At 45.9% G+C, this 71,159-nt stretch overlaps 2 protein-coding genes and 1 non-coding gene across 3 annotated transcripts; 1 reads left to right on the forward strand and 2 right to left on the reverse strand.

The window, feature by feature from the left end:
* Positions 1–10,024: 10,024 nt before the first annotated feature.
* Positions 10,025–38,655, reverse strand: TGM5 (transglutaminase 5). Its single transcript, XM_036299127.1, has 13 exons — positions 38,499–38,655; positions 33,971–34,150; positions 33,628–33,873; positions 31,721–31,839; positions 29,229–29,357; positions 28,460–28,637; positions 19,225–19,357; positions 18,429–18,532; positions 18,086–18,325; positions 15,021–15,368; positions 14,395–14,555; positions 11,066–11,199; positions 10,025–10,870 (listed from the first exon to the last, which is right to left on the reverse strand). The coding sequence occupies exons 1-13, from the start codon at positions 38,506–38,508 to the stop codon at positions 10,717–10,719; spliced, it is 2,136 nt and encodes a 711-aa protein (XP_036155020.1). The 5' UTR covers positions 38,509–38,655; the 3' UTR covers positions 10,025–10,716.
* A 9,895-nt stretch (positions 38,656–48,550) lies between these two features.
* Positions 48,551–66,287, reverse strand: TGM7 (transglutaminase 7). Its single transcript, XM_036348301.1, has 14 exons — positions 66,183–66,287; positions 63,801–64,002; positions 63,531–63,713; positions 61,156–61,401; positions 60,308–60,426; positions 58,383–58,511; positions 58,119–58,296; positions 55,764–55,902; positions 54,087–54,190; positions 53,413–53,655; positions 51,816–52,142; positions 50,935–51,095; positions 49,258–49,391; positions 48,551–49,026 (listed from the first exon to the last, which is right to left on the reverse strand). Exons 1-14 carry the CDS (start codon positions 66,285–66,287, stop codon positions 48,867–48,869), a joined length of 2,430 nt encoding a protein of 809 aa, XP_036204194.1. The 3' UTR covers positions 48,551–48,866.
* On the forward strand, positions 60,849–60,972 carry LOC118661872. The gene has a single exon (XR_004969510.1). It is a non-coding gene; the product is annotated as a small nucleolar RNA SNORA25 (small nucleolar RNA).
* Positions 66,288–71,159: the final 4,872 nt, after the last annotated feature.

Genomic DNA, 71,159 nt, shown 5'->3' on the forward strand with positions numbered 1-71,159 from the left:
GTTTGGGTTGCTTCTGCCTCATGGCTATTGTGAACAGTGCAATGAACATGGGTATGCAAATATATCTTCAAGACCCTGCTTTCAATCCTTTTGGATATATACCCAGAAGCAGGGTTGGTGGATAATATGGAAGATCTATTTTAAATTATTAGAGGAACTGACATGCTGTTCTTTAAAGTGATTGCACTACTTTACAATCTACCAACAAGGCACAAAAGTTCCAACTTCTCCGCATCACTACCAATACTTGTTATTTTCTGTGTGTGTGTTTTTTAAAATTTTATATTGTCCATCTTGGTGGGAGGTAATATCTGAATGCAGTATTGACTTGCCTTTCTCTTATGATCAGTGATATTAAGAATTTTTTTTCATATGCTTGTTGACCATTTGTATATCATCTTTGGAGAAATGTTTATTCAACTGCTTTGCTTATTTTTTTTAAAATCCTCACCTGAGGCTATTTTTTTCCATTGAGTTCTAGAAGAAGAGAGTGGAAGAGAGGGAGCAGGGAAAGAGAGAGAAAAATATCGACACATCGATTAGTTGCCTCCCGCATGCGCCCCTACCTGGCCTAGGAAAATTGCAACTGAGGTATGTGCCCTTGACTGGGAATCAAACCCAAGACCCTTTGGTTCAAGGGCTGACACTCTAACCACTGAGCCAGACTGACCAGGGCACTCTGCCTATTTTTAAATTGGGTTATTTGATATTTTTGTTGTTGAGTTATAGGAGTCCTTTATATATTCTGGATATTAACCTCTTATCAGATTTATGTTTGTAAATATTTTCTCCCATTCCATAGGTTGCTTTTCAACCTTTGATGAACAAGAGCTTTAGAGTTTGGTGTAGTCCTATTTGTCTATTTTTACTTTTTTTTTTAAATTAAATCTTTATTGTTCAGATTATTACATTGGTTACTCTTTTTTCCCACCATAACTCCCCTCCACCCAGTTCCCACGCCACCCTCCGCCCTCACTCCCCACCCACTGTCCTCATCCATAGGTGCATGATTATTGTCCAATCTCTTCCCTCACCCCACACCCCTTCCCCCCCCCGCCCAAGAATAGTCCATTCCCTTTCTATGTCCCTGATTCTATTACAATCGCCAGTTCATGCTGTTCATCAGATTATTTATTCCCTTGATTTTTAGATTCACTTGTTAATAGATGTGTATTTGTTGTTCATAATTTGTATCTTTACCTGTTTCTTCTTCTTCCTCTTCTTAAAGAATACCTTTCAGCATTTCATATAATACTGGTTTGGTGGTGATGAACTCCTTTAGCTTTTTCTTATCTGTGAAGCTCTTTATCTGGCCTTCACTTCTGAATGATAGTTTTGCTGGATAAAGTAGTCTTGGTTGTAGGTTCTTGGTATTCATCACTTTGAATATTTCTTGCCACTCCCTCCTGGCCTGCAAAGTTTCTGTTGAGAAATCAGCTGACAGTCGTATGGGTACTCCCTTGTAGGTAACTGAGTTTCTTTCTCTTGCTGCTTTTAGGATTTTCTCTTTGTCTTTTGCTCTTGGCATTTTAATTATGATGTGTCTTGGTGTGGTCCTCTTTGGATTCCTTTTGTTTGGGGTTCTCTGCGCTTCCTGGACTTGTAAGTCTATTTCTTTCACCAGGTAGGGGAAGTTTTCTGTCATTATTTCTTCAAATAGGTTTTCAATATCTTGCTCTCTCTCTTCTGGCACCCCTATAATTCGGATGTTGGTACGCTTGAAGCTGTCCCAGAGGCTCCTTACACTATCTTCGTATTTTCGGATTCTTTTTTCATTTTGCTTTTCTGGTTGGGTGTTTTTTGTTTCTTCGTATTTCAAATCTTTGACTTGATTCTTGCAATCCTCTGGTCTGTTGTTGGGAGTCTGTATAATGTTCTTTATTTCAGTCAGTGTATGCTTAATTTCTAGTTGGTCCTTTATCACAACATCGAGGGTCTCATTAGATTTCTTGAGGATCTCACTACATTTATCGGCAGTCTCACCAGTCTTCTTGAAGATCTCACTACATTTATCGGCGGTCTCACCAGTCTTTTCGAGGGCCTTATTAAGTTTATCGGCGGCTTCTAGACAGTTCTTTAAAGACCTTAAAAGTGTGGTTTTGAACTCTATATCCAGCAGTTTGCTTTCCTCCGATTCTGTCGTTTGTGTCCTGTTTCTTTGTCTCGGCATTTTTTATGCTTCGCTGTGTCAATAGAGTTCCTTTCTGTGCTAAGTGTCCCAATTACCTGAGGTAGACACTCTTGGTGCGCCCCCTTGTGGGCTTTGTGCACAGTCTTGTTGTAATTAAGCCTTGATTGTTGTAGTTATCACTGTGAGGAATTGACCTCCAGGCTGTGAGAATCAGCTGTGTCTGCAGTGGGAGAACTTGTGTGCTGGAGACACCCCGCTGGGGCTAGACTTGCTTCAATGGGGCTTTGGTGCTCACTGAGTCTTCCCCCTGAGTGTTATTTTTACTTTTTTAAAAAATATATTTTTATTGATTTCAGAGGAAAGGAGAGGGAAAGAGAGATAGAAACATCAATGATGAGAGAGAATCATTGATTGGCTGCCTCCTGTACACCTCCAACTGGGGATTGAGCCTAGAACCCAGGCATGTGCCCTGACTAGGAATTGAACCATTACCTCCTGGTTCATAGGTCGATGCTCAACCACTGATCCATGCCAGCCAGGCTGTCTATTTTTACTTTTGTTGCATGTGCTGAAACCCCACTTAAATCAGCCTGGATTATGATGCTGTGCTCTATCCTAACTGCCTGCCAGAAGGAAAATTCTCTAGAATATTAGGATTATCCAGAGCCTGACCTATTCTCTGTGATTTTTACACACAGTATCTAACATTCAACCAAAAATTACTAGGCATAGCAGGTAACAAGACTAAATGACTGGGAAACAAGAGAAGAAAAAAAGGCAATAGAACTAGGTCCATAGAAAATTTAGATATTGGAGGTATTTATCACAGACTTTTTAAAATGTGATTATTATATTTAAGAAAATAGGTGACAACTTGTATAATTTCAGCAGATGATTGAAATGTGTAGAAAATAACCAAATGTAGATTGTAGTATCCTATATAATAAAAGCCTAATATGCTAAGTGTCCAGTCGATCAGTCATTTGTTCAACCAATCAAAGCGTAATATGCTAATGATATGGTAAGGCTGCTCAACTGCTTGCTATGATGTGTACTGACCATCAGGGGGCAGATGCTCCAACCGGTAGGTTAGCTTGCTGCTGGGGTCTGGCCTATCGGGACTGAGCTAGACAGGCCAGACACGCCCTGGAGCCCTCCCGCAGTCCCTCCCGCAGTCCCTCCCCAGCTGGCCAATCTCCCACGTCCCTCTCTGGCCCCGATAGTGCACTGGTGGGGTCCCTCAGCCTGGTCTGCACCCTCTTGCAATCCGGGACCCTTTGGGGGATGTTGGAGAGTCAGTTTTGGCCCGATCCCACAGGCCAGACCAAGGGACCTCACTGATGCACAAATTCATGCACTGGGCCTCTAGTTTAAAAATAGAGTAATTAAAATTACAAACACTATAGGTAAGCTAATAACAGATTTAGCACAGCAGAAGAGAGGATTAGTGAACTAGAAAACAGATCAGTAGACGAGATCAAATTAAGCATGGAGAGAAAAAATAATGGAAAAGATAGATCAAAGCAAAAAAGACTTTTAGGAAAAAACTCTCGGTGAAATTGTAGTCCCAGAAAGAGATGAGAGAGAGAGAGAGAGAGAGAGAGAGAGAGAGAGAGAGAGAGAGAGAGAGAGAACAGAAATGTTTGGAGAAATAATGCCAAGAATTTTTTAAAACTAAAGCCATAATTTCAAGAAATGCTGAGAACTCTAAGCAGGACTTTTAAAATTTTTAAAGTAGCCAGAGAAAAATACATATTACTTTCTTTTTTAAATAATTTTTTATTTTCAATTATAGTTGATATAAATTATTATATTCATTTCAGGTGTATACCCCAGTAATAAGAAGCTACATAACTTACTAAGTGATCATCCCAATAAATCTCCAAACCATTTGACACCATATATAGTTATTAGAATATTATTGACTATATTCCCTATGTTGTACTTTACATTCCCATGACTATTCTATAACAACCAATTTGTACTTCTTAATCTCTTCACCTTTTTTGCCCATATCCTTAACCCACCTCCCATCTGGCAACCATCAAAATGTTCTCTATTTATGAGTCTGTTTCTGTTCTGTTTATTTGTTTATTTTGTTTTTAGGTTCAATTGTTAATAGATATGTATTTATTGCCATTTTATTGTTCATATTTTTTATCTTCTTAAAAAAGACTCTTTAACATCATATAGTACTAGTTTGGTAATGATGAACTCCTTTAGCTCTGAAAAGCTCTTTTATCTGCCCTTTAATTCTAAATGATAGCTTTGTTGGGTAGAGTAATCTTGGTTGTAGGTGCTTGCTTTTCATGACTTTGAATATTTCTTGCCAATCCCTTCTGGCCTTTCTTTTGATAAATCAGCTGACAGTCTTATAGGTGCTCCCTTGTAGGTAACTAACTGCTTTTCTCTTGTTTTTAAGATTCTTGCTTTGACTTTAACATTTTGCATTTTAATTATGATGTTTCTTGGTGTGTGCCTCTTTGGGTTCATCTTGTTTGGGACTCTGTGCTTTCTGGACTTGTATTTCTATATCCTTCACCTAGTTAAGGAAGTTTTCTGTCATTATTTTTTCAAATAGGTTTTCAATTTCTCACTCTCTCTCTTTTCCTTACAGTACCGTCAGTGATGCAAATGTTGGTGTGCTCAAAGTTGTCCCAGAGGCTCCTTACACTGCTTTCATTTTTTAAAAATTCTTTTTTTCTTTTTGCTGTTTGAATGGGTGTTTTTTGCTTCCTTATATTATAAACCGTTGACTTGATTCTCAGTTTCATCTACTCTACTGTTGATTCCCTGTAAGTTATTCTTTATTTTGGTTAGTGTATTCTTCATTTCTGACTGGTTCTTTTTTATGCTGCTGAGGTTTTCACTAAATTCATTGAGCAATATTATAACCAGGGTTTTAAACTCTGCATCTAGTAGATTGCTTGTCTTCATTCTGTTTGGTTCTTTTTCTGGAGTTTTGTTCTGTTCTTTCACATGCGCCATGTTCTTTTGTCTCCTCATTTTGGCAACCACCCTGTGTTTGTTTCTATGTATTAGGTAGAATTGCTATGTCTTTCTGGCTTGGTAGTGTGGCCTAATGTAATAGGTGTCCTGTAGGGTCCAGTGATACAGCCTCCCCAGTCACTCAAGCTGGGCGTCTCTCCATTCCCCCATGTGGGCTGTACGCTCTTCTGTTGAGGTTGAGCTGTGATTGCCATTGGCACGACAATGTGAGGGATTTATCCAGGCCCATCATCTTCAAGGACTGTCTGTGACCACTGACCACTGACCTCCAACCACTGTGGAGGGTCAGCTATACAGGGCCCACCACACAAAGCAAGACTTACTTCAACAGGGCTCTGGTGTCTGCTGAGTCTGCCCCTTGAGTGTCTCGCTTGTAGAGGTGATTGAGTTGTGCTTTGATGTGTTTTGAAGCTGTCCACTGGGTGTGGTGGTTCTGAGACCTCCGGATAGGTGCATGCCAAGGCCAGCCACCACCTGTGCTTTGTCTAGGACCACCCTCCATAAGCTACAAAGAGCTCTGCAGATGGTTGCTTTGTGTGCTGGGCTGGGAGGTACATAGGCAAGGTCAGGCTGTGAATAAAGGCTGGTTGCTGCTTGTGTCAGGCCTGGGGCCACTTAGCAAGAGGTATGGGATTTGCTGAGGCCAAGATGCTGCTTTGTGAGAGATTTTAGGAAAATCTGAAGCATGCGTCAAGACAAGCCATTCATATGGAAAAACCACTGGAAACAGTTTGGGTGGGCTTGAAAGTTGGGTGAGGCAGGGCCTCCGGGAATCACCAGGGTGGGGCAAACAGTGTGAGTCAGGTTGATGGAGACTCAGATATGGCACCTGTCTGCTGGCTTTGTGAGGGAAGGGCTCATCAATGTAACAATTGATTCTGCCAGCACTTCTGTCTGGGAGAAAGCTCTCACCCTGATGAGAATTCAGTCCCTCCCTATGTCTCTGGTGCCTTTCAAGCTGCTGACCCCACACTGGAGCTCAGAGGGAGTGAGTCCCAGTAAGTACGTGTGTGGGCCCTTTAAGAGGAACTGCCTGGGACTCCAGCAGCCTCAGTCTTCCTCAGCCTGAATCCTGCTGGTTTTTACAACCAGAAGTTATGGGGACTTCTCTTCCTGGCATTGGAACACTAGATAGGGGGGCCTGGTGGGCTGGGACCCCTTGCTTTTCAGGGGGACTTCCACAGCTGAGATATCCTTCCCAATTTTTATCCATCACATGTGGGTGTGGGACCAGCCCACTCTGCATCTCTGCCTCTCTTACCAGTCTTGATGTGGCCTCTTTAATTCCCTAGTTGTAGGACTTTGATTCAGCTCAATTTCAGGTGGTTCTGAATGATGGTTATTCTGTAGTTTAGTTGTAATTTTTTGTTTGTTTGCTTTTTGTTAATTCTCACCTGAGGATATATTTTTCCATTAATTTTTAGAGAGAGTGGAAGGGAGGGAGGCAGGGAGAGAGAGAGAAAAAACAACAACACATGGATGTGAGAGAGACACGTCAATTGGTTGCCTCCTGCACATGGCCTGATTGGGGTCAGAGATTGAACCTGGAACCCAGGTACATGCCCTTGACTGGGAATTGAACCCAAGACATTTTGGTGTGAGGGACAATGCTCTAACTACTGATAACACTGGCCAGAGCTAGTTGTAATTTTGATGTGGTTATGGAAGGATGCAAGTACCACGTTTACCTATGCTTCCAACTTGGGCAGAAGTCAAAACACATATTACTTTCAAAGGAGCAAAATAAGATTAATAGATGACATCTCAATGAACTCAATGGAAGCTAAAAGACAAGTGAGATGATATCTTGAAAAATTCTGGAGGAAGAAACAGCTAATCTAGAATTATATATATGAGAAAATATCTTTCAACAAATGAAGGCTTATATTTCCAGACAAACAAACACGCCTTGTTTTCCATTGTTCTGCCCAAAGCAGCAAACATGGGGGCTCAGGGCACATTTTATCAACTAATTGACTAAATGAGTGAATTAAAAGTTAGGAATCTGAACAAGGATTCCCTAGAGTTTTTAGTTTTAAATCATAGTGATAATGCTAATATCTGCACAAGAGTAATCATTGATAACCTTTAATGTTTCTCTTGATGGAAGCCTATTATCGAAAGAATTGGATGGCTCTGTTTATTACATAAAGGGACAAAGTTTAAAGTTATATGAGGAAACTGAGAGTCACTTAACATACTAGTAATCCATGATCTTTGATTTTGAGACCCTACGAAAAGGGTCTCAATGAGCCACTCTTTTCTTAGCCAGCCAGTTCTGTAGTCCAGTTTAAAAGGTCTTGAAAGACGATGTGACTTTTAAACTTTCCTGGAGGATTTTTCCAACCTGAGCCATTGGTGGGTCAGTGCTCAGCTATTTCTGCATTAAGTACGGTGCGGGTGCGATCAGTCAGCTCACTCAACACAAGGGCTGAGCTGAAGTTCTGGATGGAGGTGCTTCCTTTTTCCTTATTGTGCCACCGCTGGACACCTACCAGAGAAACTCTGTGAGCAGCTGGGCTTCCCTGCAGACTGGCAGACATACTCTGCAGTTTACTGATGTTTGCATACCTACACTTGTTGCAAGGTTTTTATTTGAGCTATAGCCTCTTTAAATTGTGAGGACTGACTTCCTTGCCAAGGAGTAGCGGACACAGTAGCAGGCAACGAAGGCATTTACAAGGCAGTTCCTGGGTGTGATGATTGTACAGTGGAGCAGTAGTTGTAGAATCTGCCATCTGTAAATGAGAAGTAGGCGGAAAGGGAAAGGGAGAGAGAGAAACATTGGTTCGTTGTCCCCACCCTTCCTGGGGGGATTGAACCTGCAACCTGAGTATGTACCCCGACTAGGACTAGAACCGGTGACCTTTCAGTCCACAGGACGATGCTCCAACCAACTGAGCCACACCAGCTAAGGCCCATGTTGTGTTCTTTGCTTCATGAAGGCACCAATAGAAAAGTAGAGGGCTGAAGAAGGGTAGGGTTAAAGTATTGATTTTTCGGATTCCATCCCTATATCATCACTGAAGGCCAGTTCTTGGCAGGCAGCCCTCTTCACATAAATCTTTCTCTTACATATGTGGAATGTAAGCAATGCGTTTCCCATAATCTCTCCCTCCCTGCATGTCTTCAGGTTTAGGGATCTGAGTGTCCCACAGTTACTGTGGTTCCCTACCCCCTGGCCACTCCCGAGTAGATAGCCCCTCTCCTCAAAATACCCCCCAACAGACAGAATTAAAAAGAGAAATAGATAAAACCACAATCATAATGGGGAATTTTAACATACTCACTTGGTAGTTCATAGAACAAACAGAGAAATTACTGAGGATACAGATTTGAGCAACTGATTAACAAACTTGACCTAATGGACATATATAAAACAATGTGCCACAAAACTGCAGAATACATACTCAAAAGCACATGAAACATCTATCATTGGGCTATATGCTGGCCCACAGCACAGGTCTCAACAAATTGAAAAGGAGGAAAATCAGACAGAGTAAGGTCTCTTGAAGCATCCATCTTATATATAAAAACTGCTGTTTGAAAATTTAACCCTGCTATTTTGACTTCTGTAAATGCTTGCTTGCTTAAATAATAAGGAAATAAGACTACTCCCTGTTCCAGAGAGGGCATAAACCTTCCCCGGATGAAGGTATCAGTGCTGGCACCAGGTCAAGCCTTTGGTTGAGGTCTCAAAGCCCCAGCACATAGGGGTTCTTTAAGAACTTGCAAAGGGGACCAGAAAAGCCCATATTTGGGAGACAAAGAGGGTAAAAAGGTATAAATACAGGAAACTTCCTGTGTGACTTCGCCCAGAATTCTAGAGACATTTTTCTCTGGGTCCATGTGTAATAATAATAATAATAAATGTCTTGGAATGTATCCCCCATGGATAAGGAGAAACCACTGTATAGGTTATTTTCAGCTCCCTGCTACCAGGGTTTTCCTAGTTCTCAGCCCATTCTTTTTTTTTAAAATATATTTTTATTGACTTCAGAGAGGAAGGGAGAGGGAGAGAGAGACAGAAACATCAATGATGAGACAGAATCATTGGCCGGCTGCCTCCTGCAAACCCCAAGTGGGGATCCAGCCTGCAACCAAGGCATGTGCCCTTGACCAGAATCGAATCTGGGACCCTTCAGTCCACAGTCTGACGCTCCATCCACTGAGCCAAACCAGCTATGGCTCAGCCTACTCTTTAATAGGGCTATCAACCTACTATAGAATTCCCACCACACCCTCTACTCTCCCTCTGATTAACTACTCTTACCATTTAGTTTATATATAATAGAATTATTTAATTTTTTAAAATTTAATGTATATGCATTTAATATATGTCCTAAACAGTTCTCTCAGTCATAGCTAGTGCCTGAAGGGCAGGTGCATCATGCCTTTCTCTAAGCAGAACTCTGCACAGTACCCTGCGTCTAAGAGGAGATAACAATTGGAATTCTTTTGTGTTCAGTGGGACCATTCAACACAAGAAAGGCCTGAGAGTATTTCATTTCTTATGAAAAATCTGCCTTCCTTCATTATTCAGCTGGCTTTATCCCCTGCACCCGGCCATCCCAGATCCACCCAGGACCACAATGCACTGGTAGACTACGAGCCAAGAGGCTGGAACTGCTAGGACTCAGGAACTTCTTGGATGCACCATAGGAAGGGATTCAAAGGAAGTTCAACTGAGAGACCTCCCAGATTTTTTTCCAAGACACAAAGATGATAGGTAGTATGTAGAAACACCTACAGAGGTTTTTGTTTCCCTAACTGGATCGTGACTGATACACCATATGTAAGTACCTTACTTATTTGTTGACATGTTTATTGCCTGTGCTCCTCCCTGCCCCCACCATGTAAGCTCCATGGGGGCAAGGACTTTGCTTTTTTTTTTTTTTTTTTTTTTTTTACTGCCTTATCCCCTATACTATAATAATGGGTGGGGTCCAAGGCAAGCTAGGAGTGCTCTGCAGTCAAATTCTTTTTGTCTCTACTCCTGAAAAAGTGGCAGGCCCAAAGGTGACCTTCAGGATTGAGACTATTGTCTCAAAAATCAAAGATCAGGGATTACTAGTATGTTAACTGACTCTCAGTTTCTGAATGAATGGACTCATTGAAACAATGGGACACTCCAGCATCCAGGGAATAGGCGGGAGCTACTGTAGGGAAAGTGGTGATTACATGGGTACAAAGTAGATGAGAATAAGGACTGAAGTTTATTGGTACCAGGAAATTAGCCATCGCAATGTCAAGATGACAGTGAGCCTCACAGCCAGTCTTCTTCTTTTCTTGACATCTGAGCAGTTAATCATGGTCAAATGACCTGCCAGGTCATTGAACCTCTGTGCCATCTCACACTTCTGGGTGGGACACCATGGGATCCCTGGGCCCTGAACAGAATCTTGGGGAACTGTGCAAATGGCCCAGGAGACTATCCGTCACTAGCATGGCCTCTGCTGCTCATGTCAGAGCCCTACAAAGCCTCTGTTGTGGTGGGGGAATGACGCAGCTTGTATTTGATCTTGATTATTTTCTTCAAGCTTAAAATCTATGCATTGATCTCCTTGTCCTAGAATTTATAATGACACGTCAACATTGATGTCCTTGTAACCCTTGATGTCCTTAAATTTGTTGCTCCTCAGATTAGCTTGGATCTGCCTTTGGCCACTCTTGAAGGGGACAGTCTTTAGAGTGATGCTGGCCCTGTGTTGGGGTTTCAGGACTCCAATGCTGCCACAGAGAAAGGAAAATGTCAGAAAGACTTAAAGGAAAATGTCAGAAAAACAAAGCCCCCTTTCACTCAGTAAGCTGGTCTCTCCTTTCCCAGTTTTCTCAGAGCCTGGCCTAAGAAAGCCCATGTCCAGAAACAATAGCGCTGACCTCAGGATAAGACAGGAGAGAAGGCTTAGCACCCCTCACACTTACAAGACTCTCTGCTGTTTCCTGAAGAGACCACTTCCTTCCACAGTCAGCACACAGTCTTCAACCTGCTCCGAGAGAGGGTTTGAAAATATCACCTGTATGGAGAGTGGCTGGTTCACAATGGCTGCTCCTAGGACCTAAACAGAGAAATCGGAAGAAAGGAAGAAGCAGAGAATTAATCTCATTCTCCAGTTCACCACACTTGTGGAGGACACTGTTCCCTAGGTCTGTTTTCTGAAGAGCTGGGCTTCCATGGCCGTGTTTTTCCAACCGTGGTTTGAAAAACTCATCAAAAAACTACTAGACTTAATAAATGAATTTGGCAATGTAGCAGGATACAAAATTAACACCCAGAAATCCATGGCTTTTTATACACCAATAATGAACTCTCAGAAAGAGAAACTTAAAAAAAATCCCATTTACCATTGCACCAAAAAATTAAGATAGCTAGGAATAAACTTAACTAAGGAGGTAAAAGACCTGTACTCGGAAAACTACAGGACACTGAAAAAAAAGAGATAGAGGAAGACATAAACAAATGGAAGATTATACCGTGTTCATGGATTGGTAGAATCAACATCATTAAAATGTCTATACTACCCAAAACGATCTATAGATTTAATGCAATTCCCATTAAAATACCAACGGCATATTTCACAGACCTAGAATAAATTCTCCAAAAATTCATATGGAACAAAAAAAGACCCTAAATAGCAGCAGCAATCTTGAGAAAGAAGAACAAAGTTGGAGGGATAACAATACCAGATATCAAGCTATATTACAAAGCCACTGTTCTCAAAACCTCCTGGCATTGGCACAAGGACAGACATATAGACCAATGGAAATGAACAGAGAACCCAGAAATCAACCCAAACCACTATTCTCAATTAATATTTGACAAAGGAGGCAAGAGCATACAATGAAGTCAAGACAGTCTCTTTAATAAATGGTGTTGGGAAAATTGGACAGATACATGCAACAAAATAAAACTAGACCACCAACTTACACCATACACAAAAATAACTTCAAAATGGATAAAGGACTTAAACGTAAGATGGGAAACCATAAAAATCTTAGAAGAATCAATAGGCAGCAAAATATCAGACATATGTCATAGCAATATTTTCACCGATACAGCTCCTAGGGCAGTGAAAACTAAGAAAATAAATCAAAATAAAAAGCTTCTGTACAGCAAAAGAAACCATCAGCAAAACTATAAGAAAGATCACTGCATGGGAGAACATGTTTGCCAATATTATATCCGATAAGGGCCTAATCTCCAAAATTTATAGGGAACTCATACATTTTAACAAAAGGAAGATAAACAATCCAATCAAAAAATGGGCAAAGGACCTAAATAGACACTTTTCAAAAGTGGACATACAGAAGGCCAAGAAACATATGAAAACATGCTCAAAGTCACTAATCATCTGAGAGATGCAAATCAAAAGGACAATGAGGTACCATCTCACCCCTGTCAGAATGGCTATCATCAACAAGTGACAAGTGCTGGAGAGGATGTAGAGAAAAAGGAACTCATGTGCACTGCTGGTGGGAATGCAGACTGGTGCAGCCACTATGGAAAACAGTATGGAGTTTCCTCAAAAAAAAAAAAAAAATTAAAAATGGAACTCCCATTTGACCCAGTAATCACACTTCTAGGGCTATATCCCAAGAAATCAGAAACACCAATCAGAAAGGACATATGCACCCCTATGTTCATAGGAGCACAATTTACAATAGCTAAGATCTGGAAACTGCCTAAGTGCCCATCAGCAGATGAGTGGATTAAAAATCAGTGGTACATCTATACAGTGGAATACTATGCTGCTATAAAAAGAAAGCACTCTTACCATCCACAACAGTATGGATGGACCTGGAGAGCATTATGCTAAGCAAAATAAGCCAGTTGGAGAAAGATAAATACATGATCTCCCTCATTTGTGGAATATAATAAACAACATAAACTGATGAACAAAAATAGATTCAGAGACAGAGAAACATCAAACAGACTGTCAAACTTCAGAGGGAAGGCAGAGGAGGGTGAGGGGTGGAGTGGGGTAAGAGATCAACCAAAGGACGTGTATGAAGCATATAAGCATATAAGCATATAAGCATATAAGCATATAAGGACGTGCATATAAGCATAACCAATGGATACAGACACTAAGCGGGTTAGGGCATGTGCTGGGGGTTAGGGGGTGGCTGGGGAGAAGTCAATGGGGGAAAAGGGAGACATATATAATACTATATGTAATATTTTTAAAAAATATATTTCATTGATTTTTTAAAATATATTTTATTGATTTTTTACAGAGAGGAAGGGAGAGGGATAGAGAGTTAGAAACATCGACGAGAGAGAGAGAGAGAGAGAGAGAGAGAGAGAGAGACATCGATCAGCTGCCTCCTGCACACTCCCTACTGGAGATGTGCCCGCAACCAAGGTACATGCCGGAATCGAACCTGGGACCCTTGAGTCCGCAGGCTGATGCTCTATCCACTGAGCCAAACCGGTTAGGGCCTATATGTAATATTTTAAACAATAAAGAATTTTTTAAAAAAGAGAACATTCTTTGGCAGTTTTTGTTTGTTTCCTCTGATTGCAATTCTACCCCATCCCTTCCTTCCCTTTTATCATAACTGGCTCATTCTTTTCACATGAAGAGCTCATTCAGGGCTGTAGAGATAAGGAAGTGGCTTCAAGAAACCTAGAAGCACCTTTGGAACTTCCCCCCCCCCCCCCCCGCCCCCAGATGCATGCTGCGGAGGGCACCAGAGGCTCGTGTGGCAGGGTCCAGGAAGCTGCTTGGCTTTGCTGAGGCAGCAATGGAAGGAAGGGACCCCTGACATCTTCCCACTCAGAGGATCACAGGACGTCAGAACAGGATGTGTCCTCAGAGTCTATCTTGTCTAATCCTCTCAATTGACAGTTCAGAAGCAGAGGCCCAGGGGTTTGCCCAAGGATGCACAGTCAGGAAATGGCAAATTAAACCTAAGCTGACCTTCAGGCAGTGCTCTCCCCCTTCTCAGGTCCCTCCCAATTGAGCTCACGTTGACCTTGGGGAAGGCCAAGAGTGGGAGGTGGCACAAGAGAGGGACCTCTCCATGGCAGCTGCTTAAGGTCCAACCACAAGGCATCTAACGGTGCAAGAGGATGGAAACATCACCCAGTGTTTTCAGATAAACCTCCCAATCCAGGTGGGAAGTACCTGGAAGCACCAGAAGAGGCAGAGGAAAGGAGGGGCTGCTTTTCTGACCAGGCTCTCGAGGGCTCCTCCTGCTCCCAGCTAGTCCCAAGGAACCCCCAGGCCACTTCCAGGGCTCTTGCTTACATTAATTATGATGGTAGGATACACTAAGGTGATGATCTTGTTCACCAGGATCTTCTCGGGACTGCTCTTCTCTTCCACCAGGGCACTGATGCGAATCAGCTTGTCTGTGGACAGGTGCTGGCTGTACTGGGAGTAGGAGATTTGACAGGGATGTGTCTTTGCTAGGGAGAGAACACAAGGATGAGGTGAGACTGCTGGGGAAATCAGCTGGGCCTGGTGGATATGGGGACATTTTTATAGAAAGGAGGAAGCCAACATGTACTGAGCCCCAGTGAAGCGGGTACCAGGTTTTCAGATGGAGAGACTGGGAAGTGAAATGGCTTGCCCAAGGTTATTCTGCTGGTAAATGGGGGAGCTGAGGCTCTAAAGTTTGGATGACTCGAAAGCTCAGGTTTTCCCCACTAAGCCAGGCTACTGTCCTTGAAGGAAGGGTAGAAGGAAGAAGAGGAGACAGGAGGCAGAGGGAAGGAGACAAGGGAAGAAGAAGAGAAATCTGTGCTGAGGAGACACCAGGAAGATGGTGTCACAGGGGAGCTCCAGAACCCTTGTTGGCTGGCTTGACCCCAGTGGTATTTCCATAACCCATCTGTGTACAGAGTCCCCAGTCCCATACCCAGAGCCCATACCTTCTTCAGGTAAGAGGCTGATGAAGGCTGTGTCCTGCCAGAACGGGGGCAGGGGACTGCCATTATGCAGCAGAGACTGAGCACTCAGGTTCACTCTGAGGTCCTTGGACTGGAGCGACATGTTGAGGGCCAGCAGGACAAACCTTATGTCCTGGCCCATGTTGGGAGGGTTGAGCAGCTGGAATTTCAGGGAGACCTGGATAACATCACTGGGCCGAAGGGAAGGTGAATCCAGCCTCCGAGGCAAGGGCTTGGAAGATCGTGAGTCTGCTTGGTAGTGGCCCCGGGACTTTCCAGTCTTCAGCTTCTGAAGAGCCTTCAGAAACACCTGTCTCTCCTGGGGAGAACCTGGGAGGGCAGAGATAGCACCATCGATGGGCCAGCGGTTAGGCCGTGGCTGAACATCCTTCCCAACAGCCATACCAACACTGCAAGGTTGTTCAAACCTTCATTTCCAACAACAAATACTCCCTATAATTTATCAGGTGCTTTCTAAGTGCCAGGCTCTGCTGAGCACCTCACTCCTTTCACACCTCACATCACCCATGAGAGAGAGATATTATTATTATTCCATATACAGATGTGGAAAATGGGGCTTTGAGAGGGCATGTCAGTTGCCCAAGTCTCACAACTTGCTGGGGGCAGAGTCCAGGTAGAAGCCAAATCCACATGAATAAAGTCATCTGTGCTCATGACAAATAGACTATAGTATTGTCACTATTCCATGGGGAAGACAAAGGCCCACAAATGCCCTTCAAGACAGCAGGGCATGATTTGATTTCGGTTCCAGCACTACATTATTAGTCAGGTGTAGACTACCTGAATATTGAGAGATGAAAAACCACAGTGAAAAAAAATAAGAGGAACTCAGTCAAGCTGAGTTCCCAGAGCACCCAGATCTCAGTCCTAGGGGGGCGCGGTGGCCGGGAAGTGCAGGGGTACTCACCGTGCTTCCCTAATAATCCCAGCAGCTGCCTTCACTGGACACTTACTGTCGCCAGGGCCCCGCTTTACCCCCTTAGTGCATCCCCACCACCTCCCAGGCAGAGGTCACTGTGTCCCCTTCCTCTGGAGGTTGTTCTGAGCCTTGTTTCATGCAGAAGAGAATCTTGAGACACTGGCTTCAGTAAGAGTGGACCCAGAGAGATGTGGATCAGGTTTAACTCATCTGTGGTTTGCTCTACCTTCAGATCTTGTCAGGCTGGGTGGGAGGAGACAGAATACTGCCTGGCTGAGCAGCACACTCAGGCCCACTGGAATATAGCTCCAGATCCCCCAAGTTCACAGGGAACCCTGTGGACCTTGTAGCAAATGCTGCCCATGCCCCACCCATATTGCCTTGGCATTTGCCATTTCAATGCCCATGTGCCCTAATTTCAAATTCTAGCATCTGCTACTACTCTTTGCCTGAGGCTTTCTCTGCTCTTGCATGGGGCAGACCAAAAGTGCTAGAGAATTTACACCCCCAACCCATGACCAACAGGATTTGGTGGATAAATAATAGCCCCTTGCCTCTTGGGTGGGATAAATCTAGGCCAGCGATTTTCAACCTGTGTGCCCCAAGAATTTTTAAAACATGCAAGATGTGACTATTTAGTCAGGGCACTAACCGCTTTTCCCTTAGATTGTCAAATAAAAAATGACAACAGCCAGCACAACAATAGGCACCTGTTGTGAATGACTCAAAAATTATACATATTTTTGTCAGATCAGCAAAAAATATCTTTTTGGTGTACTGCAGAATTTTAGTAATTAGTGTATGTGTGCCATGAGATGAACAAGATTGACAATCGCTGGCCCTGGATGTTGTTCTACACTTTACACTGAATCCCTGATAGGGTGGTCAGATTTAGCAAATAAAACTACAGGGCCATTTAATTTGAATTTCAGATTAACAACCAATAATTGGAGACATGGTTAGACTAAAGCATTATTCATCCTGTATTTTCTCTGGCAACCTCACTGTCAGAGCTCCCCAGCCGGCCTGAGCTCCTGCCGCCCACCTTCAAACAGGCTTGATGGGGCCCCTGCACTGGCTCCCTCCCCTTCCCTGTCTCCCTTGCTCACTTTCCTTCCTTCCAGTAGTTCCTGGATTGCCTCACAGATAAACCACTTGTACTTGGATCCTTGCCTCACAGATCTGTTTCTGGGCACCCCAACCAAGATAACCCAGAGTCGATGGGGGTGGGGAGGGGAAGGACGGTTTTGCTGTGTAGCGCCTTCCTAGGCTTGGATTTTGGAGCTTCTCTATGGTGGCCCCAAAGGCCCACATAGACATACCACAGACACCCACTTGCCAACATTCCCAGCAACTGCTTCCCCTCCCCCACCCTCCACACATTCCTGATCCGTCCTCCTCAGATCCTGCCCCTCACCCTGCTTTTGGCCCTCATGGGTTGGATGTTTTTGCTTGGCTCCCTAGTGATTGAACCTGGTGACTGGTCTTCCTCAATTTCCAGGAATTAATCCACAGCTGACTAATTTAGCTGCCCCTTTGCCCCTGCTGGCTTGGATAAGAAGCCCCTGCCAGGTCTCCTACATCTCCAAATCATCTCCTGCAGGGGGCGGGCACAAGAGTGAGCATATGGCCTTATAGCAGCCTGGGTGCTGACTGGTGATCTAGTTTGTCCTCCAAACACCCAATAAAACACAGTAAATTAAACAATACATTAAAGGAAATTAATTTAATTAATTAATAAGCGTTTGTTTTTTTTTACTAAACGCCCCCATCTTCAGTGGGAGGCTGATTTGCAGGTAAGGCGGGGCTGAGGAATTCATATACTGTTGATAAGATGCCTGTCAATGGCCCTATAGTCAATGTGAATGTCTGTGGGAAAGTGCTCACTGGCCTGTGGGGTGGGGGTGGGGTGGGGGGCATGAGGCAGTGAGGCAGTGGGGATGCCTGAATTGGGAACTCAAAACTGAAGGGCTGAGATGGACCTGGGTCCTGCCCCACAGACACCCTCTGTTCCCCAGAGGCCTGTTCCAGCTAGCTGAGGGGTTCCCTGGGGTAGGGGGAAGGTGCCCACAGGACCTGGACTCTGAGGGGGCTGGTATAGTCATACCTTCTTCATACTTGTAGTTCTCCGTGATGTCATCCCGCTCATCACTCCGGATGCTCTTGGTGCTGATAAAATTGCCCACAGAATGCGTGTCCCAGTGAAGCCTCTGCTCCTTTCCTCCGTGGACGAGCCAGCACACACAGTCGGCATTCACCATGGAAAAGACAAAGGCCGCGTCGTAGTTCAGATCCACCTCTCCCTCTTTGATGGCTCTGACGGAGGCAGGGCCACAGCAGAACATGCCTGGGGGAGAACGGAAGAGCCATGAGGGGCCGTTGCAGGGACAGGCGGGGCCGAGGGCGGTTTCCGGGGGAGTGGGTTCTGCCTTTCCCATGGAGAGCCTCACCATTGCTCCTCTCCTGAGGCGTGGAGTCCAGCACCTGCCAGCCTCCGTATCCGGGAGGGAGGTCCTTTCGGGCCATCCAGCACTCATTCCAGACATGGAAGTTCCTGAGGGAGAAGCCACAGGAGCCAGTGTCAGATAAGCTAAGGGCAAGTTTGTAGTGCTTGTGTGCCTTCTGGAGGAAGGCAGGGGACGATGAGCAGGTGCACTGACCAGTAGAAAGACAGACGTAGCACCCCCAGGCCTTCAAACCTCTGTGGGTGAGAAGTGATGGCTCTTCCTCCTGTGAGCCCAACCTGCCCTGAAAGGAGCTTTCCTCTGTTGGTGACTAGAGAATGAAGGCTTCCAGCGCCGACTGAAGTTAAAAACTCTCTCTCCTCTCTCTCTCTCTCTCTCTCTCTCTCTCTCTCTCTCTCTCTCTCTCTCTCTCTCTCTCTCTCCCTCTCTCTCCCAGAAAGTCCTTGTGCCATTTCCTGGGGGTGCTGCTGACTCAGAGGCAGTCACGGTCTTTGTGTCTGGAGGTGAGACTTCCGGTCCTCCTGCAGCCACAGGCTGAGTATTGAATGAAGGAGGCGGCAGAGGAAAACCTCAGCCAGGACAGGGAGCTCTTGTGATGTTTAGATTCTAAACTCAAAACCATTGTTTTTGTGTCGAGCTGTGTCCCAGCCTTTGGGTTGGGGATACTGAGCCGCAGGGCTGGGGAAAGTGGGGGTGGGGGGCATGAGAGGGCATCAGGCTCATGGACTCATTTTTTCTGGTGGGGTTCGCCCTATGAAGAGAACGAGAAGTTGTCTCTCACCAGACAGTGTCCTTATTCTCCAAAATCCTGCCCGTGTTGTCATAGTACTCATCTATGATCAGGTTCCCGTCCGTGTCGTGGCCAGAGTCAAAGTTGGTGATCACGCGGGTGGGGATCCCCAGGCACCTCATCACTGCAAAAGGGCAGAAAATCTTCTGGGGTTGTGAATTCAGGAGCTCTGTGGCTTCCTGGAGTTAGGGCCTGGGCTCAGGGAAATCATTCATTTAGCGCCTTCAGGACCAAGCAGGAGCTGTCTGGGGCACTGGGTTGGTGATGCTGCCAACTTCCTCCCCATCCTCCTGAGCTCCTCTCCCTAGTGCTCACAGAAGCCACTGTGTGCAAAGGTGCAGGTTGCTTCAACAAGCACTGTCAGGGCCAACAGAAAGTCTAGGGAGGCTGGGGTTCCCCTGCCTGGGCCAGCAGGGCGGGGCAGGCACACCCCTTTAGCAAGACTCGGTAGCCTGACTCAGTCGAATTTCTCTCCTAGCCATAAATTTCCACCTCCAAACCAAATACCTGGAAAGTTTTCCTTTCTATGATAGACATTGTTGGCTGAGGACATCAGATTCTTAGGCAAAGAGTCCTGTGGTTTGGACTCCCCCCTTTTCTATGGGTGGATTGTCTTGGCAGCTTCTCAAAGAAAGTATCACAGATCCAGCCAGAGGGAAGGAAACTGTGGAACAGAAGCCTGGAAAAGGGAGGCTGTACCAGGTGGAGCAATTCTGGGAAAGCGGTAGGGTGTTATCTTTATTCCTGAGGGCGCATCTCTTCCCTTTGCCAACCAACTTCTTTCCTTGTCCTCTGCTCTGTTTCTCCCACTCTGCATTCTTTTAAGAACAGCAATATCTCCCAGCCCATCCTACCACCAATGCCCTGGGGATCCCTGTCCCCTAAAGTCCAACTGTGAAGCAATAATAATAATATCTACCAGCAGGCATGGTGCTGTTTTGCATACATTATGCCCAGGACAACTCTACGTGGAAGCTGATGTTATTATCCCCATTTTGCAGATGAGGAATCAGAGGCCAAGAAAAGCTTGCTCACCTGGACCAGAGTCACACAGCTAAGAAGTGGCAGAGCTATCCCTCAAATCCTGGTCTCACTGCTCAGCTTGTACTCAATTCTGAGTTCACCTCCCAGTATTATGCAAACAGTTCAGCATTCTAGTATTTTCACCTTATCCCACATCCCAAGCACTTTCCTAAGTTATCAAATATTTGGCAAAAACAAGATTTCTAGGGGTGGTTATTTTTAGATATGTGGTTGGTTTCCATTTTTTCCCCTGTTGTAAATAATGCTGTGATGAACATCTTTATAGATCAGTCTTTTTTCCTCCCTGGGGACAGATTCCAGGAGATAACATGAGAGTCAACAAATGTAGTGGCCAGCAGTGACCGCAGGTCTCTCCTTGCAGCCGCGGTGCGACAGCGGAGCACAGGCAGCGGTGGTCAGAGTCATGGCAGGACAGGCCTTAGGAAGTTCCTTCCCCACTTTGACCAAGTATTAACTGAAAGCAGTGCTGCAGAAACTGTAACCAAAGGAGGCATGATGCTTCCAGAAAAACCTCAAGGAAAAGTATTGCAAGCCATAGTAGTCCCTATTGGATCAGGCTCCAAAGGAAAGGGTAGAGAGATTCAACCTGTTAGCCTGACAGTTGGAGATAAAGATCTCCTTCCAGAATATGGAGGCACTGAAATAGTTCTGGACGACAAGGATTATTTCTTATTTAGAGATGGTGACATTCCTGGAAAGTATGTACCAGTAGACTGAAATAAATCACTATTGAAATGACATCATGCGAAGCTGCCCATTCCATTGAAGTTCTGAAATCTTTCGTCATGTAAATAATTTCCATGTTTCTTTTATAATAAACTAATGAAAAAAATATATAGATACTTCTCAGCATTGTTCACATACTACTGTAATTTTTAAAATGTTCGTAATTTTTGCCCTAACCAGTTTGGCTCAGTGGATAGAGCATCGGCCTGTGGACTCAAGGGTCCCAGGTTCGATTCCGGTCAAGGGCATGTACCTTGGTTGTGGGCACATCCCCAGTAGGGAGTGTGTAAGAGGCAGCTGATCGGTGTTTCTCTCTCATCGATGTTTCTGACTCTCTGTCCCTCTCCCTTCCTCTCTGTGAAAAATCAATAAAATATGTTTTTTTAAAAATGTTCATAATTTTTAGTTCAAATACTTATTTATATTAAACATTTAATTGCTTATAGATTTTAGTTTAGGCTCCTTCTCATACATTGGCACAAAGCCTCTCCAAGCTAGGGCATGGACACACCCCTGGATATGGCCCAAGACAGGGAGGAGAGAAGCCCAAAGGGGAACCTGGAGTTCTCCTTGGAGTGGCACGTCTGCATGTCTGCACAGGGCCAAGGAACAAGGGCAAGGGAGTGAGCAGAACCGACAAGCGAGTTGTAGGTGGAGGTAACACAGGACAGCCTCAGAGGGGAGGGTGAAGGTTCGAAGAGCTGTCACTGAAGGAACCTGAGACAGGAGTGATGCAAGAGCATTCAAGTGACTCAGGAGCATGGCGTGGGCCAGGATTTATGCTAAGACGACAGTCAGACGGGTGGGTAACACTTATGGTAGTAAGAGAATGTGCCAAGGAGAACTGAGCAGGGAGAGCAGTGAACAAGCCTCTGTTCTTCACCCCGACTGCATTCATGAACAGCCACTTGAAGTGTCAGTGGTGGTGCCCACTCCTGCCCCCCATGTCTGGATGGGCACAGAGTAGACGCGCATTAAAGTGTGTTGGAAGCAGGTTGTCTTTAACCTGTGCACAAGGTTTCTGCAGAGTATCACTCCCAATGATTCACAGTTTGACATGAGACTCAGGTGACTCATTGATAATGTTGTGGGAGCTGAGTCCCTCATAAAAAAGAAACCCATATTGTGTGTGTGCATCTACAGGCTTGCACGCTCACATGGTGATATTTGGAAAAGGTGGAGAAGATCTCAGAGCTGGGAAAGAATTGGAGTTCCCAAGGCATACTACACAACACCCAGCATGAATTACTACCTCTCTTTACTTGGCCATTTTAGCACTTATTCGGTGACAAGTGTCAAGCCTTTGCCATGAACCAGGCAGTGAGTTAGATGCAAAGTGCTCAGAAGCTAAAGACATTCCTGCCCTCCAGGAGTGCAGCTTCACTCCTGACTAGTGGTAGACACTGTGCTGATGGTGCATTAAAACACGCAGTCTGTTTCAGGCTGGACATGAAGGCTTCTCACCAGTTCTCCCTCCACCGCCAGCCCTGCCTCCGCATAAAGAAATGTAGCTCCAATTTTATACGAGAAATTAATGGAAAGTTAGAGTTCAATTTATTGAAATTCATTTCGTCAGCTTTGCTATCACACTTCCATGGCTTATACTGAAGAATAGAGTCAAAGCTCCAGCTAATATAAAATCAAAGTAATTGCATTTAAATTTGATGATTTTTTAGCATCGTTTAACTTCTCCTGGGTTGTAGTAAGCTTCCAAATGGTAGATGTAACCACTTCCTGCTCCACCTACCACGCCTTTAATTGTTTCCACAACAAGATGGTTATCTTGCCTTAGTTTTTCAGATATGTTAGCACGAGGTCATATTCTCACTTGTCTGTAGTGACAATAAAACCTAAAACTGCTCTAAAAAATAAAGTCTACTTAAAAAAAATGTAGCCTTAGGTGTTTTGGTTCAGTGGTTAAAGCATTGGCCTGCGGGCTGAAGGGCCCCAGGTTCGGTTCCGGTCAAGGGCAATGCCTGGGTTGTGGGCTCAATCCCCACAGGATTGAGCAGCCAATCAATGATTCTCTCTCATCATTGCTGTTTCTATCTCTCTCTTTCCCTTCCTCTCTGAAATCAAGAATAAAAAAATATATATAGGGATGTAAAGAAACAGGAAAATTGTCAGTCAATAGAACTAGATCCAGAAATGACAGGGATCATGGAACTAACTGACAAGGACATTAAAACAGGTATTTTAAATACTATAAATATGCTCAAGAGAAAGTAAAGGAAAACATAAATAAAATAAGAAAAATTGAAGATAAAGAAAAGACTCAATGAAATTTTTAAAAATCCTCACCCAAGGATAATTTTTCATTGATTTTTAAAGAGAGTGGAAGGGAGGGGGAGAGACAGAGAGAGAGAGAGAAACACCGATGTGAGAGAGACACATTGATTGGTTGCCTCCTGCACACACCCAACCTGAGGCAGGGGATCGAGCCTGCAACTGAGTTACATGCCCTTGACAGGAATCAAACCTGGGACCCTTCAGTCCGTAGGCTGATGCTCTATCCACTGAGCCAAACCAGCTAGGGCCCAATGGAACTTTTAAAGGTGAAAAATACAATCTATAAAACAAAAATACATACTGGACAAAATATTATACAAATATAACAATATACTTCCCTGGCTAGTGTGCTCGGTGGTTAGAATGTTGACCCACACACTAAAGGGTTACGGGTTCAATTCCTGGTCAAGGGTATGTACCTGGGTTGGAAGGCAACCAATTTATTTCTCTCTCACACACTGATGTCTCTCTCTCTCTCCCCTCTTTTCCTCCCTTCAACTTTCTCTAAAAATCAATGGAAAACATATCCTTGGGTGATGATTAAAACAACAACAACAACAAAAGATAATATACTTTTTTATAAGAACACCTTTAAATACAATGCTATATATTAAATACATCAAAATGTTTCCCTATCTTGGGGGGAAGTGAATGGAAATGGCTTATGAGATAAGTGGGGGAAATCAATTAATTAGTTACATTTTTTTTAAATGAGGGGCCTGAAGAAGACCTATTACGATAAATGCCATGACACGAGGAATATGATTAATTTAATCCCAAACACTCCAAGGAACAAAGCAAGGAAATAAACCCCAAAAGTGCTAGAGCCCAGCTACTGTGTGTCAGTGGTTGAGTGTCAACCTATAAGCCAGGAGATCTCAGTTCAATTCCTGGTCAGGGTACATGCCCAGGTTGTGGGCTCAAGCCCCAGGGGGAGGCGTGGAGGAGGCAGCTGATCAATGATTCTCTCTCATCATTGGTGTTTCTGTCTTTCTTTCCCTCTCCCTTCCTCTCTGAAATTAATAATTTTTTTTAAAAGACTAATCAAGTTTTGACCTGATTAGGTCAAACCCACTGAAGATAATTTCCCTTCTTAGAATCAACTGATTTGGGACCTTAATTACATCTGCAAAATTCTTAAAAAAAAAAAAAAAAAGTGGTAGAGAAAATAGAAAGATGAAGTTTGGTAGATGGCTAGAAAAACCTTTTAGCCCAGCTGATGTTGCTCAGTGGTTGAGCAACGACCCATGAACCAGGAGGTCACAGTTTGATTCCTGGTCAGGGCATATGCCCAGGTTTCCGGCTCAATCCCCAGTAGGGGGCATGCAGGAGGCAACCAATCAATGATTCTCATCATTGATGTTTGTCTCTCTCCCTCTCCCTTCTTCTCTCTGAAATCAATAAAAATATATATTTTTTAAAAAATAATAAAAACCTTTTAACCAAGAGCCAGTCAGACCTTTGGAGCCTAAGAGGCAGAGATTAAAACACCAGGAGACTAATTATCATAGCTAACACTTATGTAAAACTAACCATGTGCCAGGCATATTTCTAAGTGCTTGCCACATATTAATTAACAACTTGGTGAGGGAATATTTCATACAATCTTTGATGCCTCATAAATCCATGGAGAATAATAGTAGATTTGTGTTTAAGCCAAAGGTTGAAGCTAAATAGCACACGGGGGGCCTTGGCTGAGGTTCCTTTTTTCAGAGTGAATGACTCAGTAAAAACAACAAGGACAAGAGTTATAGTATTGAAATAACTCTATACAAACAAGTGAGGAGAAATCTTAGCTCCATGAAGAGAGGAGGTGCCCAGCCCCAAGCTCTCAGCCTCCTCACCTTCCCACCATTTACCACCATGGCTCAGGGCCCAGGGCCCTACTTTACAGCAGAGGAGATGATACCCCATGGACCTGCTCACAGTCACATGTTCAAGTCTTCCAACCCTCAGTCCCTCACTTCTGCCCCCACTGCTCCCCCATGCAGTTGTGGGTAGGAGCCTACCAGGACCAGGCATATTCCTAGGATGCCTGGCTTAAAAAAATACACTTTATTGAGATAATTCGCATACCATAAAATTCACCCTTTTAGAGTCACCACTTCAGTGGTTGGTAGTATAGTCACAGGTTGTGCAACAATCCCCACTAATAATCCCAGAACATTTCACCTTAAAAAAAAACACACCTCTATGTCTACTAGCAGTCACTTTCCATTCCCCCCAGCCCCAGGCAACCACTAAGCCACTTTCCTGTCTCTATGAATTGGCCTATTCTGGGCATTGCACATATATGGAATCATACAATAAGTGGCTTTTGGACACCTGGCTTTGGGGAGAATTTTCAGACAACAGATCATCACTGTCCCCTCTGTTCCTGGTTACAGTGCAAGGCTTCCTGGATACTTTACAGACTTCAGCCAAGGGCTGAGGGGCCGACCTTGTCACAAGGAGTGGGTGGCCAGAACAGGATGACTGAGAGTCGCGGGGCAGCTGGGCCTGAGCATCGAAGGGTAGGCCAGGGATTTCTCTGAATTTCTCCGAGTAATAGACAACTAAACGGTTGTCAAGGAAACAGCCGGTCCAAAAATTATAGCACTATCTTTGATGCATCCAAAGTTTCATTTCTATGATTTTTCTTTAGGAACTCAATGTTAATCTGTTCACATTTAAAAAAAGGCAATACTGGGAAGTAGAGCTGCTGGGGGGAGGATGTACTTCTGGGTCACACAAGAGTCACTTGGTCACTTTTGAGCTTCAGTTTTTTCACCTGTAAAGTGATGGTCGGTAATGATAATCTACTTTGCATGTGGTTGTGACGATTAGAAAGAGTGAAAGTGCTCACTGTGTGCCCGAAGCACAGGGAATGCTGGACGCATGGTGGCTGCTCGTCATGTCTGTGCAGTATATGGCCTCGTGGTGAGAGCGTGCCAGACCTGGATGTGAGCCTCGCTCCACCACTCAATCTCTTCATCTGCAAAATTGAGGTGATGGTAGGACCTAATTCACAAGGTCATTTGGAGGATCAAACAGAACTATCCTAGCTAATACTGAACACTCACTGTAGCCAGGCTCTATTCTAAGAATTCTCCATGTGTGAGCTTAATCCTCTGAGGAAACTGAGGCACATGTTAAGTGACCTGTCCGAGGTTATCCAGCCAACTAATGGCCTTGCTGGTTTTTGAAGCCAAGCAGTCTACCCCTGGAGCCCACATGCCTCACCATTACTCTAAGCTGTCAAAGTTTTAGCGCAGTTCCTGGCACAAAGGAAGTCTTCCATAACCATCAGCTCTTGTGATGGTGAATAATAGTAATACTTTGGCAGGTGAATCGGGTTAAGGAGCTTGATAGATCTCTAACTTTTAGTGGAGGATACAGACTGGGTCTTACCCATTTTTATATCCAAAAGTATTTGAAGCATAGTGCCTAGCATAGAATAAGGACTCAATAAATAAGTGTTATCGGAATGAGTTTTAAAAACTGATATACTTATTAATATACAATGTGGTAGACCTTTCCGGGAAGGCTGGTGCTAACTGAGCTTCAGTTGCACCCACTGTAGCCCACATTTGACCCACTTTGCCCAACCCTTTGCTTCCCAGATCACTCTAGAGCCATTATTCTCATAAACATTTTAATTGGTCTGCTCTCTTGCATAATCTCCATTCACTGGCTCCACCTCTGTCATCAACCAGTTCCAGATAATCACACCCCAAACCCTGGCCCTTTCTTTTACACACATACACCTGGCCCATTAGACTTAAGGCTTTCCATGCACAGGAAGATTTCCTCTCTATCCTGCACAAACAAGATTGATCTGTCCTCTGCCTCTCACTCTTGTGCCTCCTCCCTCAATGACTCAGACATCCTAGTTTACCCAAATGCCTATAACCCTTATCTGTCACACAATCAAAGCTGTCAGATTCCTGGTTTCTTATTAAAACAAAACACCAACCAAGGAATCTTTGACTAATCAAAGCATTAACTCAAGCCGGGGCTGTGCAGCTGCAGGGGAGGAGTAGTTCCACGGAAACTCCTCCTCACCAACCTGTGTGAAGTCACCCTCTGTAGGTGTTGACAGAGACCTCCTTGTACCCTTGGACAGAGGCCTGGCCTTTGCTCGCAGCCCAGGGCTCTCTGGGCTTCCTCCAGAAGACTGGAGCTGGACTCAGCACACATGCATACAGAGTGCACCAGGCCTTGTCCTCTAGGGAATTTCTACACGAAAGGCCTCACTTCTTGATAAAACCAAGTTGTGGGCAGATCTGGCCTCCCTGGATTGCACTAGAGAGTGCTGTGAACAAAAGCCCCGCTTGGCATCTTTCTCCAGGTAACATTAATAACTTCCTGATTGTGACCCAAGTCAGGTTTAGGGATATGCATGCCAACAGGCTGAGAGCTGGCCTAGGCTGGGGGGCAGGGTGAGGGTGAGGGCCAGGAGCAAGAGTCCCTGGGTGAGGCAGAAGACCTCCTCCTGCTACCTCCAGTGTGCAACTCATTTCTAGGTATCAGTTTCCTCAACATTTACCTCCCACTTCCTTCTACTTGCTCCTCTTGCCACATGCGAACCAACTTCCACCTGTCATCTTTCCCACGTGCCTATTCTTTTTAGCTTTCCTTCCCCTAATGTTGCATCTACTCCCTATCTGAAAAGTTGAGCTACCATTTCCCCTCACCCTTTAGTTCCCTGGCCTGAGCCAGGCCTCCAGACCTCCAAACTTGTGAAACTCCCAATTCAAGGTCATTGCACTTTGGCTGTCACCTTGCTCATGGCCCATACCACTGCTCAGATGCACATTTCCCTCTCATATGAACATCTTCATTAAGACCATTCTCTGTGCTAATCAGTTTGCAAGTTTTCCTAATTACTTGGCCTCTCATCTCCTTCCTAGCTTGCACCAGACACTTTCCAGCCAGGTTCAGTTAGAAGAGAGGGAAGGGGGCCAGGTTCCCGGAAGTGTGTGATTTCTACCTCAAAACCATCCTCTGAAATAAGCCCAGATATGTGAAGCCTGGGGTTAGTGGAGAGACATTTTTGCTGGAAAGGGCTTCCTTCCAAATGTTCCTTGGTGGTAACTGTGTGAGATGAAGACAAGAATTATTGGGAGGGCTAATATGTGAGTCATTGCATTTTTGGTCATTTCATGGGGAACTTTCTACGCCGTACCTGTGCACATGATGGCTGCAAAGACCCAGCACTGCCCGTAGTGCACTGGCTGGCAACCTGTGGCGTGCCACTGTTTCAGGATGGCCACGCTGCCAGTCCACTCTGCAGGGTTGGTGCCGTCTGAGAAATTCTCACTCCACTTTCCATTGAGCACCCCATTGTCATCATTGCTGTTGATCTGAAGAGAAGCCATACGTAAAAGAATTAGAAGCATCCTTTTCATCAACAGGATGTGATGTGTGAGCTGCCTTGCAAGGCCTGAGACACAGAGGAGGCTTTGATCTCATTTTACCTGGGAACTTCCGGACCTGCCGGGGAAGGGGTCGGGATGTGAAGCTGGCCACTCTGACTTGTGTTCCACTGTGAATTAGTTTACTATTCTATTTCTACACACTCCCTTACCACTCACCTCCCCATCCCCTGCAAAGCTTGGCTTTGGTAGCTTTTAAAAATACTCAGAGCAAAGGAAATTTAGAAACAATAAGACCATTTCACAAACTATGGCTACGCTCAGCCTTTCCCAAAACGTGCAATTTGGGATTAATAGACATGATGGCCCACGCCCAGCTATTTCAGAGCTCAGTTGAGAAAAACCTGTTAGCTATAACTTTCATCAGTCTTAGCCAAAATGGCTTTGCAAGAGAGCCCATGCCTCTCAACTCTTCATTCTCCCATCACAGGGGCAACTGTGAGTGGGCAGGGCTCCCCTGGCACGGCTTCCTCCCTCTCTGGACATGCCCTGCGTGGGCAAATCCACACCCAGCCTCACCATGGCGCACACCACCCTGCTGATGTAGACAGGGCTCCCTCGAAGAGCACAGTCTTTGGCTGGGTCATTCTTGAAGTGCAGGCTCTTGTCTAGCAACTCCAGGCAGATGTCTATGATATTCTCTTCAAACTGCAAGGAGAGATGCCGAGAGGCAAGGTACCCACGCTTGGCACATGCAGATATGGAGCCACCCCACTCAGCTCTCCAATGGAGTGTGTTTGAAATACAAACCCACTTGGAAGGTAACTGTGTCTAGTAGCACAGCCATGAACTCGGGCAGGTACAGGGTCTCAAAGCTCTAGGATCACAACACCCCCACTTGGTATGTCCTGCAAGTCAAATCATTGGAGTTTTTTCTGATGTGTCTGACTGGCTGAAAAATCGCCTCTCTCTCTTCTCTCTTCAATCTCCACACTCTTGGACCTCATGAACTGTTCTTGCTAAAACCACATTGCCTCATCTTCCACCCTCACCGGCTGATCCGGCTCATCATTGGTAGTTAAGGCTAAGGTGATGGCTCCAACTTGCCATGGTGCCAGCCATTCAGTAGGGCTGTGGGCTGACTAATAGCATGTGAGTTATGGAAACTTCCCACCCAAGGCAGGCGAGGTGAGAATGCCACTTGTCCTGAGGCCTTTCGCTGAGCCCAAGCCTGGTTTAGCATCATAGCACTGGCTACATCTCTGCTCATCAGGCTCAGGTATAATGATGTAGCCAAGGTCTGTCTTCCCTGCCTAAGTGTATGCTCTGCCCCTCTCGAACGTTCCTTGGAACTTCACACCCCAGATCTGGCACAGTGCTCAGCACAGAGTAAGGGCTCTGAGCATCTTTGTTGAATGAGAGTAAGTGAATTAATTGATTTCCATGTAACACTGGGCAATAAACAGGATCTGGAGGCTCTCCGATCCACTTTCCCCAAGGGATGGTTTGATCAGTTCACTTTTCTGCTTTAAAATGTTCAAAGATCCCTGTGACCTTTGATCAGAATCAAAGCTCTAACCTCCTCTACAAGACACATAAGACCCTCCCTGATCTGGCCTTCTTCTTCTCCTCAATACCCTCGCCTCACCAGTTTTGTTCCAGCAACACCCAGATTCCTTGTAACCCCTGCAGCAGGTCAAATGGATCCTCACCTTTGTGTCTTTGCTCATCCTTCTTTTTGCCTGTGATGTTTCCCCCCACCTTCCTTCTCTTGGTTAACTCAGTTCAAGTATTTCCTCTTCCAGGAAGCTTTCCAGACAGCCCCATGCCCAACCAAGTGCTCTTCCTCCAGGCTCTCAGAGGCCCCTGTGCCTGTCTGGCAATGGTTACATGTCACGCTGCATAAGTGACCTGCTTATATGACTGAGTCCCCACTTCACTGTGGGCTTGGGGACAGTGTTTTATTCATCTTTATATCTCTAGCACCTAGAACCCTGCCTGGCACTCAGCAGGCATTCAGTATATGTTCACTGAATAAGAGATATGGGAGGACCCAGGGCTCAGAGACCAGCAGCTCTGCTCTTCTGCTTCTCACAGGTGGCAGCAACCTCCTGTCCAGGGACTCACTAAGATCCCTATCTGCCCATGCTGAGTGTGGGGGTGGGGATGTCAGCTGGTGCAAGTTTAGGCTGCTATGTCTCATCTTGACTATATCCACCTGGGGGGCCTAGGCTGGGCCTGAGGCCACAGTGTTGGACAAGTCCAGGAGAGGAAGCCATAGCAAACTGAAACAAGGCTCTACACCAGTGGTTCTCAACCTTGGCTGCACATTAGAATCACCTGGGAATCTTGTTAAAATCCTGGTTTCTGGGCTTCATCATTAGTAACAAAGAAACAGAATTTCCGGAGGATGAGGCCCAGAAATCAGGATTTTAACAAGATTCCCAGGTGATTCTAATGTGCAGCCAAGGTTGAGAACCACTGCTCTACATGCTCCCCTGGGATTTCCCATTTGACACCCCTCTGGGTGGCAGGGCTGGTCCTCTCTCCCTGCCAGTGCCCCAGTGCCAGGGCGAGCCTCAAGAACCCTCCTCCCTGGCCTGGTTCTGGACTTCCTGGAGCATCTGCTGAAGGCTGGGCTGTTGTAGAGCATTGTGATTAATATGATGCTATTTTTACAAATAAAGTCACATGTTTTAGAATATGTATGGAAAACAAAACCTAGAGCAACCTACACCACACTAGAAACAGTTAACAAACAAAAAAATGAGGCACCACCATGGCCGTTGTCGCGGTTGTGCCTTCATCCTCACTCACATACTCAGTGGAGTACCTGGGTGGGTACCTTCAGCTGCCCTTCTCTCTCTAATCCTGACACAGTAAGCGAAGAACACCTTCCAACTTTTTATGGCTGCTCCTCTAGCTCCCCGGAGTCACATCTCACATCTTCCCAGTACCATTTAGTTCCCATTAGTCAGTAGTTCTAGATAAACCTTGCCTGAGGGGCATCCTCCCATCCCCCTCCTGCTTCCCTCTCCCTTAGATGGTCCATGAGCTGGGCCGAGACTCACCTGCCCATAGTTCCAGGGACAAGGGCGGATCCAGTTCTTGTTTCCTTGGTAGATGAAGCCGTAATCATTCATGACATACTCCTGCCTCTGGGGCTCACTGTCCAAGAAGACAGCGTCCCCTAGGAATCAACGTGGGAGGACACAAAGCAGAAAAGTCATCTTGCCCTTCCTTCCCATCCCCATCCACAGAAGGCATGGAAACAACGCTGAGGACTGCACAGGGTGACACCAAGAGGGGAAGCAAGACCTGCTCTCCACCATCCCTCAACAGCGGCAACAGGCTCAACGTGAAAATGAGGTGGGACAGTAAAAATTTATCTTTGGTGGAATTTATTGGTTTGCAAAGCACATTTACATCCCAGCCCCATTTTAAGGTTGGGGAAACAGGCTCACAGTGATAAATAGCTTGCCCACATCACATAGTACAGGGTGAAATGTGAACACAGCCCATGTGACTCCATGCTCTGTGCTCTGCCATACTTAATTAATCCTGGTTGGAAAAGAGCAAGCCAGAATTTAGGGGTTGGCTTTGACCTCATCATTTCTTTTGTAGGACTCGAGCTTTAAAAGAGAAGACCCTACAGATACCATTTTCTTCCCCACAGCTCCAGGGGGCACTCAGGACAAGTCTGAAACACACAGTTTTGGAGGCCAGGTAGGTGTGTGTGTGTGTGTGTGTGTGTGTGTGTGTGTGTGTGTGTGAGAGAGAGAGAGAGAGAGAGAGAGAGAGAACGAACAGACATCCATCCTCCTTGATCCAGTGGCAGGGCCTCTTCATCTGGCTAATGGGTAAGAGTTCTGAGCCACTCAGTGACAGAGCAGTGGGAGGTGGTTAGAGATATTAGAACCCAGCCAGGGCTCTGGGTTTTGGCACAACGCAGCAGGCCCCCTTGGCATAAGGTTGGTGGAAAAAGTAGAATGAGAGGGAGTAAGAGAAGGGAGACATCCTCTCATTCAGAAGTGAGAATTTGTTGAATTTGACCTCTGCCCCAAATCCCTTATTCTCAACTCTTTCTGCCCTCTTCCTACTCTGTCCTCCTAGCTTGTCCTTCATTCTGTTCACATCCGTGCCAGCCGTCTGTGGAACTACTCCTGCTCCCAGGTAGATGTAGAGGACAGGGATTGTGGGCCAGGTAGTTCTGGGGTATTTCCTATAGCTATGTTTGCCTATGACAAAAACTTTCCAGTCCAAATAAATAGGGAACCAGTTAAAAATTTGGTGCATCCAAATGGTGAAGTAATTGTAGCTGTTAAAAGGAATGTACTGACAGGAAAATATGTCCAACATTGAATTTTTAAATGAAAAAAAAAAACGCAAATTAGAGCAAACTATGTGTTAAATAATCCCATGTGTGGTATGTATTATATAATTACACACATAGACATATATGCAATAAATACACATTTGATTACGCGTAGAACATTTTTTGTAAGGCTACACAAGAAAACACTAACAGGACTTCCTCTGGAGAATGGAACTTGGAGACTGGGATAAGGTTTGACTTTTCACCCTTTCTTTTTCCTTCCTCTTTCTTTCTTTTGCCTTTTTTTTTTTTGTCCTTTACTTCATTCCACAATTCACTTATTATTCTTACAATGAAAAAAACTCAAGTTAAGTTAAAAATGTATGATAAAGGTAAATGTTAACAGTGGTCAAACTTAATTGTAATATTTTCCTTTTAAGTAAAGATGACTTGGCTTATAATTTTTAAATTCTAGATGAGTAAATAAATAGCAATTTATCCCTCCCTGCTTTTTGGTGGTTGGGAGTGAATGCCTAGTACATGGGATTGGGGAGGTTTGTGGGTTCCCAGGGAGGAGGGGTCTAGAAATCCTTGATCCTGGCTCTCTGTGGCATTGACAAAGGGGCGGAGACAAGGGACCCCCACACAGGCACCCCGCCTTACCTGAGCACCAGGGATTGAAGAGCAGAATGAATTTCCCAAGCTGGTAGGCCGTGACAGACCCCTGGAAGGAGTCAATGTGAACCTTCAAGAGGTACTGACCCACAGGCGCCATGGGAGGGGCACACAGGCTCACCTCCAGGGAGTTGGCCTTGTTGGTCTCCAGTGAGGCCATCCAGGGACTGGGGCTATGACGACCTGCCAGGCTGAACACAGCCCGAGTCCCCTTGGCCAGGTCGGGCATCGGTCCTGGGAGGGAAGCAGGGTTGAGGCCCTCTGAGGAAACCCCCCAGCTCCTGAGACTCTGCCCCCACACCTGCCCCTGTGTGCCAGCAGGGGTCCTCACCAGTCTCAGCTACGAAGATGATGTTGTCCAGGCCTGGCTCGAAGCCCCGGTTCCTGAAGTACAGAGTGATGTTGAAAGCCTGGCCCCGGCGAACGATGAGGTGGTCAAAGGTGATCTCCTCCGTGTGGTGCCGCATGTTGTTCCGGGAGCTTTGGAAGTCTGTGACGGACAACTCCAGCCCTGCAATGGGGCAGCCGGGGCAGACGAAAGAGCAGGGTTAGGGAGCATGGTCCAGCCTTGTCCACCACTTACTGGTTGTGCAAACTTGAGAAAGAAGTTTAGCCTTTCTGAGCCTCAGTTCCCAAGTCGGTAAAATAGAATCCACAATACCAGCCTTACACGGTGGTATAAGGATTAAACGAGGCTCCGTACATGTACGTGCCTCCTTTTTACTTCTTGCCTCCCTTCCTTCCCTGCTTCTCTGACCCTCTAATCCAGTGGTTCTCAACCTTCCTAATGCCGCGCCCCTTTAATACAGTTCCTCATGTTGTGGTGACCCCCAACCATAACATTATTTTTGTTGCTACTTCATAGCTGTAATTTTGCTACTGTTATGAGTCGTCATGTAAATATCTGATATGCAGGATGTATTTTCATTGTTCATGACCCACAGCCTTCCTCCCTTACTCTCCTGGAGAAACATGGTTTTCTCTCTTGGTCCAACTCCTGTAGGACTGGCCAAGTATGCCTGTGCCCTTTAGCCTAGCATGTCCTCAGATTTACACCAGCATCCACTTTCTTGAACAAAAGTTGAGTTTCACTTTCCCCTGTACCAGCATCCAAATCTGGGAGAAAGTCCCTGTGTGAGCTGCTGTGCTTTCAGCAATTCGCTGGCCTTCTGACTGTATAACGCATGTGCCCAATGCCTGGGGAGGTGTGATGCTGAGGTCAGCAAGGAAAGGCCCACTCCCAGCCTCCCAGAGTTTCTGCTCAGACGCAGACTGACCTCAGTGTCCTCCAAGTGTACCTCTGCAGAAGGGACGCATTTCTAACTTCACCTTTGAACATGGTCAGCGCATGGTTCCCACACGTTAAATCACAGTTGGCTCATCCATCTCCTTCTCAGTCTGTATCCATTTATCTGTCATAGGTCCCTTCACTCTTTCCTTGAAAATGTCTGTGGTGTCCATCTGTCCCTTTCACATTAACATAATTGCAACCGCCTCACCTCACTCCTAGTGACACGAACAGTCTCCATCAGGTCTTCTGCTTTCTGTCTCTCCACATCACCCACCCCTTAACACATCACCAGAATACCTCTCCTCCAGACAACTTGATCTTTCCATTCTTTTGCTTTAAAAGCTCTGAAATACCCAACAGCCCACCGTACAAAATGCACACTCCTTAACCTGACACTACCGATCCTCCATACCTGGTCTTCACTTACACTTGCATTCTTACTTCTCACTACTCTCACCATGGGTCTTCCTCTCCATCTGATCTGTCTTCAAGCAAATGGTAGCCTCCCTGTCCATGTATTTTGCTGCTGCTGTAGCCCCAACTCAGAATGCCCCTTCACTATCTAACCAAAGTCCACTTTTCCTCCAGCGCTGTTCAAGACCCACCTTCTTCACAGAGCTTGTCTCCTTTGGCCTACCCTTCTTCCCATCTTCACTTGATCTACAGCATGTAACTGTATCACTCACAGGGAACCTTAACTGCTTAATGGACAAGTTAATATGCTCATTTGTTCATTCATATCAACAAACTTTTACTGAGAGTCTATTAGATTTAGGCTCATTATGAGATGTTCAGATATTTTTGCAGTTACTTTTTTGTCTGTTTTCCACCACTAGATGTAAATCAATGGGGATAGAGACCTAGCTGTGTTGTCTCATCTGTATTTAGATTTTAAGAAATATGAACCAAAACATTTGACAAAATCCAACATTCTTTCATAATGAAAATACTCAACAAATTAAGACTAGAAGAAACTTCCTCAACCTGATAAAGGTAATCTATGAAAAATCCACAGCTAACATTATACTTAATAGTGGAAGATTAGCTGCTTTCCCCCTAAGATAAGGAACAAGACAAGAATGTCCACTTTCACCCCATCTATTCACCTGGATGGTTATAACAAGAAAGAGAGAAAGCAACAAGTGTTGGTGAGGATGTAGAGAAATTGGAACCCTCATATATTGCTGGTGAGATTGTAAAATGATGTGGCCATTTTGGAAGCAGTCCAGCAGTTCCTCAAAATGTTAAACATTGTTACCATATGACCCAGCAGTTCCACTCCTAGAGATTCCACTCCTATACCCAAGAGATTGAAAACATATGTTCACAGAAATTTGTACATTAATGTTGATAGCAGCATTATTTATAACAGCCAGAAAATAAACAACCTGAATGTTCATCACCTGATTAATTAATGAAAGTGGTATATCCATACACTGGAATATTATTCAGCCATAAAAAGAAATGCTGAATATATTATAACATGGATGAAAGTTGAAAACATTATGCAGAATGAAAGAAGCCAAACACAAAGGCCACATATTATATGATTCCATTAATATAAAATATGAAGACTAGGCAACTCATAAAGGCAGAAAGCAGAACAGAGTTTAGCAGGGGCTGGGATGAAGAGGATATGGGGCATGACTGCTAATGAGCATGAGTTTCTTATAAAAGAAATATAAGCACAATTTTCAGCACATTGTAGGTATTAAAAAATGTTTACCATGCTGAATAAAGTTCTCTGCCTTTTGTATAATCACCCTGTACTTATTTCAAATTTCAGATTCAATGAACATGTTATTGAGGGCCTGATTACTGTGATAGGCACCGTCCTAGGTACCTCAAGACAGTTTTCTCATTATATCCTCCCCACAACAGTAGAGGCATGATGTCGTGTCATCCATACTTGGCATAGAGAAAACCAAGGTTTAGGCAAATTAAATGTCTTGCCCAAAGTTAAACTTAAGGTTACTGGCTCAAGTCCTGTGCTATTTCCATTACCCAATAGCTACCGCCCATTTCCAGCCTTTACTCATGTTCAGAAAGGACACCCAACCCACTGCCAGTTGGGAAAGCACTTGGCTTTTCCCTAGTGGTGGGATTAGAAGCTCATTCTTTTTGGAGACCAGTTGACTAGACAGAGCTTGCTAACCGGTCCTGATTCAACTTGGGCACATGACCCAGACTACTCAATAGGAGTGGTAGCATCTGCCTGACAGTGAGCAGTGGGGACAAAGCTCATCCTCTGGATGCATTCTGAGTCCAGTTAACATCTACCTGTAACATAGGGATTGTTCTTCAGCCCAGACACTAGATATTCAAGCAGGAGGTACATTTAACATTGGACATATTTGTTCTTTTTATGCAAGAAGGATGTGGTGAGATGATCAATAAAGTAGAAATAAAATGATAGGAAGAACTTTTAAAGTAATTGGTCTCAGTGTCTAGCTAAAGACATACTCCCACACAAGCACAAAGAGACATAGATAAGAACTTGCATTGCATCATTGCTTATATAACTAAAAATAGGGAAGCAACCTGAATGCCCACAATAGAGACTGGATAAATAAATTACTTACACCCATAATATGAAATACTATGCATTGTAGAAAATAGTGAAAATCTGTAGGTACTGAGTGGCATGGACAGAGCCCGAAGGCATACTGTTGAGCAAAAAAAAAAAAAAAAAAAGTCAAGCTGTAGAAAAATATGTACAATATGATTAGACCAAAGATATATAAAAAAAGAAGCCACACATACTAATATTACATTGAGCATATATATATGAATATAAATGTATAGACAAAAGACTGGTAACAGTGGTTTCTCTGGAGATGAGGCCGGGGTTGGGGTGAGGGTAAAGGGACTGACTATAGCTTCACCTGTAATTATTGTTTTAATTTAGTCCAACTGTGTATTAGTATATTTCTTGTGAAATTAAAAATTTAAAAATAAAAATTTAACACAAAACAGTAAATCAAGGTGAGTCTGTTACATTTATAGAACTTTATAGCTTATTCTTATGATTTCAACTAACCATTTAATCTTCATAGCAGCTCTTTCTAGAGAGAGGGAATTGATATAGATAGAAGGGTGGTGGTGAGATTAGCTAAAATGAGGAAGAGACCTGAAGTAGGGGAAGAAGTGAAGATATGAAATTCAGAGACTTCTAGAGATGGAAGATAATGTCAAGATTGTCTCGTCCAACCCCCCTTGTTCTTTCAGGCATGGGGACTGGGAACTGGAGAAGTGACTTGCTCAATGTCAAAGGGTCAGCTGGTAGAAAAGAACAGAAACCACAACCCCCTAATTCCTGATCCTGCCCTGTCCCACTGGGCTATAGAAGCCAGCATGTTGGCATGCAGCTGCTTGGCTGTGTTTACCTGCTGGCATCTCCTGTCTCCTGGTTCTTGGGCTACCAACTCTGAGGTTCCTGGAGTTTCTACTCCTTCTGCCTCTGTTCTTTATTTGCTCCCTTCGTCCTATGAATCCACCCACTTGACTTCCTACAGTCTCTCTGTCTTTCTTGCCCCTGACCTCCAGCAGCCCCATGGGCCTGCCCTACCTTGTGCCATGGTGGCTGCCTTCAGTGCTTGGGCTGCTCCCCACGGAATAGCAGGATGGCCTGGAGCTTCAGGAAACTTGTCTTGGAGTGTCTGCTTCACCTTCCATCCCTGAGATGCCAGGAGACACTGGAGGCGGGGCTGGCTGCTGCACTGCCACGTGCTTACTGGGCAGATCACAACTGGTTTTCTCACTTGCCCTCAGGTTTTTCTTGGCAAAGCTGCTCTGCTAAGATGAAGTGCAATGGCCAATGAACTGTCAGGGCCTTGTGCTATATAGGCCTTTGACAGCTCTTGGGCAATGGGGTATTCTTTGGTAGGTGCCGTGCTGGGAGGGAAGGAGCCAGGTGGGAGTGGTAAGCTGATGGGGCTTCTAGGGCGATGGAGAGAGGCTGCACTCCTGCAAGAAGGAGCACCAGGGCCACAAGACTACAGCTCACAATTGAGACCCAAGCCTAGGCCTCTGCTTGGCACCTGAGCCCTTTCTTTTATTCTGAAGAGTCACTTCCTGGACATCCAGTGCCATAGAGCCCACTCTGGATCACTTTAGTATGACTTTTTATTTTTTTATTTTTTATTTTTTTAAAATATATTTTATTGATTTTTTAGAGAGGAAGGGAGAGAGATAGAGAGTTATAAACATCGATGAGAGAGAAACATCGATCAGCTGCCTCCTGCACATCTCCTACTGGGGATGTGCCCGCAACCAAGGTACATGCCCTTGACCGGAATCGAACCCGGGACCTTTCAGTCCGCAGGCCGACGCTCTATCCACTGAGCCAAACCGGTTTCGGCTAGTATGACTTTTTAAACATTTATTTTTTGTCAGAGGTATTGTCATGGGTAAGATCTGCCAAGTCCCAGGTGACTCTTGAATAAAAGCAGTAGAGGAAGAAAACTTTGGAAGATTCGTGGAAGAGTTTTGGAAATAGATGAGAGAGTGGGAATACCAGTGAGTGACCTAGTAAGATTCTAGTAAGAAAAGTGCAAGTCCTTGGACTGAATGTGTAAGGGAGAAAAGAACTGATGGGGGAAGAGAGACACAAAGGGGGAGAGTTCTTCATAGGCAGTTGGTCGGACTCTCTGAAGAATGCCCCCCCTCCCCCCTTCCTTTCCCTCCTGTGGGACACTACTCCCTGTGTACCCCTGCTTTCTAGGTTCCTTGTCCTCTCTTCTCAGGAACCTCAGTCACCAGCTCCCATCTCCCCTCCTGTATTTCCAACTCTCTCTATCCCCAATCAGTATTTAAAGTGTATTTACTAGTATACATGTGTATATAGAATTCACTAACACACCGTCACCCACCTTCTATCCAAAGTGGAACTCCTGCCCGGCCGGTGCTGCTCAGTGGTTGAGCATCAACCCATGCACCAAGAGGTCACTGGTTTGATTCCTTGTCAGGGCACATGCCTGGGTTTTGGGCTCCATCCCCAGTAGGGGGCATGCAGGAGGCACTTGATCGATGTTGATGTTTCTCTCTTTCTCTCTCTCTCTCTCTCTCTCTCTCTCTCTCTCTCTCTCTCTCTCTCTCCCCCCCCCCTTCCTTTCTGTCTAAAATAAATATTTTTTAAAAAAGTGGAACTCCATCCCTCTCCCCTTCCTCCTGCATCCCTGGTCTTGGTGAGTGAGGACAGTGCCCACCCAGTCACTCTGGGAGAAACTGGTACCACCTCATTCTTCTCCAACTTCCTGACCTCCCTTAGCCCGTCAGTCACTGAGCCTGTCCAGTCCAACTCCTGATTATTTCTTAAAACTGGCCCTTCTCCGTGCCCTTGGTCTTGCCTTCCCTGAAGCCTCCACTTGCCTAGACAGCAGCTCCTAACGAGCCTCCCACTTATCTTTTTTCCAAATGAGTTGCCAACTTGATTTTTCTGAAATGCCAATTCAACCAGGTTGCTCAAGATACAACAGTTGGGTAAAGTCCAAACTTGTCAACATCGCCCCCAGAGCCCTTCAGGATCTTTCCCTCCCTGCCTGGAATCCAGGCAGGCAAACCCCTTCAGTTACCCCATGGAGACCTGCTCTCCTGCACCTCCAAGTTCTTGAATGAGTTGGTCTCTCTCTGAAATGTTCTCCTCTCACTTGTCTACTTTCTTGTATCCAGGCTCAAGCATGGCCCTGGGGAAGTCTTCCTGACTCTCTCTTCCTCACCAGGCTTTCAGGGGCACCCCCTTTTGTGTTCTCTATTAGCCTAGTCATATTCCACATTATAGATACTTACCTATCTTTCCTTTTTAAGGGCAAAGCCTGTGTCTAACTAGTATATCCTCAGTGCTTAGTAATGACAGTGGTTAACAAGAAAGCTACTAGAAGAACTAGTAATAGCTTTCACATTCCAGATGCTGTTTTAGTTCTTTTTTCTTTTTCTTTTTTTAGACAACTAGGATAACGTGAATATAAAATTGAGCCCCTTTATTTGGACTTTATAACAAGGAAAACTTAGTAATAATTAAATAATTAGGGGTGTAGTTATAATTAGGGGTATAGGCATCCTAAATGAACCAGTATGCATGCTTTATTTAATGACTCAATAAAAAATTGTGTGTCCTTGAGCTTTCATTATTTAAAACTCTGATTTATCTAAGGCTACACAGTGTTCATTATTCAGCAAGGGCATCATTTCTTGGGGTCCAACAGTGGAGGAGCCATCATTGTTGGGGTTTGCTGGCTGTTTATTGAGGCCGTCAATGAGACCATGCAAGATGAACATGTTTGTTTTAGTTCTTTATGTGCATTATCCCACCTAATATTCACACCATCCCCATGAGCTGGGTACTATTATTATTCCTATGTTACAGATGAGGAAATCAAGACTTAAAGACATTAAATAGTTTTCCCAACATCACTCACTAAGAACTGGTGGAGCTAGATTTGGACACAGTCAGACTCCAGAGTCCTGTGTAAGAACCACGCAGTACCTGAAGCATGATTGGTTTTCTAGTTCCTATCTGCTAACTGATGAAATAAATTAATTAAAAGATGATCCATGAATGAATGAATAGGTAAAGGCATGAACCCATTGTCACACTAGCTGAGATGGGAAGGAGAAATGGACATGGAAGCATAACCAATGGACACAGACACCAGGGTGGTGAGGGCATGAGCGGGGGTGGGGCAATGGAGGGATAAGGACACATATGTAATACCTTAATCAATAAAGAAAGAAAGAAAAAAAGAAATGGACATGGGCAGGTAAGATTAATTGTGAGGGGAGGCAGGAAGTGAGTGCAGCTAGGCTGGGCAGTTCTGGAGAGGTGGGGGTAGCAGAGAAAAAAATGCCCAATGGCTACCCAGCAACAACCTATTTCATGGCTGGGGCTAATGAGCTAACTTATAGATGCAGCCTATCATTTGATTCCTACAAGTCATTTGTGGGAGAGAGTGTGCTAGGGGAAGGAGGCAGCTCTGATCAGAGCAGCTGGTCTCCGGGTCCAGAGTCAGGGAGGCAGAGGAGAGTCAGGAAGCCGAGTGGAGTTGATGAGAACCTTTCCACCTGGACAGAGACAAGGCTGTGACTGCAGGGAAGGGCCACAGAGCAGACCCTGGGACACTCACGTCGGGAGGTGTGGAGGCACCGGCCATCCCTCCGGGCAGCCCAGCTCTAGCAAGGTGGGGGTGGGGGGCCTCCAGACCTTATAAGACTCAGAGAGACTAGGACCCTAGTCCTGGTCCTGCCATGAGTTCCCAGTATGGCCTTAGACAAGTTCCAGCCTCCTTGTCTATAGATTCAGGGTCCTTGGCTCTGTAGTGCCCAGGTCTGAGGAGAAGGCAGAGAGCTCCCCACAGACAATTGCGAAGGGAAGTCAGAATTGGAAGATCCAGGTGGGATCCTTTGCCTCCTTCCTCTTCCCACTCCCAGACATGGAGGCAGTGATCCAGGGGAGGTGATTAAACTCATCAGAGGGCCTCTGCATATGATACCAAGATCTTTAGAACACACTTTCTCATTTGATCCTCACTGCAACCCTCTGAGGGAAGGAAGGCCTGGCACTGTTTTATTGTTGCTATCATCTTGCAACTGAGGGAGCCAGGGTCACACCACAACAGAGCCCAAACTCTGTCCAGAGCTCTCTCCTTTGTAGCACACAATGGCACTGAATAGCAGGGACTCCAAAACTACCAGCCAAAAGAATATGAGGACAAGGTCTCTGTGACCGCCACAGGGGGTGGCAAGACCAGCAATCACTTGACAAGGGTGCTGCTGGCCTGGTTTGTGCCTCCTGCTCCTGAAAATTTCTTTTGCCATATATGCCTAACCCCTGGTCACTGACAATAGGGTGGCGAAGGCCTGGGGGGGCCTGGGGTGGGGCTAGAAGAGGTCAATGTGGGGCAAAGGAGACATGTGTAATACTTTCAACAATAAAGACTAAAAAAAATTTTTTTTCTTTTGCCAGAGTTTATCTGTGGGCACAACTGCCTGGCCGGGTGATCCCCGCGGTTCGCTGTGAGGTGAGGGGAGGGCCAGGACAGGAAGCAGAACTGCTCAGGCCTAACCTCAGGGCTCTCTCCAGCAGTGGCGGGGACCCCGGCATCCTGGGCCCTGGGATGGCAGAGCTATCAGGGAGCTTTGAGACTGTCTAGCCGGCTCATCTAACCAAAGTTCTAACCGAAGTGAGGAAATGAGGCCAGTCGGTTTGCCTACGTGAAAGGAAGAAAACACAAAGGGTACATTTTTTAAAGCCAATTTTTAGTTGGGGAGAGAGGACATATTTGAAAGATCAACCATGAAGGCAGAGATGGTTAATATCCCCATACCCCTGCCCACTGATCCCCTCCAGTGACACAAGTCCCTGCATCTCCAGACAGGAGGGGCAGCGACTAAACAAAGGAGGACACACCACCCTGTAAAGGGAGCAAGTTTCCAATTTCCGTAGGAGCCAGTGCAGGTTCCCGGTCTCCTGTGGGCGGGCAGGGAGCCACCTGGCACAGCAGTGACAGAGCCCCATAGAAATGGCCTCGGCACTTAATGGGGACAGGTGCAGCTGCACACAGGTGGAGTGTGGGTGTGCGGGCTCCTGCCCTTCCTGCCCAAAGCAGCCTGCAAAAGCAAAAGAAATACAAAACAGGGGAGAGGAGGGGAGGAGGGGAGGAGAGTAGCGAGAGGAGCCGAGTGAACCTGCAGACTCACCGAGGAGGTGAGGAGCGGAGGAAGAAGCCATGCCTGAGCATCCGGGGGAGGATGTGCTCCCTCTCGGCACTTCTGGATGGCCTCAATTTTCCATGATGGAGAGGCGTCAATTCGTAATGATAACAATTTTTTATTGAGTCATAATTGACACATAACCTTGTGTAAATTTTAGGTGTACAACATGTTCATCTGAAACACTTATATATTGCAATATGATTATCACCGTTACACCTCCATCATATCACATAATATTTCTTTTTTTGTGGAGAGAACATTTAAGATCGGAAGTATATAATACAGTATTGTTAACTATGGTCACAATGCTGTACATTAGATCTCCAGAACTTATCCTTCTAACTAGAAGGTTATGCCCTTTGACCAACATCTCCCCATTCCTCCCATTCCCAGCCCCTGGTAACCACACACTGTTTCTACCAGTTCAGCCTTTATAGATTCCCCATACAGGAATACCTCATTGTATTGTGCTTTGCTTTATTGAACTTCATAGGTGGACCATTTTGCAAATTGAAGGCAAGATTCTCCACCAGCAAAGAGATTGCCACTTGCTTTATTGCGGTAGTCTGGAACCGAACCCGAAATATCCCCAAGGTACCAGGTATAAGTGAGATCATGCAGTGTTTGTCTTTCCCCATTTGACTTCTCTCCACTTAGCATAATGCCCTCAAGGGCCATCGATGTTGTAGCAAGTGGCAGGATTTCCTTGTTTCTCCTGGCTGCACATTATTCCATTGTGTATGTACCACAATGGAATATTTCTTTTGCTTCTTTGTCCGTTAGTCTAATGACACTTAGGTTGTTTGCATATCTTGGCTATTGTCAGTGAGCATGGCAGTACAGGTATTTCTTTGAGATAGTGGTTTCATTTCCTTCGGATATATAACCAGAAGTGGAATTGCTGGATCATATGGTAGTTCTATTTTTAACTTTTGAGGAAACTCTGTACTATTTTCTATGATGGCTGGACAAATATACATTCTCAACAACAGTGCACAAGGGTTCCCTTTTCCCCACATCCTCACCAACCTTTGTTATCTCTTGTCTTTTGTTTGTTTGTTTTGTTTTATTTTCTAATCCCCACCCAAAAATATTTTTCCATTGATTTTTAGAGAGAGTGGAAGAGAGAGGGAAAGACAAAGCGAAATATCGATGTGAGGGAGGTACATCGATTGGTTGCCTCCTGCTCCAGCACTGACCAGGACCTGAGTGGGGGGGAGCCTGCAATTGAAGTACATGCCCTTGACCAGATCAAACCCAGGACCCTTTGGTCCACAGGCCGAAGCTCTATCCACTGAGCCAAACTGGCTAGGGTTCTCTTGTGGGGTTTTTTTTTTTATGATAGCCATGTAATGATAACTTAAAAAACAACAACACAATGACACACAAGAATAAACTCAAAATGGCTAAAAGACATCAAAGTAAGTCACAAAACCATAAAAATCCCTGCAGAAAACATAAGCAGTAAAATCTAGACATCTCACATAGCAGTATTTTCACCGATACATCTCCTAGACCAGTGATGGCGAACCTATGACACGTGTGTCAGAGGTGAGACGGAACTTATTTTTTTGGTTGATTTTTCTTTGTTAAATGGCATTTAAATATACAAAATAAATATCAAAAATATAAATTTTTGTTTTACTATGGTTTCAAATATCAAAAAATTTCTATATGTGACACGGCACCAGAGTTAAGTTAGGGTTTTTCAAAATGCTGACACGCCGAGCTCAAAAGGTTTGCCATCACTGTCCTAGACTCTAGGACCTAGAGCAAGAGAAACAAAGGAACAAATAAACAAAGGGGACTACATCAAAAGAAAAAGCTTCTGCAGAGCCAAAGAAACCATCAACAACATGAAAAGGGAGCCCACTGTATGGGAGAACATTTTCACCAATGATACGGTAACCAACAGGGTTGAATCATTATGAACGTTTATTCCAATGCTGCTGGCAATATAGGAGAGCAGCAGGTCATGCATGAAAATCTGCTCTGCACCCCACCATAGCCGGCTGCCTATATTGGTACAGAGGAAAGTAGGGAAAAGGGCAAATGGGCAGTTTACAGATACGCAAAAGGGCTGGGGTCCTCAAGGGCCGGTGATTCTGGTTTCTGGCTCCAGTTTCTGCAACAAAATTGTTAATCTTTCCATGATAATAGGCAGCTCCAAAAGGGGAGGAAGGGCTGCTCTTCCAGGTGAGCTCCAGGTCCTGAGTGCAGCTGCCAGCCAGGTTAGACTGTGCCTTCTCTAATCAGAACAAAACAATCATGGTTAACAGCCTGATTAATATTTCTTACAATTCTAGCTGGTTCCCCTGAAGCATGGTGGCAACCATGCCTGGTGGGAATTGCTGTTTAAAATTTTAACCCTGCTGACTTGGCTTTTGTACTTATTTGCTTGCTAAAACAATAGAAAAGTTACTTTGATTTTCTGAACTTACGTATGCTATCCCAATCGATTGAATACTCCATTGTTGGAGGTTTGAATATCCTATTGATTGTGATCTTACTGGTTATCGAAGCACATTCTTCTGTACCTGGAAACCAGGACAGCACAATTACCCTAAATTGCCTCAGTGGCTACAGATAACACATTCCGGTTGACTCAGTGGTCCCAAAACCAGGACAGCACAATTATTCTAAATTGCCTCAGCAGCTCCAGATAATGTGTTTCCGTTAATTCAGTGGTCCGAAGACCCAAAACTATAATTAATCTTTATAAATAACTAACTTGCTCAATTTCTGTTGATTCAGTGGTCCAAAGACCCAAACTATAATTAATCTTTATAGATAACTAACTTGCTTTGTGCAAACAAGATTCCTCATTCCAAACCCCAAGATGTAATCAATACCTTTGTAATACTTGCCTATATAAGCCTGATGTTGCCACCATTTCGGGACTGGGAGATTTGGAGCCATAACTCCCTCTCAGTTGCTGGCTTATTAAATGACTCATTAATTTGGTCTTGCGTCCTGAGTATTTACTTGCGGGGTACATTACAACACCCCAACATTCTATTTCTGCCCCATCAATACATGTGGTAAAGGGTTAATTTCCAAAATGTATAAAGAACTCATACAACTCAACCCCAGGAAGACAAACAATACAGTTAAAAAATGGGCAAATTTTTAACACTGAATAGACACTTATCCAAAGAGGACATACAGATGGCCAATACACATATGAAAAAATGCTCACTGATCATCAGAGAGATACAAATTAAAATGACAATGAGATATCACATCTGTCAGAATGGCTACCATCAACAAATCAACAAATGACAAGGGCTGGTGAGGATGTGGAGATGGTGCAGCCATTATGAAAAACAGTATGGAGTTTCCTAAAAAAATTAAATATGGAACTGCCATTTGATCCAGTGATCCCACTTTTAGGAATATATTCAACACCAATAAGAAAGAATTTATGCACCCCTATGTTCATAACAGCACAATTTGCAATAGCTAAGATCTGGAAATAGCCAAAGTGCCCATCAGTAGATGAGTAGATAAAAAAGCTGTGGTACATTTACACCACGGAATACTATGCAGCTGTAAAAAAGAAGGAGCTCTTATCCTTTGCAACAGTATGGATGGACTTGTAGATTAATATGGTAAGTGAAATAAGCCAGTTAGAGAATGATAAATATTACATGATTTCACTTACATGTGGAATCTAATGAACAAAATACACTGATGAACAAAATAGATCCAGAGACATGGATGCATGAAATAGACTGACAGATCTCAGAGGTGGAGGGACAGGAGGAAATTAACCAAAGAGCATGCACCCATCTATGCATAGCCCATGGACACAGCGTGGTCAAGGCCTGGGGTGGGCTAGGTGAAGGGGGGCAAAGGGCGAGAGAAATGGGGAACATCTGTAATATTGACAACAATTAAGAAAAGCACAGCCCTGGCCACTGTTGCTCAGTGGATAGAGCATTGGCCCAGGCACTGAAGGGTCTTGGGTTCGATTCCCGGTCAAGGCCATGTACCTGTATCATAGGTTTGATTTCCAGCCCCAGTCAGGGCGCATGCAGGAGGCAACCAGTGAATGTGTCTCTCTCACATCGATGTTTCTCTCTCTCTTTCCCCCCTCCCTTCCAGTATCTCTAAAAATCAATGGAAAAGATATCTTCAGGTGAGGATTAACAAAACAAACAAAAATTAAAAAAAGAAAGAAAGAAAAGAAAAGCACATGCACACAATGAAGGGGAAAAGAGACCAGAAAATATATGGCAAAATGCGAGCAGAGATTTCTTCTGGGATGGAGAAGAAATCAGTGACTATTCTTTTCCCCTTTTCTGTTCTTTCCAAATTATCTGGAATGAGCACAAATGCTCTTGAGTGCCACAGGAAGAAAATAGAAAGGAGCGACTCCCTGTCCTTAAAATAACAAAAACAGTGGAAAGAAAGAGATGCTGGGGCCAGCTGGGGTGACTAGGAGAGGATAAAAGATTAGGGGGAGTAAGTGGGTGAGGGACGGAGAGGGGAAGATGGGGGTCAGGGAAAGTGAGGGCCTGTTTTGGGGAGCAGCCATCCATCCTGGGGCCGCCCTGAGTGGCCCTGCCCAGCTGTCCTTGTGCTCTCAGGCCAGCAGCAGAGAAGTCCCGCTGGGCAGCTTCTGTCCAGGCCCCGTAACACTGCAGCCACTGTTCTCCTCAGAGCTTCTCTACCTCTGCCTGCAGGCTGACAATTTCCTTGATTCCAGAGAGGCTGAGTTCGAGGGTTCGTGTTGGGTGTATTCTGTGCATGATCCCTTAAAGGAGGAGAGAGAAGACAAAAAGGGCAGGGAGGGCCTGACCACACAGCAGGCAGCCAAGAGGACAGGCTGGTAGCAATAAGTAGCTTATTAGCTCAGAAGCAAGAACACCAGTGATCAATCAAAGACGTCTTTATTGTCTACTTCCAAGATGCACAGCGGTTATAAAGGAGCTTCATATGCCCCCAGGCAGTCAGGGAAGAGGAGAGAGAAGGAGCACAGATGACACTACCCCATCAGGAGTCGGGTGGGACAGGGAGGGGACCGGGAGGTCATGGGGGCAGGGGAATGACTGCAAGGGGCCAGGGAGGGTGTCAGAAGGGGAGGGGTGGTCTTGAGGAGGGGCTGAGGGTGCAGGGAGGCATCAGGAGAACAGGGTGGGACCTGGGGAGGGATTGGGGGTACTAGGAGGGCATCAGGAAATTGGATCAGGGTAGGGAGCATTCCTGGGGGGATGTGGGCGTGTCAGGAAGGCCTGGCTGCTGCTACGAAGACGTCCTTATAACCCTTGATCTCCTTGACTTCGTTGCTGCTGATGAGGACTTGTAGCTGGCGGGGTCCAGCTTTGAAGGGGTAGAGGTCCAGTTGGATTTGGATGGTGTGTCCTGCCACCAGAGTCCCAAGGCTGAAAGCAAAAAAGAGCTTGTTAGAGCATTGAGGAGTGACTGCAGTGGGTAACCTGGTCACCCGCCTTGGTCGGCAAGCACTTTCCACCTCCCCGACAGCACAGAGACAACCTTCCCTGGGGAGTGGGGGGCGGGGGGGGGGGGTTATGGGTGCACAGAGGCACCATCCAGGAGGCTGAGGGCCATCCTGTGACCCCACGAGGAACCTCTTATCAGACGATGGCACTTACTCATTTGACACCTGCCCGTGGATGAGGCCACTTCCCTCCAGCACCATCGTGCAGTGACTCAGAGCCACCGTCCGGGTGTTGGTGAGGGTGATGTGGACTCTCAGTGGCTTGCCCACCTCAGCCCTCTCAGACACCTGTGTGGAGAGAGGACGGGGATATTGTGGGCAACTGACCTCATTTCTGCATTCCAATTCAGTAACCTCACTCCCCCATCCCTCTGTTGACCACCAGTCGCTGTTTATTTAGAGCTAAGACACTGCAGTTGGGAGCAAAGAATATGAGATGAGAGTATCCAAGGTTAACACACACCCTGGCCTGTCTTAGAAAGAAGCCACCATCAATCAGAAATTGGCACCAAGTTGAAATCGTATTTCCCTCTCTACCATCTAGTTCCGGATGGCAGTTAGCTTTCAGTGTAAGTGCCAGCTCCAACCAGCTGGCGGTGGCTAGAGGAATGCTGTGTTAAAAAGAAACATGTCCCTTGTATGCTGATGAGGGTGTCAAAGTAGAACAGGTAAAAGGAACAGGAACCCAGCATAGGCACACACATCATCCCCAGGTCCCTTACCTATGGGGACCATGTAATAGCCAACTGGCATCGGATCCTGCTGTCGCCAGGCTTCAGGTAAGGGGCAGGCTCTCACCTAGGCACCAGGCTGCCTGCTCTTGTGATCCTGCCCCCCGTTTGTGGAGGCCGCCTGACATCACTTGCCGGGCAGCATGCCTAGGTGAAAACCATCAGGCGGCCAGGTGGTTTCTGACATGGAGTCACTCAGTTCTCGTTTTCAGTGGGGCTTGGGTGTGCTGCTGGGAAGCCACCAGGTGCAAAGCCAGGTTGGGACTAGGCCAGTGATGGCAAACCTATGACACGTGTGTCAGAGGTGACACGCGAACTCATTTTTTTTGGTTGATTTTTCTTTGTTAAATGGCATTTAAATATATAAAATAAATATCAAAAATATAAATCTTTGTTTTACTATGGTTGCAAATATCAAAAAATTTCTATATGTGACACAGCACCAGAGTTAAGTTAGGGTTTTCCAAAATGCTGACACGCCGAGCTCAAAAGGTTCGCCATCACTGGACTAGGCTGAGGGGATGTTTTCCAGAGCAGGAGGGGAAGGTGGGCAAAGGAGCTTCAGGGGAAGGAAGTCCTGGTAACAGGAAGTGGATACAGGTGTATCCTTCCATCACCTGTATTCCTTCCCCGTCCAATGGCCTCTCTAGCCACTCAAGCCTCTGAACTTGAAATCTGAGGCTCATCTTTCATTTGCTCCCCTCTTCCTTGTCACCCCCATCTTATCAGCAGTCGCCTTTAGAATTTAACTTGTGGTCTCTCTCAAATCTCTCTCCTCCACTCCATCTCCCAGACTTTGCCTTTCTTGTCTCTGCCTCTGCAAAGCTACTTCCTCACTTAGAATGCCTTTGTCTCTATCTCTGTGTAGCGTCTTCCTATAGCCTACATTCCATTTGCATCTTCTGTAAAACGTCGCCTCCTCTCGGAAGCCTTCGTGCGCTTGAACAGAGCACAGAACTGCGCTTCTCACACCATACGGCGCTTTGATCATCCATTTGGTGTCAAGACAGTGACTGTGTCTCGTTCGCTGCTGTCCCCCCAGCCCCCGGGTTGGGTGAGTCAGAGAGCCCCTGGGTCCCGTCTGTGTCCAGATGCCTTACCTCAATAGATAAGTGGGGAGGCTCCAGAGAGATATCTTTCAGGACCAGTATGGACCTCCCGGTCCCCTCCACCTCCGCGATGCCAGACACGCGAATCAGCTTTTCATCGGTCAGCTTGTTTCTGTAGTTGTTGTAGGGTAGCAAGAGCGGCCACTGTATCTCTAAGCACAGATGAAAGACACCTTGAGCCTAGGGCAGTGGTCGGCAAACTCAGTCAACAGAGCCAAATATCAACAGTACAACGATTGAAATTTCTTTTGAGAGCCAAATTTTTTAACCTTAAACTATATAGGTAGGTACATCGTTATTAACTTAATTAGGGTACTCCTAAGCTGGCCTTTGCTAAAAACGTCCTCAATCTGATTGAGGTACGTTCGCTGAGGTCGACCCCTTCCAGCTCTCCCATCCACACTCTTCTTGTATTCTTGTTTTATCTATCTCCTTTCCGAAAACCGACTTCTGCACATGGGCCGTGAAGTTTCAATCGCACTGTACATGCGTGCCCGCACGTGGTATTTTGTGGAAGAGCCACACTCAAGGGGCCAAAGAGCTGCATGTGGCTCGCGAGCCGCGGTTTGCCGACCACTGGTCTAGGGAACGGGTCTCAGAAAGAGGGGGGAGGAGGAACTGTGTGTGAGTCTAGATGGGTATGAAAGCGTCTGTGCGTATGTATGTAAGGGAGACAGAGAGCAGGCTTACCCTGCCCCTACTGCACCCAGAGGTCACTGCTAGGTGTCTCCTGGTGGGATGGCATCAGAGGTGTGTACGTATGCGGGGGATATGAGGTCTCTGTGATCTGGCTGGTCCAGCCCAGCTTTGTTCATGGCCCCAAAGTTCCCCTCCGTCCTGTAGATAACTTTCCAGGCCTGCCTCATACTCACCCTCCCCAAAGTCCAGGTTCAAGTGCACTATTTGCCTCCAGAGGGGCTGCCGGGTTCCACCCTTGTGCAGCAGGGCCTGGGCGCAGAAGCGCACCTCCAGTCTGAGGGGCCCCCGGGGGTGGGCTCTGTGTGGCACCCTCTTGGCATGCAGCGTCAGCAGCAGGTCCTGGCCCCACTCAGGGGTCCTGGTCAGGTGAAGCCGCAGCAGTGCTGGCTGATCCCGGAAGCCCTCGGACCCCAGCAGATCCAGGAAGGGGGAAGAGGCCCTCCTGGAGCCCAGCATTTTCCGGGAAGCCTTCATGAACACAGAGCGCTCCTCGGGAGATCCTGGAAGAAGGAAGAGACAGGAAAGACATCAGTGGGAGAGGTTGAGGGCACAACAAGCACCGGACAACTCACAGCTCCCCTCCTGAATCCCTAACCACAGGAAGAGCTGCATGGGAGGCAGCACAGCATCATGGCTGAGAACATGGGGATTGGTGTTGCTTGGCGCTGGGTTTAAATCCTTCCTCCATCATAGGCCTTTAATCTCTCAGTGCTCAGTCCTGTCATCTGTAACCTGGGGCTACCTCCTTACTTCATAGAGTTGCCAAAACTTTGGGTTAAATGAGTTGTTCTTTGCCATCAATATTGACGCTGTCATCACTATCATCATCATCAAACCCAGAGGTTTCTCTCTCCCTCCAGGATCCTCACTTCTAAAATACAGGATATCCCCCCAATATGTATACACACTTCAATAACTGATAGATCAATTTTGAAAATGAAATGTATTTTAATAAGCACTGTATTTATAATTATTCAAAGTGTGTGTATACATTTTGGGGGGATACCCAGTATTTTAGAAGTAAGGATGCTGGGGGGAGAGAATAAGCCTTTTATGCTCAAGCCTTTTAAAGCTTCAGCTCTTGCCCCCACTATGGGCTATTCAGCATTCAGTCTTAACCCCAACTACCCCAAACTGGACTTCTCTAGAACATTTACTGCGCACCAGAGGCACTATTCCAAGTAGTTTCTGGGTATTAACTCACTTAACCCTCACATCAGCCCTCTGAAATACTGTTAACCCATTTCACAGATGGGAAAGTAGAGGCAAGGGGATAGTAAGAAGGTGTCCAAACTTACCCAGCTAGAACATAGCAAGCCCTTGAATAGTATTCAGGTGGCCTGACTCTACTCTGGGAGCCTTCTCCATGAGGACATCTACTCCCTCCCTTCTACAGGCCCCGGAGCCCTTTCCCTCCTTGTGCATCTACCTCTCCCCTTGTTGCCACCTCCACTGCCATGACAGAAGGAGTCTGTGATGTGACTCTAGGATACATTTGCCAGGTAACATCAAGGCCTTTCAATTAAATTTGAAATTCTGATAAACAACAAATAATTTTTAGTATAAGAATTGCACATGTACTATTTGGGACATACTTATCCTAATAAAATATTTGTTTATCTGAATTTATCTGGAATTCAAATTTAACTGGACACCCTGTATTTTTATTTGCTAAACCCAGCAACCCTGCCGTGGGAGCCATTCCCATTGGGAGGTAGCACAAAGGAGGTTATACCACCTTCCTCCCAAGTCCCCCGGGGCCCTGGGTACCTTCTGGGTACTTGTAGGAGCTGGTGATGTCCTGGCGCTGGTCTGATCCTACCAACTTGGTGCTGATTTTCTTCCCGATGGAACTGGTGTTATGGGCCAGGATTTCCTGGGCCTGGCCATCCCCAAAGAGCCAAATGACCTCATCGGCATTTACCTCCGCATACACAAATGGGGTGTCATAGGGCAGGTGGATCTCCCCTTCCCTGATGGCCTTCACGGAGGCAGGGCCACAGCAGAACAGCCCTGTGCGGGGAACAGGCATTGTGGCAGGCTAGCCTGGCTGCTGACGCCTGGACCGGGGGTGCTGGTTGGGGTTGTGGGAAGAAGGGAGATGGGATAGGGAGGGGCAGTGGCATGAAGGCCACTCTCCAGTTCCCATTAATTCAGCCGAGCCTCACAGCCCCAACACCCCCCTCCCTCCCCCACCAGTGAAACAGCAATCAGCATCCTCCTCCCCACCTTACAGGTGAGGAAGCAACTGAGAGGTCCACTGGCTTATCTGGGTGGCCCAGCTGTCAGTGTCAAAGTCAGACCCCTGACCCACAGTTGTCTCTGCTTTGACTTTGGGAAGGGGATAAAGTGGGGAAAATACCTCTTCTTTCTGGCCTTTTGCTCACGTGTCCTGTCACGTGATCGGCCTTTCCACAAAGCCTTCCACCATGGTCCTCACTCACCGCTGCTGGTTTGCTGGGGTGTGGGGTCCAGAACCTGCCACCCATTGAATCCGGGGGGGAGGTCTTTCCGGATCATCCAGCACTCGTTCCAGACGTGGAAATTCCTACAGAAAGGAAGAAGGCGGCCAGCACTCACATTCCAGCAAATTTGCCAGGTTTGAGACCCCAGGCTATACTGAGTGCTTGATATCCTCATTCTCCTATTTTTTTTTTTTAAAAAAACTTTTTATTTGGAAGTAATTTCAAGCTTACAGTGAAGTTACAAAAATAGTACAAAGAACACCCATCTATCCAATTCATTGATTGTTAACATTTTGCCCTATTTGCTTTATCATTGCCTTTCTTTCAGTACAGATATGGAATACACACACACACACACACACACACACACACACACACACACATATATATGTATATATATATATATATATATATATATATATATATATATATATATAAATTTTTAGTTCAGTGTATATTTCCTTAGACTAGGGATCTTCCCTTACCTCATACATTTAATATTGACACAGTGTTTTTAAAAGCTAATTTATGTCTATATTTCAGTTTTGTCAGTTGACCTAATGACAGGTGTAGCATTCTTTCCACCCAGTCCAGGATCACGCACTGCAGTTAGTTGTCCAGTATTCCTTGTCTCCTCTAATCTGGAACAGTTCCTCAGCCTCTGTTTCATTACATTGAAATTTAAATAGAGTGTTGGTTTGTTTTACCAGAGTGGCCCTCATTTCTGCCTCGTCTGGTGCTTCCTCATGATTAGATTCAGGCTATGAATCACAGACAGAATTCTACAGGAGCGACAGATCTTCTCAGAGACACTCCTGCTTCTTGAATCCGAGAAGTTTCAGCCTCTAGGAGCTCAGAGAGGGACAGCAGCTAGTTCTCAATGCAACTCAAAGGTCTTACCGGGAAACCGGCTGGAAAAGAGAACCAGGTTTGGGGTAGGGCGGAGGAGAAAGGAAGCAGGAAGAGACTAAAGACACAAAAATAAAGGACACCCAGAGACACAGGAGACTAAGGCCTAGACAAGCACACTCTGCATGCGTGCCAGCACACAAGCAGAGGGAGTGAGGCAGGGAGGAGGAGGAGTCAAGAGAGACTGAAGGAACCAGGCAGGTAGCGCTTCTAAGCTTTGCCCTGACAGGGAAAACAGAGAGCAGTGCAAACAGAAAGACCCAAAATAGGAAGAGTAAGATGAGTGCAGACTCTGAATTCAGAATTTAGGGGCACAATCTGTCATTCATTTGGTTGCCGGCTTCAGAATGTTCTCCCATAGGCTTCTGTTTCTGAAATGAGTTTGATGTGATGACCTAATTAGCCAGAACAGTCTCCTGAGCTGGGAACTTATTCTCTGAGCATCAGCAACAACATACTGGGCATACTGCCTCCAGCTAGGGGCAGTGGTTCTCAACCTTCTGGCCCTTTAAACACAGTTCCTCATGTTGTGGTGACCCCCAACCATAAAGTTATTTTCGCTGCTACTTCATAACTGTAATGTTGCTACTGTTGTGAATCGTCATGTAAATATCTGATATGCATGATGGTCTTAGGCGACCCCTGTGAAAGGGTTGTTTGACTGCCAAAGGGGTCGCGACCCACAGGTTGAGAAGCAGAGTTTCCCTACCCTCCTGCAGACAGAGCAGAGATCTGTTGGCCCCTTACCATACTTTGTCCCGTTTCTGAGTTGACAGCATTTCTGCATTTCGGTCATAGTAGGTATCTATGGTCAAGTTCCCATCGACGTTGTGTGCAGAACGGAAATTGGAAACAACACGGGTTGGAACACCTAAGCATCTCATTACTAAAGAGAAGAAAAGCATGGAGAATCATTGGAAGCCAAATCACTGGTATGCCAGGCACACTTTCTAACTTTCTAGCTGGAGGAGAGAAAGAAGGCAAAGATTCTTGCAGATCCATACTTGTAACTTCTTCATCCTCAGAGCACCACACCCAAGCCCCCAAACTTGGCTGCTACCTGTTCTATCGATGGTTTTCCTCCTGCCGGGGGGGGGGGGGGGGGGGGGGGATCATTTGAGGGTCACATTAACAACAATTAACAACTCAATTTATCATTTAGGGCTTTTCCCAGTCATCAGCTTCCCAAATTAAAAACAAAGGACCTAAAACATTTTATAATTTGAAAAGAAAGTTTAAAACTTTAGTGCCGTGGCCACTTTCAGAAGAGAAGCTGTGTGGCCTTAGGTAAGTAGCTTAACTCATCTAGGCCTTAGTCTCCTGGTATGAAACAAAACGAGGAATTGAGCCAGATGATTCTCCGTCCTGAAGTTTTGGATCTGTAATGCCACAGAAAGACAAGGGTTTGGTGGAGGTAAGAAACAAATCAGAGAATGGATGGAAGAGCAAAGATAGACTTATAGAGACAAGGGGAAGATATCTAAGACAAAGGGAACCTGCAAATGCCATGAGGTAATGGCCATCTTTGTTAAGGCAACAGCATCCTCTTGTGGCCATCAAAGTAGTGCTGCAAAGGCTTCTTAAAGTTGAGTTAAGATTTCACAGATCGAGTCACAAGAAGTGGGCAGTACACCACCATGATCGCCACCACACACACACCTGCACACCTGCCCCAGGCCAGATGAAATCAATCCAAGAGCCAGGTGTGACCTTCCAGAGAGGGAAGGTTTATCCCGTCATCTGCTCAGAAGAAGCCACTCGGAGGATTACAGCGCTTTGAAACGTAAACGGACTATTGAGAGTGACCAATCTTTTTGTTTCAATTTATTCAAGAGCCCAAAGAGCACCACCTGTCTTCAATCACCTGTCCACTCCCAGCATAGCTCCTGCGCTTTTCACAGACCCTTCGCAAGGAGGAGAGCTAGACCAGGGCCCTGGGCCTGGGAGTGGTGACAGGCTCAGAGGTGGAGAAAGGACGCAGACTTAGACCTTCTCCTGCTCATCTCAGGGTCCAACGGCCCGAGCCCTCCTCCATGATACCTGCCTCGCCACCCCAGGGTGAACTTGACTCTACTCAATGCTGTCACCGTCCTGAGCATCTTACAGTGAAAACAGATGAGTAACACGAGGTCACTTGATTTGAACACTCAGATTTAAACCTCTCCTACACATAGCTGCCAAGCTATGCTGCCCCTCTCAGGAAAACCTGGGACTTTGTCTTTGTTCCCTGTCTCTGTCCATTCTGTGCTCCCTCATTCTCTAACTCACAGTCAGCCCAAGAGTTCAGCCAACGTTTGCTGAGCACCAGAGTGGCCGGCAGCACGGTGTAAGGTGCTCCTGCCTTGCACGGGGAAGACAGGCAGGCACCTCAGTACTCTCCATCTTCCCTCCTCTTTACAGATAATCTGAGCAATGACTTTGCACTAGATCAGCCATGGGCAAACTACGGCCCGCGGGCCTGATCCGGCCGTTTGAAATGAATAAAACTAAAAAAAAAAAAAGACCGTACCCTTTTATGTAATGATGTTTACTTTGAATTTATATTAGTTCACACAAACACTCCATCCATGCTTTTGTTCCGGCCCTCCGGTCCAGTTTAAGAACCCATTGTGGCCCTCGAGTCAAAAAGTTTGCCCACCCCTACACTAGGTTGTAAATAACTGACAATGCACAGACCATCAATGCGCCTTCAGGGTAGTTTCCAAAGTAGCAAATCTCTAATGGTAGCTCCCCAAGAATGTCTCTGAAAATATCTGGGAGCCTCCAACTCTGCCATCTTCTTGCCCCTCAAGCTTCCCCCAACCTGTCCCGACTCCAGGCTCACCGGGAGCTGAGAAACCTAAGCAGGTGGCAGAAAGAATTTCCGTCAAGGACACTGTGGGGTGATGGCAGCAGGTCAACCTCCCTCGTGCATAGATGTGCAGGATTCCTCAAGACTACAGAGTGTGCGGGTTAAGAGTCGAGTGCCCACCACTCCTGAGCTAGGGGCTGTGGGCCAGCCACAGTCAGCTCAAGTGAAAACAGAGATATCAGAGCCCGACCTGGAAGGGTTATCGTGAAGATTAAATAAGTGATTCTGCACTTCTATCTCCCCTCACTCACCGGTGCACATGACAGCTGCAAAGACCCAGCACTGTCCGTACTTCACAGGCTGCCCGCCCCTGGCTGACCACTGCCGCAGGATGGCCACGCTGCCATTCCACTCCAGTGGGCTGACCCCCCGGGAGTAGTCCTCGCCCCAGTTCCCCTGCAGCACGCCGTTGTCATCGTTGCTGTTGATCTGCAAAGGACAGGTGGGTGGGTCTCCATCATGCCCAGGGCAAGCTCCGACTGCCCTCAGATGGGTGGGGAAGCTTCTGTCATTACCATGGCGCTCACCACCCTGCAGATGTACACCACGTCGTTCCGCTGTGAGTAGTCTTTGGATGGGTTCTCTAAGAAGTACAGGCTCTTGTTCAGGATCTCAAAGCAGATGTCTATGATGTCCTCTTCAAACTTCCAAGTGAGTGCAAGGGAGAAAAAAAAGAAAAGACTGAAAATGTCTAAAATGCTGAAACTTCAAGGAAATAACAGACTTTTAGGGTAGGTGTGTAGGGGGGTGGGGCTTCATATCAGACAAGGCTCTGCCCTGGAAGAGCTTATAAATCAAAATGAGAATTCTGCAACGCTGACCTGGGTGGCGCTGATGGGAAATACAAAGAGAGTTCAGAGAGGAAAGATGCTCATTGGCTGAAGAGATCAGAGAAGGCTATTGGAGCTGGTGGGCTTTGAAGGGTGAGGTAGACAGGGAGAGAGGAGGGGAGTCTTTGAGCATGGCGGGTACCAAGGACAGGGGCCTGGAGAGTCTCATTTCTGGAGGACTTGTGGGAAAAGATCGGATGGATAAACACAGGGCAAGACCTGTAAGGAGAGGGAGAGGCATGTGGGGAGCCTTTAAATCAGGTAGAGGGTTCAGCACGGGAGAAGCCAGTGCAGCTCATGGTATTCGTTTAGCACGTGTTTGTGACATGTCACAGTCCTTTTGGCTGCAACATGCACTGGCATTTGTCTGTTTCCAAAAAACTACACAGGTTGTCACAGTTGAAGAACTGGGAAGCTGATCTTCCTCCATAGGGCTCCCTGCTTCCCCTGCTCTTCCCTCCTGGTGTGTGGACAGAGAGAAGCTGCACCAGCTGTGGTTGGTGGTTGGGAGCAGAAAAGTTGGCCAGAGCCAGAGGTCCCCCGCTCTGTACACTAACTGGATATTTGATGTTATTGAAGAATTGCTGCTCATTTTGTATATATTGTGGGATTCTGTTTTTCAGAAAGTCATCTTTTAGAGCTATATTCTGAAGTATTACTGAATTAAATGATATGGTAACTATTATTTGATTCAAAATAAATCCAGTGATGAGCTGCTGGGGGAGGTGGGGCAAGGGGGAGGAGTATAGATCAGGGTTCAGCAAACTTTTTCTGTAAAGGACCAAATAGTAAATATTTCAGGCTTTGCAGGTGAGAGGGACTCTGTTTCAGCTATGTAACTTTGCCCCCGTAGCACAAAAGGAGCCACAGATGATACCTCAACGAATGAGCATAGCTGTGTTCCAATGGTATTTAATGCCCTAGCCAGTTTGGCTCAGTGGATAGAGCGTCGGCCTGCAGACCAAAGGGTCCCAGGTTCGATTCCAGTCAAGGACACATACCTTGGTTGCAGGCTCCTCCCTGGCCTGGGCCCTGGTCAGGGCTCGTGCAGGAGGAGGCAACCAATCAATGTGTTTCTCTTACATCGATGTTTCTCTCTGTCTTTCCCTCTCTCTTCCACTCTCTCTAAAAATCAATGGAAAATTATCATCGGGTGAGGATTAACATAAATAAATAAATACATAAAGTGGTATTTATGGACACTGAAGTTTAAACTTCATATAATTTGCACATCACAAAATATTATTTTTAAATTATTTTTCGACAATTTAAAAATGTGAAAATCATGCTTCGTTCGTGGGCCATGTGAAAACAGACAGTGGGCCACATTTGACCCGTGGGCTATAGTTTGCAAACCCCTGGGATAGAGGAAACAAGGTTCACCACAAATTGATCACTGTTGAAACTGAGGCAGGTTCATGAACGTTCACTACAGTAGCCTGCCCACTTCGATTATGTTTTAAGTTGTTTCATAATATTAACAACTAAGAGGGAAAGGCATCTCCCTTTCCTTCCTTGCCCCCCTCACCGGATGGGAAATTGGTCCAGCACCGCACGCCCTGAGTTTTGTTAGCAGCCTTTGTGAGCCCACCTTCCCAGGGTAGTGTTACCTGCCCGTAGTTCCAGGGCCAGGAGGTGATGAATTGTTCATGACCCTTGTGCACAAAGCCATAGTCCATCATGATATACTCTCGCAGCAGTATTTCACTGGGCAGGTAGACGTCATCCTCTGAACACATAAGAGTAATAGAGGGGGTAAAACCCCGAACCAAAAAAACAGGGTAATAAAAATGAAAAATTGTAATGAAAGTATCTTGCTGGAAAAAGGAGAAGCAATGGGTTGATGGCAACAGAAATCAAGAGCAGACCCCTTAAAAGTCTATAATGTGTTTTTCTAGATGCCAGATATATAAAATGTATACTTTTAAAAAATAATTATTATCTTTTCCTGATTGTAAAAGCAGCAAGTTTGTTGTAGAAATTTGGAAAACACTGATGATGGAAAGAAGACAATGAAAATCGCTCTTTCCCACTCCTCAGAGACACATTTTGGTATATTCTGGGCACTCTCTCTCTTTCTCTGCACATGTGTGTAATACAATTACATATCACATTGTATTCCATCTCCTAATCTATTTCACTGAACATCACACATTTCAAAGAGAGCTTATGGGACCAAAACCAAGCTCTTGTAACACTGTGACCTAAGATTGAAATTCTCCATAGGATGTAACAGATACTCAATAGTGCTATCTTTTCCTGAGGAAATATAAGATTTTTTAAAAAAATCACACCATGAACATTTTCATCATGCACTAAAAATTCCTTGTAAAGATGATTTTTAGTGAGCACTAGGTAATGTATTGCATAGCTATTCAGCATTTTTTTCTTCTGGGCTTTCTAGGTAGAACATTCCCAATGGATCAGGTTAGCATTACCACCTGTGAGCAAGCTGTACCTGCACTCCAAGGGTTAAAAAGCAGGATGAAAGTCCCCACTGGGTGAGTCATGCTGTAACCCTGGCCTTGAGAGATGTCTATCTTCAGAGTGTAGGGACCAATGACTGCACTGGCTGGTGTGAAAAGGGAGACAAAGAGTGAGTTGGAGTCAATGGTGAAGTCAGAAGCACTCCAGGCATTCCCTTGTCGAGCCTGGGTGAGTCCAAAGGTAGCTCGGGTTCCTGACAGCTTCGTGGGTGCTGGTCCTGTGTAGGAAAGAACAACCCCAAGGTAAGGTTCGAAGTCTATGTGACCTTCACCTTCTCCCACCACTTGCTGCTAATGGCTTTTGGTTTAAGGTTTTTACTGCCACTGTGTGTCCTTGGGGAAGCCACTGAAGATCTTTGGGCCTCAGTCTTTTATCTGTAAAACTAGAGGCCCGGTGCACAAAAATTTGTGCACTGAGGGGGGAGGGGGGGTCCCTCAGCCCGGCCTGTGCCCTCTCGCAGTCTGGGACCCCTCGGGAGATAATGACCTGCTGGCTTAGGCCTGCTCCCGGGTGGCAGAGGGCAGCCCAATCCCTAGGTGCAGCCCCTGGTTGGGCTCAGAGCAGGGCCGATTGGGGAGTTGCGGCGCCGCCCCTTGTCATGCACAGAGCAGGGCGGATTGGGAGGTTGCAATGCCATCCTCAGTCATGCTCAGGGTAGGGCCGATTGAGGGGTTGGGGCACCACCCCCTGTCACACTCAAGGCAGGGTCGATGGGGAGGTTGTGGCGCCACCCCTTGTCACGCAAAGAGCAGGGCCAATCAGGGGGTTGGGCAGCGCCCCCTGTCACGCACAGAGCAGGGCCCATCAGGGGGTTGGGGAGCTCCCCCCTGTCACGCACAGAGCAGGGCGGATTAGGGGGTTGGGGCGCCGCCCTCTATCACCCACAGAGGAGGGCTGATCAGGGGGTTGGGGCACCACCACTGCCACACTCAGGGCAGGGCCGATGGGGAGGTTATGGCTCTACCCCATCACACACAGAGCAGAGCCCGTGGAGGGGGGTTTGGGGCGCCGCACTCTATCACCCACAGAGCAGGGCCGATCAAGGGGTTGGGGCGCCGCCACTCTCACACTCAGGGCAGGGCCGATGGGGAGGTTATGGCTCTACCCCATCACACACAGAACAGGTCCGATCAGGGGGTTGGGGTGCCACACCCTGTCACACACAGAGCTGCAAGGCGATCAGGGGGTTGGGGAGCTCCCCTCTATCAGGCACAGAGCAGGACTGATCAGAGGGTTCGGGCGCCTTCCCCTCACGAACAGAGCAGGGTGGATAGGGAGGTTGTGGCCCCGCCCCCTGTCACACACAGAGCTGCAGGGCGATCAGGGGGTTTGGGCGCTGCCCCCTGTCACACTGATCCTGGTTCCGGGAGGCCTCTCAGCTCCCCTGATCCCGGTGCTGGGAAGCATATTACCCTTTTACTATATAGGATAGAGGAGGCCTGGTGCATGGGTGGTGGCCGGCTGGTTTACCCTGAAGGGTGTCCTGGATCAGGGTGGGGGTCCCCACTGGGGTGCCTAGCCAGCCTGGGTGAGGGGATGATGGCTGTTTGCAGCTGGTCACACACCCTTCAGGGTGGGAGTCCCCACTGGGGTGCCTGGCCAGTCTGGGTGAGGGGCTGAGGGCTGTTTTCAGGCTGGCAGTGACTGAAGCTCCCAACTGCTCCTTTTTTTCTTTTCTTTTTTTATTCTGGGCCAGCTTTAGCTCTGGCTCCAGCTCTGAGGCCTCTGCTGCTGAAAGCAGGTATCTGGTTTGTTTGGGTTCTATAATCGAAGCACTATATCAACTCAAGCTCTGAGATCCTGGCGGGCTGAAAGCAGGTTTCTGGGGTTTTGTTTAGCTTCTATATTTGTAACAATGTTTCAAACTGCAAGCTCAGAGGCTGGCAAGGCAGGTGGGGAACGTTGGTTTCCTCCGTCACTGATGCAAGCAAGCCTCATGTTAGCTTCAAGCTGCTTGGCTGCCGGCTGCCATCTTGGCTGGCAGTTAATTTGCATATCTCACTGATTAGCCAATGGGAAGGGTAGCGGTCATACGCCAATTACCATGTTTCTCTTTTATTAGATAGGATGGGATCATAATAGTGCCCACCTGAAAATTTCGTCATGAGGATTAAGTAAGTTAATGTGTGTGAAGTTTAGTACAGTGCCTGTAGTGTATTTAAAGGTTGGTCGTTGTTATCACAACTTCAGTTTGCTGAGCTGGCCACATCTTTTCTTAACAACACGAATAGGGTGTTGAGCAGTAACGGGGTCCTGGGGACTCCCAGGAGGAGAGAGGAAGGGAGGCTCAGGAAGGAGAGGTAGGTGCCCGACAAGTGGACTTTGCCTTGGGGAGGGTGAACCCACCGGTCTCAGCCACGAAGGTGATGTGGTCGGTCCCGCAGTGGAAAGGTCGGTTGAAATGCAGTTGGAGCGTGAAGGGCTGGCCCCGGCGCACGATGAGCCGCCTCAGGCCCATCTCCTGCGTGTGATGAGCCTTGTTGTTCCTGGAGCTCTGCAGGTCCACGGACCTGAGTTCTAAGGCTGCCACTGGGAGAGAGGGAGGCAAGGTCACCACCCAGCCGTGGTTCCCTGGGCTCAGCCTCCCTCAACACTTATCAATCATTTCTGTGGCACCTGGCTCTGACTTAGGCAAGGTTCCTGTCCAGATCTTAGGCCTTCTGCCACCCTGCTCCCTAGTTTCAGGGCTCAGTTTCAGAGGGGAATTCAGCAGGTCCTGGCCTGAGAGTGGGAGGACGATGATCCTGGTGACCTCTGTCCCAGAAAACAAATCGTTTCCAGGTAACTGAAACTTAGCCTTGCCACTTGTGTTAACAATCTATAATAATAAAAGCATAATATGCTAATTAGACCAGACAACCAAATGACCTTCTGGACATCATTCTGGATGTCCTTCCAGATGACCTTCTGGATGAAACCATGGTCGGACGGGGGGGGGGGGGGTCTGTGGACAGGGGCCGAGGCAGAGGCCATTAGGGGTGATCCCGCAGGCAGGCAAGAAGTTAGGGGCAATCAGGCAGGCAGGTGAGTGGTTAGGGGCAATCAGGCAGGCAGGCAAGCAGTTAGGAGCAATCAGGCAGGCAGGCATAGGGTTAGGGGCAATCATGCTGGCAGGCAGAGTGGTAGGGGTTATCAGGCAGCCAGGCAGAGTGGTTAGGAGTGATGAGGCAGGCAGGTAAGCGAGCAGTTAGGAGCCAGTGGTCCCAGATTTTGAGAGGGATGTCCGACTGCCGGTTTAGACCCAATTCCGCAGGCAAGTGGTTAGGGGCAGTCAGACATCCCCTGAGGGGTCCAAGATTGCGAGAGGGTGCAGGCCAGGCTAAGGGACCTCCCCCGCCCCATGCACAAATTTCATGCACCGGGCCTCTAGTCCTATATAATAAAAGGCTACTATGCAAACTGACTGAACGGTGGAATGACCGGTCAGTATGACATGCACTGACCACCAGGGGGCAGACACTCAATGCAGGAGCTGCCCCCTGGTAGTCAGTGTGCTCCCACAGAGGGAGTGCCCCTCAGCCAGAAGCTGGGCTCATGGCTGGCGAGTGCAGAAGCAGTGGCGGGAGCCTCTCCCACCTCCACTGCAGGCAGGAAGTAAGGAGTGAGGGGTCCTGGATTGTAAGAGCCCTGGACTTCGAGAGGGATGTCTGACTGCTGGCTTAGGCCCGATCCCCAGGGGAATTGGGCCTAAGCCGGCAGGTGGACATCCCTCAAGGGTCCTGGACTGCAAGAGGGTGCAGGCTGGGATGAGGAACACCCCCTCGAGTGCACAAATGTCGTGCACCGGGCCTCTAGTCTTCTATAAGTTACTCTATTAGCCTGCTGATAAAAGAAAGAGCAAATTAGAATTTTTTATGAATTAAATCAATGAGCTAACTGGAGGCTGGGACCTCAGCTACAGGCATGTCCTTGCTGTAGGAATCTAGACAGGTGGGAGCCTCAGGGTTACTTATAGCTTATTTCTTGCTTCTCAACCATGTTCCCAGTGTCTGAGGGCACTGACTACTGCTTCCTGGGGTGCCACTGTGTGGGTATTCAGTGAAAAGTTTAAAAACTCTCATAGCACAGTGTGCGAGAATGAGACTCACCACCTCAGCTGTGAGACCTCAAGTGAGTCATTTAATGTCCCTAGACATCAGTGTCCTTGGGTGAAAAAGGAGACAATGGGATTCCTACCTCATAGGGCTCATATGGGCATTAAGTAAAGATTCACATGTAAAGACCTTAGCGTAGCAGCAGGTATAGAATTGGCACTCAGGGATCATTGCTTGCTCTTAGTACTAGTGATAATGCATCCTCAGACTGTATTCCCGTTGCTATTTTTGCTGGCGATTTTTATTGTATTTCTGTCAACAAAAATCTATTAGGTTTTTTCCCCTCGCAGTACATTCATTTATGTCAGTGGTTCTCCACCAGGGAAATTTTGTCCTCTGAAGGACAGGTGGCAATGTCTGGAGACATTTTTTTGTTGCCACAAGGTGGAGAAAGGCTGCCACTGGCATCTAGTGGGTGGAGGCTGGGGATGCTGCCAAACAGTACCCTCCAGGAAAAACTCGAGTTTGCTCTCAGTCGTGATGTAAATTGTGGGCCATAATAAAAAAGCTGGAAAGCACCCTAGCCGGTTTGGCTCAGTGGATAGAGCGTCGGTCTGCGGACTGAAGGGTCCTGGGTTCAATTCTGGTCAAGGGCATATGCCCTGGTTGCAGGCTTGATCTCCAATAGGGGTGGGGGGCTCGTGCAGGAGGCAGCTGATCAATGATTCTCATCATTGATGTTTCTCTCTCTCCCTCTTCCTTCCTCTCTGAAATCAATAAAAAATATATTTTTTAAAAACTTGGAAAGCAACTGGCCTAGATCCTGTTGGAAACTGGCCGCATACCATTTGTTCCTCAGGGTCTTGACATTTTCATCCCAGGATCTCCTGAGCCTCCCCAGAAAGCCCTCCACTGCATACATAGAGCCCAGTGGCTATTCCATCCTGAGAGATCAGGCACCCACCCAGGCAGTGAAGACAACTTCTGCAGGAAGGACCAGGACTGGGGCAGCCTTTTCCTGGCCACTGTCCACAGCTCTGAGCATTGTCCTAAGGGCAGCCAACTCCATTTTCCCGTGACCCAGGCTGACTCCTGGTTCAGAAGGAAAGGGAGGAGGAAGAAGGAAGCGGTCTTCCTCCTTGTGGCCAAGGTTGCAGTGCACGGAGAAAACTCGTCGCCATTGGAGGCTCGGGTTTCCTTTTTTATTATTCCACTTAATATAATTACACATTTGGCTCACTGAAGTGCCTTTCATGTCAGGAAGACAATGACTTCAGCGAACCAAAGGGAAGGCCTTCAAAAGAGCAGGGAAAAAAGCCAAGAGGATGAGGAAGAGATTCCACAAAGCAGGAAATCAAGCAGAATTAATGAGTAACAACATGTCAGTGCCCACAAGGCCTTGGCTTGGCCAATGGTCCATGGAGCTAGTAACAAGTGAGAAGGGAGGTAAGCCCCAGCCACAAGACGCCTGGTGCTTAATTAATACAAAGACAAGGATATAAAAAGGATCAAAATATATCCCCATGTATTATCAGCATTAAAAAAAATTAAGAGAGAGAGACATTAAAACAGCCCTCTGCCTGCAATGAATTCTGAGATACAAAGCTCTTGTTCTCTGAGAGATCAAAACCTGAGGCAGCCCTGCTGTTTGGAAGATTTAAAAAAATAATAATAATATGGTGGTGTTTTATTTTTATTGATTTTTTAGAGGGAGAGGAAGGGAGAGGGATAGAGAGATAGAAACATCCAATTGGCTGCCTCCTGCACACTTCCTACTGAGGATTGAGCCTGAAACTGGGGCATGTGTCCTGACTGGGAATTAAACCATTGACCTTCTAGTTCATAGGTTGACATTCAATCACTGGGCCACACCAGCCAGGTTCTCATGGAAGGTTTTTATCTCTCCCTTTGAGTCTTGGTTCAGAGGTAACCACGGACTTTCTTTGAGCATTGAAGATGATGCCCCACCTCCCATCCTATGGTCACTTGCCATCTCAACACCCTCTATTTTCTGCAGAGCACTCAATCATATCTGGAATTAGTTCCATGGAAGCAGAGTCCTTGGCCACCTTTTACACCTGCCTAGAATGGAACAGGGTTTCTAATTGCAGATAATTATAGCTAATGTTCTTTTGTACTTAATACTTACCATGTCAGGCACTGTCTGAAGTGTTTTACATGACTTAAATCATTTACATTCTTACAACCACTCCTATCGAGGTGTTAATATTGTTCCTGACATGCAGGGAGTTGCAGGGCAGAGCTGGAATTCAAATACAGAATCTGGAGCCTGTCCCCTAACCCTTCACATTCTCCTGCCTCCCCTTGCGGGTGCTTAGAGATGTTTGTTGAATGGACACATGACACATGCATGAAGGAGGAGGACAATGATATGGCAGGAGGGCAGTGAGGCTGGAGGGGACAGAGGAGAAGAGTCTGTGAGGGTAGCAGGACCAAGATGCTGCTATTGGCTTTGGTAGTAATGTGTACACTTATCCTTGAAGGGAGAATGCAATTTATGACTTTCTGAGGGAAATTTATCACAATGTATTACAAAACAAAAGAAAGCCTTAAAACACAAATACCTTGGAGCCATAAATTCCTCTTCTAGGAATTTTTCCTTAAAAAATCATAATTTGTGTACAAAAATTATGGATATTCAGAGCAACACATATTCTTACAGTAAAAGTTAGATACACAAGCTTTGTGCCTCTCATCTTGACTTAACAAACAGGACAAAGATATGGGAAATATGTTACAGATTACCTTTAGAGGGTAAAATTATGAGAAATTTCTCTTTGAGTTCTTTTGGGTTGTCCAAGCTTTAGCTTAAACACATATCTTTTTTGTATTTAGGGGAAAGTGTTACTTTGATTAAAGGTAGTTTTTGAGCAGAAGTGGCATGATCTATGCTGTACTTCTGGATTAATCTGGCTGTGGTATGTAGCCCAGACCAGAGGGAAAAAAACAATGAACAAGAGAAGAGCAGTGCGAACTCTGTTGCAATCATCTTAGGCAAAAGGTAAGGACCTACACAAAGGTGTTGGTGAGGAAAACCTATGTTCAAGGGACACCGGTGTCCATGGGCAGGTGTCAGGCAAAGAAACAGCTGGTTTGGATAAAGACCGGGGTCGGTTAAAGGAACCCACTGCCAATAATGTCCTAGGGCAGTGATGGCGAACCTATGACACGCATGTCAGAGGTGACACGCGAACTCATTTTTTTTGGTTGATTTTTCTTTGTTAAATGGCATTTAAATATATAAAATAAGTATCAAAAATATAAATCTTTGTTTTACTATGGTTGCAAATACCAAAAAATTTCTGTATGTGACATGGCACCAGAGTTAAGTTAGGGTTTTTCAAAATGCTGACATGCCGAGCTCAAAAGGTTCACCATCACTGTGACCTAGGGCGATCAGGCTACTGGTGAAGGGCTGGGAAGCTCCAGGTGGAGATGGCAACAATGAGTTACCCCCGGCTCAGCCAGCAGAGAGAGAGTTGGCACCTGCCACCCACTGTCAGGTGGACTCAGCTCCTTCCCTCCTCCTGCCTCTGTCACTCTATCCAGCTCCTTGGTCAATATCTTTTATTTTTCCACTACTCATTAGTATTTTCAGTTTGGGACTTTGATAAATGCTTCATTCTTTTTTATTTCTTCCCTTTTAAAAAACGTGAAAGAGTCCATCTGTGTGAGAACACAGGAAGATTCCTATGTGATGAGATTATGCAGTGCTTCTGTGCCTCTTTAAGTGTGCAAGAGAAAAACTGTTTTATTACCTAAAGGTTCAAGTCCAAACTTCTTAGTCAAGCATTCAAAGCCCTCTACAATGTGGTCCCAACATCTTATCTCCCAATAGCCATAAATAAACTCTGCTTCACTTGTGGCCTCCAAATAGGTCATGCCCAGCTCTACCTCTGCATGGTCCCTGCCCCTTCCCCAATCTCTACATGTTCCCATTGTAACTATTCTTCAAGCAAAACTCAGCATCCACCTCCTCCATGGAATCCTTCTTAAACATTTCAGAACATGGAGGTATCTTAGCACCTTTAATGAAAGTTTTGCATCTAGCTAATATTGACTAAGTGTTATTAAGCTCCAGGATTTATATGCATTATCTCCTATTCCTACAAATACCCAGCAAGATCTTATTAACTCCATATTACAGATCAGCAGACAGAGGATCAATGAGGTTAATTTTCCCAGTGTCACCCACCTAGTAGGTGGCAAAATTGTCACTTATCTGGACAAATTGACTCCAGAACCTAGTTCTTCTGGCCCGTGTGGCTGCTCTGGAAGTCCCCAGACTCCCCCCCCCCCCCCCCCCTTTTTTTTTTTACAGGAAATGAATACAGTGTTTTATTCAAATGAAAATGTAATAAACAGACCTAAGAGGAGTTGCTCTGGTGGAAGAACTGAAGAGGGGCCCGCCCCCCCTGGCTTCTCTGCAAAGCCCTAGGGTTCCAAAGAACACAATGAAAACCACAGCTCCATCTCAGCCTCCTCCTCCTCCTAAATGCCAGCCTGTCAGGGCAGACCAGCCCCAGGGCCCACCTGGTCTTTCCCCGCTGCTCTGAAATTTCTTAGACTTTAAACCACTTATTTGTCAGTTAATCACTGACTGACATGTTTCTTTGAACCATTATTTTTATTTAATGTCTACATAATTAACTATATTGTTTGATTGTTGACACCAAGTACTCAGCAAATAGCTGCTGGCAGGATAAATGTGTTCCCCGGCTGGCTGCACAAGTTAAATCATTAGGTCTTTTGCAGAAAATATAGCACTGGATTAATGTCCATAATATGTTAAAGTTTCTATAAATATTAAGTCTTGCTATAATCAGAGAAATGAAAACTAAAACAATAATGAGACCCCATCTTTGATTCATTCAAAAATATTTTTAAAAATACCAATAACTTATTTTGTATATGGAATGGACTGTCTCATATGGTGGAAGTGTGAATTCATACAGACTTTTTAGAGAAACTGATTGATATTGAAGGGTAGCAGAATATGCCATCCCAAAAAATAAAGATTTTTTTTGAGCTAAAGGCAATTGAGAAGAAGCATATACAAGAAGGGCTCTCTGCCCTCCCCCCATTTGTCTAAAAGGAGTACATAAACTTGTAAATGTGTTCTTTCTCTCCTCTCTAAGAGAATAAATAGAAGTTATCACCAGAGAGAGCTCTGGGCCCTCAACATCCCAGAGAAGCAGCAGAGGAATCCACAAGCCAAGCTTTCTAACTAGTCTTATCTCCCATTAGTTTCCCCATATGTTTCCCTTGCTATGATTTGCTGCACTAGAAATTCAAAGTCCTCTTCCTTTGTCTTTCCTTTCTCTAAAAATTCACTATTGCTTTGTTAAGATGCTATATAAGCCCAAGTTCTAACCAACTCTTTGAGTTATTCATCACTGAATGTTCCCATGTGTATCTGCAATACACATGTTAATAAATTTCCATTTATTTTTCTCTTGTTAGTCTAATTTATAGGTCCCCAGCCAATGAACTTAATTGGTAGAGGGGAAAACAGTTAAGTTTTCTCTCCCCTCTAATATCCATCAAAACTAAAAGTGGATCCAATGGTCCCTCTTTTAGAAATCTTTCAGTTAAAAAACATTTGCACACATTGCAGCATTGTATAAAAGGGCAAAATAGTGGAAACAATGTAAATGTCCATGAACAAGGCATAGTAATAAATTAAACTAATTAATAAATTTATTAAATGCATTATGCTTACCTACCCGAAATTGAAAACTATAATTCATTTCAGATCTTTGTATTGACATGCAAAGATTTTCAAGATATATGATTTAGCTTTTTAAAAAGCAAGTCATTAGATAATATATATTATGTAATCTCATTGTATACAACAAATAATTTTATATAACCTAGTATTATTTGGAAGCAGTTAACTAAATTGTTAACAATTTTCTTC

The sequence above is a fragment of the Myotis myotis genome, unplaced genomic scaffold, assembly GCF_014108235.1.
Source record: "Myotis myotis isolate mMyoMyo1 unplaced genomic scaffold, mMyoMyo1.p scaffold_m19_p_1, whole genome shotgun sequence".
Taxonomy (NCBI): domain Eukaryota; kingdom Metazoa; phylum Chordata; class Mammalia; order Chiroptera; family Vespertilionidae; genus Myotis; species Myotis myotis.

Excerpts from the sequence above, each read along its gene's own strand:
- TGM5 (XM_036299127.1), bottom strand. Across the intron at positions 18,533-19,224 it reads GAGAATAAGGACACTGTCTG|GAACTTCCATGTCTGGAATG; the intron begins GTGAGAGACAAC and ends CTTCTCCCTCAG. Across the intron at positions 15,369-18,085 it reads GAACTACAAGTATGAAGAAG|GTTCTCCCCAGGAGAGACAG; the intron begins GTATGACTATAC and ends CTGCCCTCCCAG.
- TGM7 (XM_036348301.1), bottom strand. The coding sequence starts at position 66,287 with ATGGAGTTGGCTGCCCTTAGGACAATGCTCAGAGCTGTGGACAGTGGC. Across the intron at positions 61,402-63,530 it reads CACCTTCGTGGCTGAGACCG|GACCAGCACCCACGAAGCTG; the intron begins GTGGGTTCACCC and ends TTTCCTACACAG. Across the intron at positions 49,392-50,934 it reads CTCCCCACTTATCTATTGAG|GTGTCTGAGAGGGCTGAGGT; the intron begins GTAAGGCATCTG and ends CTCTCCACACAG.